Below are 69,006 nucleotides of genomic sequence, written 5' to 3' on the forward strand. Positions count from 1 at the left end.
AACAGGTGAGAGTAGCTGCCCAGAATTTCGTATTGGGATGACTCTAGTTGAGATGGGGGGAAGGGCTGGTTTTGCAGCAGTGTTTGTCCAGCCAGCAGTCTGTATTGAGCTCCAGGGTATTCCGAGGGGCTTGTGGATTCGAGTAGCGGAGATCTCCCCACCTACATGCCCACCTCAGCCGCCCGCCCCAGGCACAGCCCCTCCATCATGGGAGCCTTATGTTTTACTCTGTAACCTTTTGTGCTGTTTGGTTTTTTAAAAATCCTGTGCATGGATTACCTCTTTAATAATTTACAACTTAAAATTAAAAAAAGAAGAATCTCCTGCCCGAGGGGAGACCCACCTAATACACAGGGACTCTCAGACTGCAGGCGGAGCTCCTCCAGAGCCCACGCGGGGCGGGGGCACCCTCTGTCCTTCTTCAGTTGAAGATTTTATCCTCTCCCTTCTCTGACCAGTGATTGATGTCTTCTGAGGCAGGTTCTCAGTCCAGACTCATTTCAGTATCTTCTCTGAGTCCAGGGGCTGTTTCTTTGCTTCTAAGATGGAGGTGATGTATATTTCATGGGGTGATTTGAGTAGACAGGAGCTTATTGGGTGGTACCCAGATATGGGACAGGACAATGGGGACACCTCTCTGTGTATGACCTGGGCAGAAGGGTAATGGTGGGAATAGAAGGGATACCTCTCATCTAGGAGGGCAAGCTACAGAAAACCCAACCCCAACGGGCTGAACCAGCCCTCTTTGCCCATCTTCAGGGGGAGAAGCAGGCTTTTTCTTGTCGTGGGATAAAAAGCTTTCCTTTCTCTCTGGGCTGTCTTAGGGCAGAACCCGCTTGAGACAGGTAATTTTCACCTGGAAGGTGATCTACATATAAACTTATTTACAAAACAGAAATAGGTTTACAGACATAGAAAACAAATTTATGGTTACAAAGTTGCAGCGGGGAGGGATAAATTAGGAGTTTGGGATGAACAGATACACACTACTGTGTACAAAATAGATAAACAATTGATTTCCCTTTGTGGTTCAGTAGCTTTACCAACCTGACTAGTATCCAGGACGATGCCGGTTCGATCCCTGGCCTCGCTCAGCGGGTAAAGGATCTGGTGTTGCCAGTGAGCTGTGATGTAGGTTGCAGACGTGGCTCAGATCCAGCATTGCTGTGGCTGTGGCATAGGCTGGCAACTGCAGCTCCAACTGGATCCCTAGCCTGGGAACTTCCATTTGCCACACTTGCAGCCATTAAAAAAAAAAAAAAAAAAAAAGGAAAAAAAAAAGATAAACAACAAGGACCTCCCATATAGCAGAGGGAGCTATATTCAATATCTTGTAAGAACCTATAATGGAAAAGAATCTGAAAAAGAATATATGTGTGTGTAGGTCGTGTCTTGGCTGGACATTAAGCCAAAGAAAGACCGTCTATCCATCCAGCCACACATCCATCCATTTAACAATGTATTAAATAGGTACTGGGTGACCATCAGGGGCTGGAAATTAGCAGTGAGCAGCCGTTCTCTGCCAAGTCCTTTGCTTCCTTCAAGGCTTTGCTTCCACCTCCCTGAACTCCCTGCTTAATTGTGCACCTCTGGCTCCCCCACGGGCACGCAGGTCTTTCCACACCCCATGACAGCAAGGTTTTTGTTTGTTTGTTTTTGCTTTTTTTTCTTTTGTCTTTTTAGGGCTGTACCCGCGGCATATGCAGGTCCAATTGGAGCTGTAGCCGCCAGCCTACACCACAGCCACAGCTACGTGGGATCTGAGCTGAGTCTGCGACCTACACCACAGCTCATGGCAACGCCGGATCCTTAACCCACTGAGCGAGGCCAGGGATTGAACCCACAAACTCATGGTTCCTAGTCCAATTCGTTTCTGCTGCACCATGATGGGAACTCCTGTTTTTTGCTTTTTATTCAACTGAGGTACCTGCCACCCTTGGCACAGTCCCTGGCATCTGCAGTCACTTAATAAATAAATTGTTGAGGAGTTCCCGTCGTGGCTCAGCGGTTAGGTTGCGGGTTCCATCCCTGGCCTTGCTCAGTGGGTTAAGGATCCGGCATTGCCGTGAGCTGTGGTGTAGGTTGCAGACTCGGCTCGGATCCCGTGTTGCTGTGGCTCTGGCGTAGGCTGGTGGCTACAGCTCTGATTCGATCCCTAGCCTGGGAACCTCCATATGCTGCGGGAGCGGCCCAAGAAAATGGCAAAAAGACAAAATAAATAAATAAATAAAGTTGTTGAATAAGTGACCGAAGGTCCCTGCCCTCATTGTATGCCTTTGAGTGTTTACCTGCGTGTGTGGTGGTGGTGGGGACTCAGAACTCAGATAATCCCACTCACAAATATGTAATTACAAGCAAGGATATATTCTGTGATGAAAGAGTACAGGCCACAGTGAGAGCACTTGTGCCAGTCCTGGGGTTGGGGGATGGTATCTTCCAGGAAGTGGTATTTGAGCCGGGCTCTGAAGGATGAATAGGAGTTGGTTGGGCGGAGGTGAGGGACGGAGTAGGAGGCTTTTCTCAAGAGTTGGGCTGGGCAGAGGGCCTGGTAGATTCTCCCACAGAGTGGTGAGGAGAAGTGAGGCCCAGGAGACTGCAGCCTGTCCAAAGTTTCAGGTGACTTTAATAAAGGGAGAGTAGGAGTTCCTGTTGCGGCTCAGTGGGTTAAGAGCCCAACTAATATCCATGAGGATGTGGGTTCAATCCCTGGCCTCGCTCAGTGGGTTAAGGAGCAAGTGTTGCTGCAAGCTGTGGTGTAGTTCGCAGATGTGGCTCGGATCTAGGGTTGCTGTGGCTGTGATATAGGCTGGTAGCTTTAGCTCCAATTTGACCCCTAGCTCAGGAACTTCCATATGCAGCAGGTGTAACCAGTAAAAAGCAAGACATGAACAAAATTAAAAATATAAAGGGAGAGCAACAGCTTTTCCCAGGGCTGATGCACAGGTGCCATGAGGTGCTGGGCCCAGGAGGGTGACAAGTGCCTCTACCTCTACCTTGGCTGTTTCCAGGCCTCTTGTGTGCCCCAGAGTCTCAGCACCCAAGTTGCTCTCAGCCAGAGGTCTTCTCTCGGTGCCAGAGTTCTCTGGCCTGCATCTGACAAGGCTGATGGTGGAGGGCACAGAGGATGGCGCAGGGTGGATTCAGAACAAGGGTGTCTAAAGCTCACGTGATGCTCACCGAGCCCCAGGAGGGAGCCCAGTGCTATTTCATGTCTCTTTTCAGGTTTAAGAAGAGGCTCAAGGGAGGAGACATTCATGGGCACACAGGGAGAGTGTTTCAGAGCTGGAGAGAGGCTGTGGATGGATGAAGCCATTGCGGGCTTGGAAAAGGATCATAATGCCTTCCAATCCTCAATTCTGCGGACTCATCAGTGGCAAAGTCCTCCCAAACCACCCCTGCCAGGGTGTCCCAAGCATCTTGCAGCTGTGCTTCCTCCTCTCCTGCTGCTGCTGGCAGCCCCTTCCTGGCCGAGAGGGGAAGGGTTACCTTCTTCCTAATACTGAAACTTTTTTTTTGTGGCTTCACCTGCAGCCTATGGAAGTCCCCAGGCTAGGGGTTGAATCGGAGCTGTAGCTGCTGGCCTATGCCATGGCACAGCAATGCCAGATCTGAGCCATGTCTGCAACCTATACTACAGCACATGGCAACACCAGATCCTTAACCCACATACCGCTAAGCCACAATGGGAACTCCCTGAAATTCTTCAGTATAGTCCCAAGGCAGTTTTTGTTCCGTTTTCTTGGAATCTCCTGCCTTGGGGGATCTGGACAAGTGACTAGGGGCTAGGTCAAAAAACAGCCCAGATTGCATCTTTCTCAAGGGTGTTGTCAAGCCGGGGCTCCCAGGTGTGGCCCCAGACCTCCTGATCTTGCCTCAGGGTTAGATTCTAGCCTCCCTGGAAACTCCTCTCAGGTGGGAACAGCCTTAGTCCCACCTGTTTATTTATTTATTTTTTTAATGGCCCCACCCACAGCATCGGAATGTTCGAGGGCCAAGGATTGAATCTGAGCCTCAGCTGCAACCTCCCCTGCAGCTGAGGCAAGGCCATAACCTTTAACCCACTGCTTCGGGCCAGGGATTGAACCCATGCATCTGTAGGGACACAAGCTGCTTAACCCACTTCACCATGGCAGGATCTCCAGTCCTAGCTGGTGTTTGATCATCTGAAGTCCAAAGTTTTCAGATGCAGCTCTGATCCAACATTGCTGTAGGCCTACAGCAATCAGGATCCCTCACAGCACTGGACCCTCCTGGTCCCCAATCCCAGGGATCCTCCTTAAATCCAATCAATCAGCACCACCATGTATAGGCAGAGCCCTGCTCTGAGCTCAGAAGGAATCAGCTCACTCCCATCACCCTTCTGAGTCTATCCGCCAGGAGCCCTGTGTCAGGGATCCTCCGATCCCATTACTTGCTTTGGACCTGTTTATTTCCAGATCTGGCTGCAGGTCTCTGCTTTGCACCTTCCTGTGGCTTAGAGGCTGATCCTATGGAGGGGAGTTGGGGTGGCAGATACTCTGATGAGTGCTGATATTGAGGTGCTCAGGTGATAGGATGAGGCAGATGAGCTACAATCTGCACAAACTTCAGTGCCCAGGGGGCAGCGTGAGTTTGAAGACTGAGGCAGAGTGCAGGAAGGTACTCTTCCTCCTCAGCCCGGCTCTCTGGCTGCACTGGCCACCTGGCTCCCCCCACTTCCCCTCACCTTCCCCCACCTTCCCCCATGCCCCTGGTATGTGGAAGTTCCCATGCTGGATCCTTTTTTAGCCACACCTGCAGCATATGGAGGTTCCTGGGCTAAGGGTTGAATGGAGGCTGCAGCTGCAGGCCTAGAGCAATGTTGGATCAGAGCTGCATCTGAAAACTATACTGCGGCTTGTGGCAACGCTGGATCCTTAACCCACTGACTAAGACCAGGGATTGAACCTGCATCCTCAAGAAGACTATGTCAGATTCTTAACCCACTGAGCCACCAGGGAACTCCTGGCTTTGTTAGACAGAAGGGGGTTCTGTGGCTGACTCATCACCTGGTGGCAGGGTGAGATTGCAAAGAAAGTACACTCAGCCACGTCTGCTCTTCCAGAAGCCGAGGGCTGATTAGAAAAATGGAATCTCAGTATCTCCGTTCCACCCCTGCCTCTCTCACCTTACTGCTGGGTCAGAGCCCAATGGCTACATTTGTTAGCGGCACCTCTTGTGTCACTTCCCCTGAGCCCAGATACCTATTAGGTGTGGGCTGATGAACAGCTGATAGCATCTCTGTGTTACCTTTGGGAGGTGTGTCTGCTTCTCAATGAGGACTTTGATACCAAACCATCCACAAAACTTCTGCCTGCATCCCATCTGATGGGGGGCAGGGGGCAGAGGCTCAGGGAGGGCCTTGGGAAGAGCTCTGTTTGACAAATTGTAAAGAACTGTGTACATCTGAGCAACTGTTCCCTTTCCTCCATCAGGAAGCAGCATCCCAAGCCTACACTCAGCTCTGAGGACTGGAAACTCAGGCTCCGGGAGGAGATAGAGGTAGGGACAGCCGGGGACTTGAGTGCATATTGGCGCATCTCCTCCACAGGTGCACCTGGTCCAAATGGGAGGGGAGGGGGTTATGCTCAACTTGAACTGTGGGAAACTTGCATCACTTGCCTCCAGGGCTCTTAGGACGTTCAAGAACTTTCCCCAGGGAGGCTCCCCCTCCCCTCAGGGAGGAAGAATTTCAGTCCCTGAAAAAACTCAGCCTCCAATGATGGAGGCAGCTCCACTGGGCCTGTTCACACCAGGAGAGGGCAGTTGAGTTTTGGACACGGAAGATTGTTATGAAAACAGAGATGTTCCAATTCCTGAGCTCTAGTTCCCAAAGGGCTGGTCCGTGAAAGTGGGAAACTATTAAGAGACTTGGCATCTTGAAATCAAGAGTGATTCAGCTGCATAGCTTGTTAACACACCTTCTGAGGCTGTTACTCGGAAGCTTTGTCTGATTAAGTCCCACGCTCGGGGTGACTGAACAGAAATTTGCCTTGTCAAATCCCAGAGAAGTAGGATTAAAATCGGATGTTCTCACTCCTTGAAAAAGTTGGCTCTAGGATGAATTCGAGGATGAGTGACTATCCAAAACGGGGAGCACATTCAAAAGAAATGAGGCACAGGGCAGAGTCGTCTCCAGAGGGGTCCTTAAACTGCATCAGAAACCTCTGGGGGTGGGACCTAGGAATCTGCTTTTCAACTAAGCGACGGTCTATCATAACACAGAGAACGCAAACCTTAAGTGAGTAGCCCAAAGACATTTTACCAATAAATAGAGCTATGCAATTACAAGACATTGAACCCTTCCAGGCACCCCAAGGTTTTATCACTCCTCTTCCCCCAGAGGCAATCAACCCACCTTTCTCCTTCCAGCAGTAATCAACCACCGTTCTGATTTTCACCACCATCAGCTCATTGTGCCTGCTGAACTTCGCACAGATAGAATTGTACGCCGTGTACTCTTTTCTGCCCGGTTTCTTCTGTTCCCATCATGTCTGTGAAATTAATCTATGTCGTGTGTACCAATGGTTTGTTCTTTCTATTGAAAAGCAGTATTCCACTGTGTGAACGTAGGACAATTGCTTATCTATATTCTCATTGATGGGCATTTAAGCTGTTTCCGAGCTTTGGCTATTATGAAAAAAGCTGCCATGAACATACTTCCCCCCCTCCCCTTTATATGGCTGCACCTGCACCATAGGAAAGTTCACAGGTTAAGAGTCAAATCTGAGCTGCAGCTGCCAGCCCCGGCCACGGCAATACCGGATCCAAGTTACATCCGCGACCTACACCACAGCTTGCAGCAACGCTGGATCTTTAACCCACTGAGTGAGACCAGGGATGGGTCCCATATCCTCACAGACGCTATGTCAGGTTCTTAACCCACTGAGTCACAATGGGAACTCCCAAAGCTGCTATGAACATTCTTGTACATGCCTTGTGGTGAACACAGGAACTCATTTCTGCCGGGTCAATATCTAGCCATGGCTTTGGGATGTACCGACTTAGCAAGGCTGAATTCTCTTTCTTATATGTTTCTGGTTTCGAGTGGGCCATGGGGGAGGTTCTTAAGGGGATCTGGAGGGTAAAAGGGAAGCAGCTCTTGTGCAGCTCATACCTTGTGGCAGCTCTGCTGACACACTCCGCTGTCAGGGAGCAGCAGCTGGCTCCTCTTTTGGCTTTTCCTCCTGAGCCAGGCACACATGTGCATGTGTGGTGCATGCGTGTGTGTGTGTGTGTGTGTGTGTGTGTGTGTGTGTGTGTGTGTTTAGCTCTGTGCTGAGAGAATGCTGGCTTCTGCAAAATACCCACATCATCAATGACAGAGGCAACAAAAACTGACATGCGTTTCAGGGATTCAGTCCATCCTTGTGTGGTTGTGGTTAGGGCTTTGGGGTCCAGCCTGTTTTTGATCTCCCCCACTTCACATTCACCTTCCGTTCCCAACTGCCTGAACTATGGAATTCCAGCTCTAAATGAGATGCAAAGGAATAGCTTTGCAAGACTGCTTAACCAGTTCCCACACTGAATGAGGCTGAATCCATGTGACAAATGCATGTATGTAGCAGTTCTGCTCCTCTGGTTGAACCTGGCTGATAATGTAGGTGTTGGTTTAACTCAATTAGAAACTGCCTGGAAATTCCTGCTGTGGCTCAGTGGTAACGAACCCAACTAGTATCCGTGAGGACCCGGGTTTGATACCTGGCTTCACTCAGTAGGTTAAGGGTCCGGCGTTGCCCTGAGTTGTGGTGTAGACTGCAGACTCGGCTCGGATCCCCCATTGCTGTAGCTGTGGTGTAGACCAGCCATTACAGCTCCGATTCCACCCCTTGCCTGGGAACTTCCATAAGCCACAGGTGCAGCCCTAAAAAGCAAAAAGAGAAACTTCCAACACTTTTCCAAAGTGGCTGTTCTTACTCCTTCCCTCCAGCTGGTCTGCATCTTCACCAGGCTTTGATCTTTTTTTTTTTTTTTTTTTTTTTTTTGCTGCACTTGCAGCATGCAGAAGTTCCTGGGCCAGGGATTGAACCTGAGCCACAGCAGCAACAACACTAGATTCTTTTTTTTTCTTTGCTTTTTAGGGCCACACCTGCGGCATATGGAAGTTCCAAGGCTAGGGGACGAATCGGAGCTACAGCTGCTGGCCTACTCCACAGCCACAGCAATGCCAGATCCGAGCAGGGTCTATGACCTATACACAGCTCAGAGCAACGCCGGATCCTTAAGGGCGAGGCCAGGGATCGAACCTGCAACCTCACGGTTCCTAGTTGGATTTGTTTCCACTGCACCATGATGGAAACTCCAACGACACTAGATTCTTAACCTGCTGTGCCACAAGGGAACTCTTTTTTTTTTTTTTAAATGGCTACACCCGCTGCATACAGAAGTTCCCAGGATAGGAATAGAATCCAAGCCACAGCTGTACACAGCTGTAGCAATGCTGGATCCTTTGACCCAGTTTGGGATCGAACCCACACCTCTGCAGCAACTGGAGCTGCTAAGGTTGGATTCTTAACCCACTGCACCATGATGGGAATGCCCATGAGGGAATTCCTGGATCTCCTCACCCTCTCAAACTTGACCTATTCTGGTGGGTGGGTATCTGCATTTCTTAAAACCGATTCTCCTTGGAATTCTTGTGAAGGATAAAGGATAAGAAACTGGTTCGGGGAAAGACTTGGGCACTTGAAGGAAGCCAGTTTGATTTGGAATTATTTCTTCCCTGCTTACTGGCTGTATGATATGAGTTGACTTCTAATCGCTCTGGGCTTCAGTTTTTTCATCTATAAAATGAATTATTAATCATTGCTAACAAGTATTGAGTGCTTATCAGATGCCAGACACTGTTCGAAGCACTCTATGTGTATTAACTCATTAGTTCTCAACAAATGATGAGGTGGGTGTCTCCTTTCCAACGGAGAGGCTGACTTGGAGGGATTCAAACCCAGGCAGGCTGGCTTCACGTTTTGTATCATTTGCCATCCCTCCATGCCAGGCAATGTGGAGCTGAAATGATAACGTGGATGTGAAGGTTCTGCAAAGGGCAGCACGGCTGGTATGTACTGATAATTCTTCTTTTTTTTTTTTTTTTTGGTTTATTTAGAGCCGCACCCACAGCATATGGAGGTTCCCAGGCTAGGGGTCCAATCGGATCTGTAGCCTCCGGCCTATGCCATGGCCACAGCAACACCAGATCCAAGTCACGTCTGTGACCTACACTGCTGCAGCTCATGGTCATGCTGTGTCCTTAACCCACTGAGCGAGGCCAGGGATCGAACCTGCGACCTCATGGATACTAGTTAGATTCATTTCCACTGAGCCATGTCGGGAACTCCCACGTACTGATAATTCTTTAGCAGGTCTCAGTGGGAAGTTGCCTTTGAGTTCTGTCAAATATGCAGAATTTAATCTAAACAAACAAGTGAACAAAAAAGCCAGCCAGGATCCTGATAAATGCAGCCAGAAAGTTAGGATCTTCATGGAAAAATCCAGCACTGTCCGGAGAAGAGGGCACTCACACGGCTTCCTGCCTTGGATATTTTGGTCCCTTGGCAGGTAGGAGGCTTTAGAGGAATGTGTCAGACTTCACCTTAGTGTCGATCCATAAATTCCCTTCATTCCGACTTTGTACTGAACAAAGAAACTTTCTGGTATTGATTTCCTTTCCCAAAAGTCTATCCTTCCTGAAAGAGATTGTGCTGACCAGTCAACCTCAGGATTCCCGTCTCCTAGGTGGTTTCATTTCTCAGTGTAAATTAATAAATTACATTTCAGGTTTAACAATCAGTCTCTTGTGAGTTTGTTTAGTGGAGGTCATTTCCCCCACACCTAATCACAGCCCTTAAGCTCCTAGGGAGAGGCTGCAGAAGAAACACCATCAGGGACGTATAAGAGAGATTTCCAAAGAATGGTTTGAAAATGTACCCTGTGAGACAGTAGAGGACTTTGTGTGGGGAAGGGAACATCAGGGAAGGCTTCCTGGAGGAGAACGACTTTGGCACAGGAAGAGGGACAATACACATAGTGGTGGACACACAGGCTCTGGAGGCTGCCTACTTGGGTTAGAAGCCTATGTCTTTCCCCTTATTGGCTGTATGATTTAGCCAAGTTACTTTTTCTCCTTAGGCCTCAGGTTCCTCTTTTATTTTTTCCCCTTCTGCTGCAACCTCGGCATGCGGAAGTTCCTGGGCCAGGGATCGAAGCTGAGCTACTGCAGTGACAACGCTAGATCCTTTAACCTCTAGGTCACCAGAGAACTCCTGGTTCCTCATCTTTAAAGCAGGCATAACAAGAGTAGTCACATTATGGGGTGGCTGTAAGGATGAAAGGGTTATATATAATATGTACAGCTTTTAGCTCTATACTGAGCCCACAAGCCACACTCAGAATGGGTGTCATTACTGTTGTCATTGTTAGTACCTCAAATGATGTTTTCATTGAGGAGAATTCTAGCAGGAGATACACAGAGCCTTACTGGATCCCCAGAGGCAATTTTGCCTCAAAAGGAGTGAGTTGAGTCTGTATTTGCTTTATGACCCAGAGGGCAGAAAAGTCTTTGCAGTATCCAGCTCCTTCCTTGAGAGTGGTCACAGCCTGTCCTGTGGTTTTGCAGCCCACAAGGAGATCTGTCTGTACAATCTATAAGAACCCATCAGCCTCGAGAACTTCCGTGGTTTCTGAGTCACTGTCAGGCCATTTCAGCTTCCAAGCAGAAACTCCCAGGGCGGACTCACCGTATCTGCCTTTTCTGCCCTCCTCTGTGTGTGTCAGAGGTGCAGAGGGGGCACCGCACAGTATCAGCGGCAGATCCCTGTTCATGTTCCGCCTCTGCAGTGAGTCCCAGCATCACAGGGAGTCAGGGATGAGCGAAGCTCAGCACTGGCTTCACAGCTTTCCCCAAAGAAAAGATGCTTCAGATCACCGAGGGAGGGTTCTCCAGAGCTGGGCCCAGACCTCAGGTCTCTTACTTCTTTGTCCAATGCTCTGTCCTCAGATCCTGGTGGGGCCTTCCCTAGTTCCACCACGAATTTGATTCGGGTCGATGCAAGAAGAAAGGGTAGACAGGGATGGGTAGGCGCACTGGGGCAGCGCCAGGGTTTCCATCGTATGTGCGTTCTTCCGGCAAATGGAGATTCCCCCTCCTCCTGGTTAATTTCTGACACCCCCCACCCCCACCCCTCCAGCACCATGGAAACTGGTTTTTTCCCACTTCCCTTTGCCTTTCCACAAAACAGAAGTGTTTCATTCATTCAAAACAGCCCTTTCCTGCTCTTTTTATCTTGGGGGAGTTGGGCAGCTGAAAAAGTCTGCTGTTTTGATTCGGGCCTGGTCCATTTCTTCTCTTCATGAACATGCACGTGGGTGGGTATGGGTGGTTGGGTGGGTAGGGTTGGGAGACGCAGACCCCTGGGTGTCTCTCTGGTTTTAATCAATGAGGCCTCCTGAAAGGGGTACCCATCCCCATTCCTATTACTAATAACTGATATCTGTCAACGTAATTCCAGCTCATGTTCTGTCCAGCACTTTCAGGAGCCCCCAGAGAGGGGACAGGTGAGGTACTGGTTAAGAACATCTGCTGTTGTTAGAGCCTCAGGGTTTACAGCCCAGTCCTGGCACTTACTGCAGGTGTGATCTGGGGGGAGTTGCTTAATCCCTCTGGGCCTCCGTTGGCCCAAATAATGGATGCTAATGACAACACCTATGCCCCCAGGAAGGATTGTTGTGCGATTCAGAGAGAGAATAAGCTCAAAGCACTTAGAAGGGTGCCTGACAGTTGGTCAGGGCTCAGTGAAGACTAGGTACTACTCTTTTGTTTTTGGCTGCACCCACAGCATGCAGAAGTTCCCAGGCCAGGGGTCAAACCAGTGCCACAGCAGTGACCTGAGCCATGGCAGTGACCACAGCAGATCCTTAACTACTAGGCCACTGGGGAACCCCAAGTCTAGGTACTACTGATACACATTATTCTTCTTCTTTTTTTCCTTTTTAGAGCCGTAGGTGCAGCATATGGAACTTTCCAGGCTAGGAGCTGAATTGGAAATACAGCTGCTGGCCTATGCCACAGCCACAGCAATGCCAGATCTGAGCCTTGTCTGTGACCTATGTTGCAGTAAGCAGCAATGCCAGATCCCGAACTAGTCAGGTTCGTTTCCCCTGAGCCACAACGGGAGCTTCTGATACATGTTATTCTTTTTCTCAGGGGTGAGGATGCCTCAGTGCTGGCAGTGTCCCCCAGCCTGGTCCTTAGCATTGGAGATTCAGAAGTCATCAGTACACCCAAAGCACAATGTTCTCTGTCTTCTTCTTCTTCTTCTTTTTTTTTTTTTTGTCTTTTAGGGCCACACCTGTGGGATATGGAAGTTTCCAGGTTAGTGGCTGAATGGGAGCTGCAGCTGCCAGCCTATGCCACAGCCACAGCAACGTGGCATCTGAGCTGCCTCTCTGTGTGACCTACACCACAGCTCACAGCAGTGCTGGATCCTTAACCCACTAATCGAGGCTAGGTTTCAAACCTGCATTTTCATGGATGCTAGTTGGGTTTGTTACTGCTGAACCATGAAGGAACTCCCCTGCCTTTTTTTTTTCTTGTGATGAGAACTTTTTTTTGGGGGGGGGGTGCTATGACATGCAGAAGTTGCTGAGCCAGGTATTGCACTCATGCCATAGCCGTGACCAGAACCACAGCAGTGACAACACTTAACCCACTGAGCCACCAGGGAACTCTGTTCTAGCAGAGTCTACATGGGAGGGGAAGTTACCAACAAAGGGTTGCTTGATGGACATGGATTTAGAGCTGGGTGAAGGGGGGCGGGCAGCAGGAGGATCACAAGGCTGAGTGTGGTGAGGTCTGTGACTCCCTTTTCCGTTACGGCACTGGCCCCAAAGTTCCCGGTGGCTGGTAAGGGAGCCCTGTTCTCTGCACCGTGGTAGGCAGGCTGATCTGGTTGCAACATCTTCGGACTCCAGCATCCACCAGGGCTGAGCTGGCTGACCCCATGGGCCAGAGCAACCGCCTCTCCTCAATGCCTCTTCAGGGGTCCATCTAGATTCAGACTAGGTTAAAAAGAAAAGGTCTTCCCAGAGCAGGGGGCCTCATCTTCACTCAGGGCTCTGTAGTGGCTCCCCACCCTCACTGACTGCTTTGAACACACCAGGAGTCAAGCTGAGGGGCCCAGCTGAGAGACTCCGCCCCTTCCTGTCTGTCTACTCCTGTTCCTGAACAGAGTTCCTTCCCCAGCTCACAGTACAGTCAACTGCGTCCCTGCTTTGAACCAGTCCAGTTAGGAGGTGGGGGCCGGGGGAATCACCTTGGGTTACACAGACGTGCATTTCAAGTTTCCTAGAGATCTGTTCTCGGGGCGGGGTGGGGGGGCGGCTTCTGGAACAGAGAACTGAGATCATCCATTAAACAGTTTTTTTTCCCCTCGTTTCTTTTTTTTTTTTTTTTTTTGTCTTTTTGCTATTTCTAGGGTCGCTCCCGCGGCATGTGGAGGTTCCCAGGCTAGGGGTCGAATCAGAGCTGTAGCTGCCGGCCTACACCACAGCCACAGCAACAACAGATCTGAGCTGCGTCTGTGACCCACACCACAGCTCACGGCAACGCCAGATCCTTAACACACTGAGTGAGGCCAGGGGTCGAACCCGCCACCTCATGGTTCCTAGTCGGATTCGTTAACCACTGAGCCACAACGGGAACTCCCATTTCTTTCTTTTTAGGGTAGGAGCATTTTACCATCCTCTACAAATGTAACTCCACGATTTCCGGGTGGGAGGGAGGGAGGGTGGCCTGGAGGTTTGGGATGAAAATGTTCTACAATTACATTGTGATGATTGTAGTTGTACAAATACAAATGCAAAATTTATTGCATTAAAAAAACCCCTCCATGATGTTCTCTCTGTTTTTCAGTAACTGAATAATGTTTGTTAATGACAGCAGCTGCTATTTATTTATTTATTTGCTTTTTTAGGGCCACACCCGCGGCACATGGAAGTTCCCAGGCTACGGGTTGAATCGGAGCTGCAGCTGCCAGCCGGAGCCACAGCCACAGACACAGCAATACTGGATCCGAGCCTCATCTGTGACCTATATCACATCATCATCATTAACCCACTGATTGAGGCCAGGAATCAAACCCACAACGTCATGGGTACTAACGGGGTTCTTAACCCACAGAGCCACGAGGGAAACTCCTGCTATTTATTTATTTATTTATTTTCAACGCTTTTTTTTTTTTAATCTTCTTTTTTGGCCGCCCTGGGTCCAGGGATCAGAGCTGAGCTTCGGTTGTGATGTATGCCACAGCTGAGGCCAAGCCTTAACCTACTGTGAGGGGCCAGGGATCAAACGTGTGTCCTAGCACTGCAGAGACACAGCCAATCCCGTTGGGTCACAACAGGAACTACTATATCTGCCATTTATTAATTAGCTAGTGTACTAATCGGGCGATTTTCTCACATCTTTGTGTTTTGGAGGGGGTCCAGTCTGCAGCATTCGGAAATTCTCAAGGCAGGTATTGAACCCCAGCCACAGCAGCAACCCAAGCTGCAGCAGTGATACAATGCCTGACCTTTAACTCACTGAGCCACCAGGGAACTGCTTCTTAGGCCTTTAAGCCATAGGACAATCTGAAAGCTGATTCCAGTTTTACAGGGGAGGAGACCGAAGCCCAGAGGGATCAGTAAAATCAGTAATTGGCCCAATAACTGTGGCCTTTTTATTTTTTTTATTTTTTATTTTTTGCTATCTCTTGGGCCGCTCCCGAGGCATATGGAGGTTCCCAGGCTAGGGGTTGAATCGGAGCTGCAGCCACCGGCCTAGGCCAGAGCCACAGCAACGCTGGATCCGAGCCGCGTCTGCAACCTACACCACAGCTCATGGCCACGCCGGATCCTTAACCGCTGAGCAAGGCCAGGGTTTGAACCCTCAATTTCACGGTTCCTAGTCGGATTCGTTAACCACTGAGCCACGATGGGAACTCCCCTTTTTATTTTTTATTTTTGGCATTGCCTCAAGATGCTTAGTATTTTTCTCTCTAGTTGAAATGAAATAGAAAATGTGTGCATTTACCTTTTTTTCTTCTGAAGGGGAGCCTTGAAACTTCATTCAGAAGTATAGCTGAGAACACCAAACATTTGCTTTGCACTGAACCCAGATTTTGAAAGGACAAGAAGTTTCTGTTTTGTTTTATTTGTTTGTTTGCTTGGCATATCAGAATCAAAGCCCTTTAGAGGAATGACTCACAGTTTATCCACATATAAAAATCTGGAAGGGAATGAGGGGCAAGAAAAAGTATGTAGACCCTTCCCAAAGAGTGGCCATCAGGTTGGTGGTGGGGGTCGGTTCAGGCTGAGGTTATCTGGAGGAGACTAGAGGCAGGAGGTCGGTGCCAGAGTTCCCATTGTGGTTCAGTGGAAACGAGTCTGACTAGTATCCACTGAGTACACGGGTTTGATCCCTGGCCTTGCTCAGTGGGTTAAGGATCCGGCATTGCTGTGGCTGTGGTGCAGGTTGACAACTACGACTCCTTTTCTTCCTTTTTTTTTTTTGCTTTTTAGGGCCACACCCATGACATATGGAGGTTCCCAGGTTAGGGGCTGAATCAGAGCGATTGCTGCTGGCCTACACCACAGCCATAGCAATGCAGGATCCAAGCCATGTCTGCAACCGACACCACAGCTCACAGCAACGCTGAATCCTTCATCCACTGAGTGAAGCCAGGGATCGAAACTGCAACCTCATGGTTCCTAGTCAGATTCGTTTACGCCGTGCCACAATGGGAACTCCCATAGCTCCTTTCAACCCAGAGCCTGGGAACTTCCATATGCCTCAGGTGCGGCCCTGAAAAGCAAAACAAACAAAAAGAGGTCAATGCAGAGGCAGGGGCTGCAGTGGAAGGTGGCCTTGCTGAGGACCAGCCACTGCTTGTGCCAAGGGGATGACTTGGTGCAGCTCATTCCTCCTGCCCTGTTTGGCAAACCCTTGTTCCCTAACCCAAATAAATACACCCACCTCTCCAACCCCTCGTCATAGAAACATCCATACGGTGGAGATTGGGTATCCTGACATGTGATGGGAAGGGACCCCCCACCCCAAAGCATCAGGCCTTGGGGACAAGAGACCCAGTACTATGCTCCCTCTCCTCCTACTAAGGGAGATAACATTCCATGGCTGGTATCCCCAGAGCCTGGACTGGCCTTCCCTCACCAGTTGTCTGGTTCTCTGCCTGGGAGGGGTTTTGAACAGATAAATACTGTCATCAAATGGGAACCATGGAAATCAACTCTGGCAGCAGAATGACAATAGCTTGGAAACAGGTAATATCCAGGTGAGAGATAAAGATGGTGAGTGCTCGAATAGGGCAGTGACCGGAGATGGAAAGGGGGGAGATTAAGGGGTAGAATCAATAGTACCTGATTGATTGATAGAGGCGGAAGTCCAAAGGTCATCACTTAGGCAGCCTCTCCCTCCAGCCTCCAGCGCAGCTACTCCTCTCACTCTAGCCGGTTCCTGAAGGTTCTCACTCTGCCCAGGCTCTGAATGCATTGTGCTGGCTTCTGCCTGGACGACCACCCCCTCTCTCCAGAAATCTGGGGTTCCTTTATCTCCCCAACTAGAGAAGGAGCTCCTTGAGGGAAGGTGCTGAACCTTTTCTCTCTGAATTCGGGCACCGGGCCCAAAGCCTAGAGTGCCAAGTATGGATGTTGAGAGAATCAATCAACAAAAAAAGAAGCAAGGTGAAGGCGAAGGAATGAAGATATCGGGCGCATCGTCAGATCTTATTATAATCACCCCTCTCTCTGATGTTTCCCACTAATCCTCATCGGAGTGAGGCCTGAGAGTGATCTGAATAGCATCTGCCTCTGCTAGTTGCTGGAACTCGAACCAAATAAAACCGGAGCGGTTCAAAGAATATTTTGTTATGCCATCTGACTGGTCAGTAGGACAGTCACATTACCAGAGGCAGGGCCTTCTGCAGACATTGATGTGGGGGTGGCAGAAGGCCACGAAGGGCCCAGAGAAAGAACGTGAAAGGTGGACAGACCCCCAGCGACCTGTCCGGGTCCTGAGCTCCAGTCCTGGATGCACAGACAGCCCTGGAGCTGGGCCTTTCTGGCAGCTCCTGCAAATTTACATTCTTAAATCTCTCTCTCTTTGCTTTGACTTTGTGTGTTCCTCCCTTGCTACTTTCACACTCACTGATCCTGCAAGTCCTCAGGAGACCTAAATGTAAACCAGAGCAAGAGATAGGGCTTGAATTCATGTCAGTGTTTTTGTATCTTGCAGTAAAAGAAAAAAATCTTGCATCTTAAGTCCTGTTTGTCTAGGGCTGCTGTATCCCCCCCGCCTTAAATTACTTTTTATATTTATTTATTTATTTTTATTTTTTTGTCTTTTTTTTTTTTTTTTTTTTTTTTTTTTTTTTTTAGGGCGGCACCAGTGGCATGTGGAAGGTTCCCAGGCTAGGGGTCTAACCAGCGCTGTTGCTATACCAGAGCCACAGCAAGGCCAGATCCATGCTGCATCTGCAACTATACCACAGTTCACGGCACCACTGGCTCCTTAGCCCACTATGCAAGGCCAGGGATGGAACCCTCAACCTCACGGTTCCTAGTCGGATTAGTTTCCACTGCGCCATGATGGGAACTCCCTATTTATTTATTTATTTTGCTTTTTAGAGCCGTTCCCAAGGCATATGGAGGTTCTTCAGGCTAGGGGTCGAATTGGAGCTACAGCCGCCTATGCCAAAGCCACAGCAATGTGGGATCTGAGCTGTGTCTGTGACCTACACCACAGCTCACGACAACACCAGATCCTTAACCCACAGAGCGAGGCCAGGGATTGAACTCACATCCTCATGTATCCTAGTCGGGTTGGTTAACCACTGAGCCATGAAGGGAACTCATTGATTAATTTTTAAAGAAAGGATTTGTTTTCTTTAATGTCCCATTAGTCCATGTGAAGTCTGGGAGTATTTTTTTTTGGCTGTGCCTGTGGCATGCAGAAGTTCCCTGGGCCAGGAATCGAACCTGCGATACAGCAGTGACCCAAGCCTCAGCAGTGAGAACAATGGATCCTTAACCAGTTAGAAGTTCGTGGGCATGTTAAGAGCACATGTAGAGTGAAGTTGCTCTGAAATCCCCTCCCAAGGCTGCTTCTCTGACTCTATGTATCTGGACCCTGGAGAACCTAGTGCTATTCTTAAGCAGTCTGGCTACTGACTAACATACTTGCAGGGACTTCATCAACCCAGCTCATATTTCTAATTATAATTAAGATAATTAAGGTACCGCAGGCCTCATCTTACAAGTGGGGCAGTCAAAGGGCTTGCTTGGGGCTATGTAACTAGTGAGCACCTGGGTATAGAACCAGAACCGAGCAACCTGTCTTTGGGTGGTTATCCTTCTTTATCCTCCGTGTTTTAGTAGAGATCTGGAAAATACTCCCTGGTTCTGGCTTTCCACTGCCCTAATCTTTTATTTCTTTCTCATTAAAAAGAAGGGTGGGCTTAGAATCTTTTGAGTCCCTGGGCTGCAGGGGAAACCAGGAGGCTAGGCTTGGGAGTTTGTAGACTACTCTAAATATGCAAGAATCTCTCCCTCCAATTCAGCTTTCTAAGCGGGGCTGGGAGGAAATGGCCACTGAACTAACTTGCACTGGGCTCGGAATGATAGCAGCGCAGCTGGTTCAGCTGGCTATCTCATGCTGATCACAAGCTCCGACGGCAATTATATATGTCTTTGATTAATAAAAAATGGAGCCATGAATGAATACTTAATCAACAAAGTCTGGCGGGTAGACTCTTTCAGAACCTGGGCTGGGGGTGAGGCAGGGAGCAATCAAAGAGGTCCTTGGTGGTGAAAAAGCAGGATACTGCTTCAGGGGGATGGTTTCTGGAAAGATGCTGTCAGTGGGGAAAAAAAAAAAAAATCCTGCATGGCCTCCAAGTTGCCAGGTATGTTTTATCCGGGGAACTTACTGAGGACTATAGCTTGGGACACAGCCTCTTAGATATTCTGGGGAATACTCCCAAGAGGTAAAGGGAGGAGCCAGGATATCTAGGAGTTTTTGCTGGAAAAAAATAAAAATAAAAATCCATGCAGTCGAGCAGGAAAAGATTCCTGCTAATCGCAAAAGCAGACAAGTTCATGACTGTAGTTTTCTAAGTATGAGAAAAGGCAAGAATCTGAGGTCTTTGAAGTTATTCCTAGATAGGCATCTTAACTATCCAGGGCGGGGGCGTTTCCTGTTTTTCTCCATCCTGAATTTCCCTCGGGGCACACTGTCTGGTAGGCTGCAGGTACAGAAGTGGCTGGCAACATTCTTTGTTTCCTGAAATGCCAGGCAACGTCTTCTGTCTGCACAAATAGGGGAAAACGTGTTCTGTGCCCACCCACGTGGTCAACGCAGAGCACAAGGAATACGGCGTCCGCGTGTGTGTCCCCGTGTCCGCAGGTAAGCCGTCCGTGTGTGCTGTGAGTGCGTGACCTTTCCCGTTGCCAGTGTGAGCAACGGGATTGAAACGATCTCGGTCAGGGGAGGGAAAAGGCGCAGAGAAGAAGAGAAGCGGAAAGGGGATCAGGAGGTGCACGCCGGCGAGGTCCACCCGAGTGGAAGGAGGGGGCATTCCAGGGCGTGGTCAAAAAGAGCGTAGGGCTGTGAGGCTCGGAGAAGAAGGAAATGATGGCGAGCGGGAGGTGGAGGACCTGCCAGGCGCCGCCCCGCTCACCCCGGCCCTTCCGGGACTGCTGGGGGCGTGGAGGGACTGGGAGGGGCGGCGGGAGGCGCGAATCCAAATCTTCAAAGGCGCAGAAACCCGCGTCCCGGAGAGCTCGGAGCCAGGCAGGCGAGTAGCTTGCGGCGCAGGGCTGGAGGCGGCGAGGTCCCGGGGCCGGGGAGTGATGAAGCCCTGAGGACAGGCGACCGGGGGTGGAGGGTGGGGGGGGGACGGAACGGGGTGGGGGGAGCTTCTGCCCCAGGACCTCAGAGCACGTGCCGGAGGGAGAGCGGGGTGGGGGTGAGCGGCTTCTGGGCGCTTTCCCGGCAGATGGTGGTGTGAGGGGGGCGGCGGGGAAATGGGAGACTGGGGGAGTGCCAGCCGAGGGTCAGGCAGGATCGTGTTGAGGTAGGGATGTTTTTAGCATTAGACTGGCCTGCAACGTGACTGACTGGCCCATGTGACCTGGGGAAGTTGAGCCTTTTGTCGGTCAACTGAACATAAGAAAACACCCACTTTGCCAGGATATTGTGAGGACATGTGTCAAGTCTCCCATCCCCTGTTCCTGGTTCAGAATTGCTGCTATTATTTTAGCGGATGTCTCCTGAATTGGGGCTCTGTCTCTGCTTTCCCACCTGTTGCCAGTTGTGGGATAGAGAGGCCTTTGCAGCTGTTTCTGGCTGTTTCTAACCGCTGGCCTCTTTATCGTACAGAGAACGCTTTGTACACCTCTGCCTTTCCCTCAAGCCTCCTGTACCCAGCAGCCTCTGCCTTATTTTATAGGATCCAGAGAATCGCCCATTGATGGGTTTTGCCCAAGCCTGGAACAGCCAGAACAGCCAGAGAGCTTCCTGAACAGAGGGCCTGCCAAAGGGATTTTCCAAGTGCTGGAACGCCAGGCTTCGCAGCGCCTGTGGTCAGCCCAGGAGACCGCCCTTGGGATTTGAGGATCAGCTCCACCTGGAACCATGCAGGGAGCGAGCCTGCCCCTTCGGATAGCCACTCTGCTGACGGGGCTGCTGGAATGCATCGGCTTTGCGGGTGTCCTCTTCGGCTGGGCATCCCTGGTGTTCATCTTCAAAACAGAACGTTACTTTGAGAGCCTGTGTGAACCGAATGCCACGCTCATGGGCAACGCCACAGGGCCAGCTGGTAAGGGAGCAAGGACGTCTCTGGGAAGTTGAGTCTGGTTCCCAGGTCGGGGAGTGAGAAGGGGTAGGAAGAACTTCCCCCCTCTGCCCTCCCTGCCAGCCTTTCTATGGTGAGGGGAAAGCCTCTCCCACCCTCCACCGTGGCCTTGGAGGGGCCTGGGGAGGGAAGTACCAGCCCCCCCGACCAGAGGTAATGGGGGGCAGTCACGTGTCACCTCACCTAAGGGAGAACTTTCCACCTGGCAAGCTGTCCAAGGAAGAAGAGGCGGCCCTAGACCTGGCAGGAGGGTGGGGGATGGAGGGGGATCAGCCTGCCCATCCCGGGCTCTTGAGACCTGCACTTCTCTCTTCCAGACCCTAACCCTAACCCTAACCCTAACCCTAACCTGGCAGGAGGGCGGGGGATGGAGGGGGGATCCCTGGGCTCTTGAGACCTGCGCTTCTCTCTTCCAGACTGCAGCGCCCAGGACGAACAGTTCTCACTCATCTTCACTGTGGCCTCTTTCATGAACAACTTCATGACGTTCCCCACCGGCTTCATCTTTGACCGTTTCAAGACCACCGTGACCCGCCTCCTAGCCATGTAGGTCCCAAGGGGATCTGAGCAGGGCTGGCCAAGAGGAAGTCTCACGGCTTTGTTGGGAGGGAGACCCAGGCCAGGCAGCTGGGCAGCTTTGTTTTAAGCTGCCCCATGTGTAGACTCTGTCTTGACCTGCCCTCTTCCCACATGCCTACTTCCCCTTTCCTCGCCTCCTTCCTCTGTTCTGTGTATGCTGTGTTGCACTGAGCCCAGGCCTACTTCCTGGGAGGGCTGGATGGGGCCAGGATTATGAAATGAGCAAAGCCTAGAGTTGCCACTTTCTTCCTTCCCCTGGAGACCCTTGACCTTGTCAGGTGATACCCAAATGACTCAGGCTTCATCGTTACCCTTGTCACCCCCCCTTCCCACCCTCCCCCCATCACTGCCGAGATTCTTAGGGTCCTGGGTGTCTCCAGTGGTGGGATTTCAGGTTCCCTCGGATGGCAGGGAGGCCATGGGGGTGTAGGACTTGCTGGCTCACACAGGGTGCCACTGCAGCTGGCCAGGCTGGGCATCAAGCGGTGGCCTGCTAGGGACTGATAGGACTCAGAGCAGGCGCTGTGGGATGGCATGCGGGAAGTTAGTTGTCAGGGGATTTGGAAGGTGGCTGGCCCAGGAAGTGGCCTGGCAGGAAAGCATGTCCTTTGCTCTGTAAGCCTTTGGGTGCATGATGACTGTCTCTGTCTCTCTTGGATTTTGGTTTCCTGTCTCCTCCTCTTCTTCGCTGTGTCCCCTCCCTCTTCTCCAGCCTTTAGTGCATAAAAACTCAGTCTGAGCATTCCCTTGTGGTGCAGCAGGCTAAGGATCTGGCAGTGTAACTGCGTCAGCTCAGGTCACTGAGGTGGTGTGTGGGTTGGACCCGTGGCTCGGGAACTTGTGCATGCTGTGGGCGCAGCAAAAAAAAAAAGAAAAAAAAAAAAAAGGCTATGATAAAGGATACAAATGAAGAGCCACATAGGGCCAGGTCAGGAAGGGTCCTAAGCTCAGGAGCTTCGATTGTGCAGTTAGGGTGCAGCACCCTCCTGGTCCATGGCTGTGTTTATCAAGCTGGAAGCTCTCCAATCTCCACACTATTGGGATTTTATAGAGGCTTCCTTATGTAGGCATGATCAATTATTAACTCCATTTCCAGTTCCTCTCCCCTCTCCAGAGAAGTGGGGTGGGAGTGGGCTGAAAATTCCAAGTGTCTAATTATGACCAGTGTTGCTGGTGAGCAGCCCCCATCTGGGACCCATCCAGAGTCACCACATTAGAAGAAAAGATGCTCCTGGTGCTCTTATGGCATAGAAATTGGCAAGGTTTTTAGGAGCCCTGTGTGCGGGACTGGGGACAAGGACTAAGTATATATTTCTTATTATAAATGAGAAAATCATACTTAAGCATTGCTTTTATTACCCCATGCCTTATAAGACCCCCAAACTTCTGCAGCTGCCGGCTACACCACAGTCACAGCAACTTGGGATCCGAGCTGCATCTGCGACCTGTACCATAGCTCATGGCAATGCCAGATCCTTAACCCACTGAGCAATGCCAGGGATCGAACCCACAGCCTCGTGGATACGAGTCGGGTTCGTTACTGCTGAGTCACACTGGGAACTCCAGCACCCCCAATCTTCTAAGAGAAGTTTGCCTCACAAGACCCCCAAACTTCTAAGAGGTCCCTATAACTTTGGCATCGTGGTCCTGAAATCATAGCATCCTAGAACTTTAAGGTTGGGGTTGAAATCAGTCCAATCATCTCTTTTTATAGAAAAGGCTGCTGAGGCTCAGAGAAGGGCAGTACCTTGCCCGAGGTCACACAGCAATGAGGAGTTAGAACTCAGGGTTATAATTTGTAGACCAGGTACTAACTGCTTTCTTCTTAACCTGTTGGAACTCTTAGGTGGAAGGGCATTGGCTCCACGATCCCTGCCCCTCCAGGTTTCTCTCTTCTTAGCAACATTCTCCATCTCCCGTTTTGTGTTTCAGATTTCTCTACACCAGTGCCACACTCATCATAGCCTTCACCTCTGCAGGTGAGTGCTCTTGGGAGGGGCCGGGCTCGGGGGCACCTGGTGGGTGGGACAGGTGCAGAAAGTGATGGGCAGAACACCTTGACCCTTGCAGCAATTCAGAGAGCCCCAGACTTTGAGAGCTGGAAAGCATCCTTGAGAGAGTTATTATTGCTGGTCTATAAAAAGTTTAGTCTAGTGAAAAATACAAGGAGTAAGGACATTGGTGACACTGCTTCAGAGAGAATTTATTCAAAAGAATTATGTCCTTCCTCTCGTATGTATTAAACTGTCATTTTTAAAAATTTTTTTTGACTTTTTTCCTTTTCTAGGGCCGCGTCCCGAGGCATGTGGAGGTTCCCGGGCTAGGGGTCTAATCGGAGCTGTAGCCGCTGGCCTACGCCAGAGCCACAGCAACACGGGATCCAAGCCGAGTCTGCAACCTACACCACAGCTCACAGCAACGCCAGATCCTTAACCCACTGAGCAAGGGCAGGGATCGAACCCACAACCTCATGGTTCCTAGTCAGATTCGTTAACCACTGCGCCACGACGGGAACTCCTCAACTGTCCTCTTTCTTTAACATGAAATGAATGATAGTTTTTGAAAATATCCCGACTTAGCAATATAAAAATTGATAGCATGTTGTAGTCATGTTTTTTTTTTTATTTTTGGCCGTCCTGTGACATTTGGAGTTCCCAGCCAGGGATCAGATCCGAGCTGCAGTTGAGACTCTTGCTGCCACTGCGGCAGCACCCGGTCCTTAAGGATCCTTAACTTGCGATGCCAGGCAGGGAGATCACCTTGTATCCCAGTGCTCCAGAGATGCTGCCAATCCTTTTATGCCACAGCGAGAACTCATGTAGTCACCATTTTTTTTTTTCCTTTTCAAACTTTACTGGTCTATGAGTGTATAAAATTCCCAAATCTGGGAGTTCTAGTTTGGTTTATTCCCTACCTCCTCCATTAGGTAGGGGTCAAAACTTAGGTCAGAGAGAGACCCCCTTGCAAAGACTTGCCCAGGTTCATGGAGCAAGTTAGTGGCAAGTGGTCCAGGGCCCCTGGCTGTGCCCTTTGCTAGCCTCTTGGTTATAAAGGCCAAGAGATGCCTTCCATTATCCCTCCCTGGAATCAGATCACGACTCAGTTTGGCAGTTAGGAAGTAAAAGTACCTAATTTTCCTGTGTGTCTTCTTTGTGCTAAAGCTGGTTATCTCCATTTGTGCTCAGTGAACAGAGGCTGACTGAGGGTCTTTGTTCAAGCAGAACTTGTGAGATAGCCTGGTGCCTTGAGCCAGTGCTTGCAAACCACCGTCCTCATCAAACCAGCTTCTTTTTACTTAATAGGCTAAGCAAGATTTTCAAGCGGCTGAATGTGGAGGTGATGGCTGGGAATGTTTGACTCACATTCATGAATCATTGGAGCACTAATTTTCCCTTCCCGCATAAATAAAACAGGGCTTTTTGGTTTTGGAAAACGTGTTGAGACCACAGTGGTGCTATTGTCAAAAGAATCTCAACCAACCTTTAGTACATGCAGGGAGGTGCCTTTTACAGAGACAGAAATTGAATGGTAACGAGCGTGGAGACTCTTGGAGTTCCCATCATGGCACAATGGAAACGAATCCAACTAGGAACCATGAAGTTGTGGGTTCGATCCCTGGTCTTGCTCAGTGGGTTGAGGATCCAGCATTGCCGTGAGCTGTGGTGTAGGTCGCAGACGCTGCTTGGATCCTGTGTTGCTGTGGCTGTGGCGGAGGCCAGCAGCTATAGCTCCAATCAGACCCCTAGCCTGGGAACCTCCATATGCCAGGGTTGTAGCCCTAAAAAGCAAAAAAATAATAGCAATAATGTGGAGACTCTAAAATGTGAAAGTTTACTGTGCTTCTCGAGGTACAGGACAGTAATTACTAGAACAAGAATTTCTTTGGAGAATATTATTTGGAAGTATACACGTGGCTTTATTAACATCAAATCACCTAGTGGAGAAGTTATTCCCTTTTTATTCCTATTTCAGTTCTCTGATTTTGTGCCCCAAAGTCTTGATGTGGGGCTGGGATATTTTAACACTGTGGCAAGAGTGGGTTTGGGGATTTGACCGGTAACTGCATCTAGATACCATTTAATGACACTGTGTTCATCGTATTTATTTTTACAGTTACTTCTTATTCACAACAAGCAACAGAAGTTGCTTTTCATTTATGCTAGTGCTATAAAGTTCCCTTTAAAAATGATAGATTTCTTTTGGGTAAAAGTGAGTCAACTTAGAAATATTTTGGCAAAGGGCTAAGTTATGAAGGGCTCCCCCAGCCCTTGACACTTGAGTTGTTTTTAGTTTTTCAGCTCTTACGCAACACTTTCCAGACCCTTTGGAATGCTTTTTTTTTTTTTTTTCTTTTTCTGTCCTTTTAGGGCCGCACCCATGGCATATGGAAGTTCTCAGGCAACGGGTTGAATTGGAGCTGCAGCTGCTGGCCTGCAAGCAACACAGCCCTAGCAACAGGGGATCTGAGCCACATCTGTGACCTACGCTACAGCTCACAGCAACACCCGATCCTTAACCCACTGAGCGAAGCCATGGATCGAACCCATGTCCCTCATGGATACCAATTGGGTTTGTTACTGCTGAGCCACAACAGGAACTCCTGGAATGATTTTTGCATGTCAGTCTTTTCTAGAGCAGGAAGTATCCTTTTTTCATCCTGCTTTTCCAGTGCCACAAAGGAGATACTCAATGTCTAATGAACAAAGGAAACGAACGATGGTCCACTGCCGTTTTCTCACTCAGATCTCACAGCATCTAGTGAAGCAGGAAGAGTAGGATGCTTATTCCCATTTATCAGATGGGATGACTGAGTCACAGATTCAGAATCCAGCTCAGTGCAGTGAGTTATAGGCTGGGCTTGGGGGCTGAATCCAGCCCTCTGTCCCCCACGGTGTCAAAGATAAATGGAGGGACTGTTTGTGGTTTGGTGAGGGAAGGGGGTGGTGGCTTGGCTGGAGTCCTGCCTCTCTCTGTCAACCTCCAGACCAAGGATCATCTTTGGTGGGAAAGAGGGTGACTCCGCAGGGGCTTGTGAGGGACCAGTACCCTAAGATCCTTGAAGGATGATGGGAGGCTGCCAGGAACAGGGGCCCAGGATTGTGGGGGAATTGAAGCAGGTGGGGGCCAGAGTTTGGGGCTCCATGTTTGGGCTGCACCGTGTACCACCCCACCTCTGACTTTGATTGTTCCAGACTCAGCCATGCTGCTCTTCCTGGCCATGCCCATGCTCACCGTTGGAGGAATCCTGTTTCTCATCACCAACCTGCAGGTGTGAGCAGGAGGCTGGGGGTGGGGGGTGAGGGGAAGGAGAAGCACTTTTCAGCATTGGTTGCTTCAAATGGGATTGGCCCAAGCCAGGGTGGTGGCTTCTGGGTTGGAGGGTGGGTCTGGGTATGAGGGCCTGGGTACATGGGGAGATGCTTATTTCACGAATAAGTACATGATCTGGTCGTGTGTTCTCCAGGTTGGGAACCTCTTTGGCAGACACCGCTCCACAATCATCACCCTCTATAACGGAGCCTTCGACTCTTCCTCAGCTGTCTTCCTTATCATTAAGGTGAAAAATAGCAATAGCCAACATTTATGGAACACTTATATGTATAGGCCAGACACTTGTCTTGTGAACTTTGTGTGATTTCTCTCCATCCATCCTCCTGTAGTAAACATGACTTTAACCTTAACCCAGGCCTGTCCAGTTCTAGAGGCTAAACTTGTAATGATTAAGCTCCTTTATATTGACCTTGGAGTTTGGGGCAGAGGCTAAGGGAAGACACAGCTATGATGTGCTTGGGGCTGGTGGGCAGAGGCTGGGAGTCTTTGGAGTGGGGTAGTATGCACCCGTGAGCTTCTGGTTTGGACAAGGGAGTAGGAGGTGGCCGGGGGTGACAATAGGGGCAGACACAGAGTCCACTCCAGCTCTCCTAAAGGGGATTGGGGTGATGGGCTGTTGCCAGTGCTAAGAGTGGCCCACGCAATGGGCATTCCACCCTCATTGCTAACAGTTTCATCTGGGCAGTGATGTGCTCAGTCGAGGGGATGAATCCTGCTTGATGGGTAGAGGTGGTCATCGTGGGCAGTCCTTCTTAATGAGATACTGGAAGACTTCAGGGGACATTGCCTTTCCCTGATGGAAGGTGAGAGCAGAGCAAAAGGAAAGCCTTCCTCCTTGATCCTTCTTCCCACCCTTCCTCTTTGAATGTTGTGGTGGGAGGGTGTGATACTGGGGTTGTGGCAGCCATGCTGTGATCATGCGGCAACAAGCTGGAGAACAAAAGCCAGCACTCTAAGGATAACTGAGCAAAAGGAGTGGAACATTATGGGTCCTTGGTGCCCCTAGATGTCCAGCCTGTGACTTCCCTCCGGGCTTTGTGCTGGGCCAGAGGCAGCTGGCACAGTCTGTGGCCCTGGGGGAAGAGAAGAGGCTCTCTGGGAGTCACTACCCAGATATGAGACTAGCTTAGTCCCACAAGCACCTTGGCTTGGAGAGTCACCCAGTGGTTAGACCCTGGGGCACTTAGTCAAGCCTTTGTACCCTTGATGCAAGAGCTGTTTTTCATGCTCTCCCCTCTCCCCCAGAAAGGTCTTCGTTTATCTCTCAGAGTTGAGAGGAGAGTGAGGACCAGAGCAGGAGTAGGAGTTCTTAGTTGTTGTTGTTTTTTTTTTAATTTTATCTTTTTAGGGCCACACCTGCAGCGAATGTTCAGTGGCATTAAGCTTTCGTTTTGTAGCCATCATCACATCCATCTCCAGAACTTTTCTCAAACCTGTAAAGCTGAAGCTCTGTGCCCATTAAAAGATAACTCCCCAGTCCTCCACCCCCACCCCCCGCCTCCTCCAGACCCTGGCACCCACCCATTTTACTTTCTATTTCTGTGAATCCGGCTACTGCAGGTCCCTCATGTAAGTGGGATCATATAGCATTTGTCTTTCTGTGACCAGGTTGTTTCATTTAGTATAATGTCCTCAAAGTTCATTGATGTTGGAGCAGGTGTCGGAATTTCTTTTTTTTTCTTTCTTTCTTTTTTTTTAAGGATGCCCCTATGGCATATGGAAGTTCTTGGGCCAGGGGTCAAACAGGAGCTGCAGTGTGGCCTACTCCACAGCCATGGCAACGCCTGATCCTTAACCCACTGAGCGTGGTCAGGGATGGAACCCAGATCCTTACAGAGATAACATTGGGTTCTTAACCCTCTGAGCCATAACAGGAACTCCCAGAATATTTTTCCTTTTTTTTTTTTTTTTTTTTTTTTGTCTTTTTGCTATTTCTTGGGCCGCTCTCGCGGCATATGGAGGTTCCCAGGCTAGGGGTCTAATTGGAGCTGTAGCCACCGGCCTACACCACAGCCACAGCAACGCGGGATCCGAGCCGAGTCTGCGACCTACACCACAGCTCACGGCTTTTTTTCTCTTTTTATGGCTTCATCTGTGACACATGGAAGTTTCCAGCCTAGGGGTTGGATTGGAGCTGTACATGCCGGTCTACACCACAGCCACAGCAATACCCAGATCTGAGCCACATCAGTGACCTATGCCGAAGATTGCGGCAACACTGCATCCTTAACCCACTGAGTGAGGCCAGGGATTGAACCCGCATCCTCATGGATACTAGTTGAGTTCTTAACCTGCTGAGCCACAATGGGAACTCCAGAATTTCTTTCTTTTTTAAGGCTGAATGATGTCCCATTGTATGTAGGTACCACATTTCCTTGGTCCATTCATCTATGGATGGATACGTGGTCTGCTTCCAATTTTGGTTTTTTTTTTTTTAATAGAGATCAATTTTTTTTCATTTTTTATTTTTCATTTTAAGTGAGAATTGAAACGATTTTTAATTTTTATTTATTTACTTATTTATTTTGCTTTTTAGGGCCACACCTGTGGCATATGGAGGCTTCCAGGCTAGGGGTCCAATCAGAGCTACAGTGGCCGGCCTACACCACAGCTACTACAATGCAGGATCTGAGCCGCGTCTGTGACCTACACCACAGCTCATGGCAATGCTGGATCCTTAACCCACTGAGCAAGGCCAGGGATCAATTTCTCAACCTCATGGTTCCTAGTCGGATTCGTTTCCACTGCGCCACGACAGGCACTCCATGCTTCTACCTTTTGGATGTTGTGAATGATGCTGCCACCAACGTGGCTGTTACACTGACCTCTTCTCTCCTTTCTCTGCAGCTCCTTTATGAATGGGGCGTTGACCTCAGGTCCTCCTTCATCTTCATCTCGGTCTGCAGTGCCTGGCATGTTGGGCGTACTTTCCTCCTGATGCCCCGGGGTCACATCCCCTACCCACTGCCCCCCAACTACAGCTATGGGTAAGGCCTGTGGACCGGTGATGGTGTGGCCAGAGCCCCTCATCTGAGCTGGAGTAGGAAGCTGGGGATGGAACAGTCATGGTTTTCGTAGGGCTGGAAAAACCTGTCTCAGGAGAGGAGGACCAGACGAGGGGTGTATCAGTTAGCAATTGCTGTGTAACAAATCACCCCAAAATTCCATGGCTTAAAACATCAAGCATTTATTATTTACAGGAACACCAGAATCTCTTTCTTTTTTTAGGCTGAATAATGTTCCATTGTATGTAGGTACCACATTTCCTTGGACTCTTCATGTACGGTTGGATACTTGGTCTGCTTCCACCTTTTGGATATTGTGAATAATGCTGCCATCAGTGTGGCTGTTACACTGACTTTATCCTTCCTTTCTCTTCATCTCCTTGTGAGCTTTCTGAGCCTACAGGTCTGTGGGTAGCTGGCTCGTTCTATTGACTGGGGACCTACTTGGATGATCTTGACTGGGCTTCTTGTGCCTCTGGTCATCTGGTGGGCTAGGTGGAGGCTGGCTGGTCTAGGATGGCTTCACTCACAGGGGATTTGTCTGGTCCTCTGGAGTGGCAGGGGTATCTGGGTCACGTGGTTCTCATCCTCCAGTAGGCTAGTTCGGGCGGCTTCACCTGGTAATGCCAGGATTCTAAGAGAATGCAGAAATGCACAAGGATTCTTCAGGTTTAGTCTTGGAATTGGCACAACATCACTTCTCTTTTTTTTCTTTTGGCTGCCCCATGGCATATGGAGTTCCCAGGCCGGGGATCAGATCTGAACTGCAGTTGCGACCTAGACTGCAGCTGTGGCCATGCTGGATCCTTAACCCACTGTGCCGGGCCATGGATCAAACCTGTGTCCCAGCACTCCCAAGAAGCCTCCAATCCTGTTGTGCCACAGCGGGAACTCCAGCACAACATCACTTCTGCTGGATTATCTTGGCTGAAGCAGCTCACGAGGCCAGCCCAGATTCAGAGGGTGGGGAAATAGAGCCGCAGGGTTCTGTTGCAAAGGGTAGAACACAGAGGAGGTGAAGAAATGGGACTATTTTTGCAGCTAGTCATCACAAGCAGTAGAGGTCGGGCCTTTGTTTGCCACTCACTCAAAATTTGCCAGCCCTGTGTGCTGATTTCATTTCATAGTAATCCTCAGACACATGTCCTTATTTCCATTTTCCAAGTGAGAAAAATGAGGCTCAGAAGAGTTAGATCAGGAGTTCCCTGATGGCTCAGTGGGTTAAGGATACAGCGTTGTCACTGCTGTGGCGCAGGTTTGATCCCTGGGTCAGGAACTAATGCATTCTTTTGGTGCAGCCACAAAAGGAGTTCCCAGTATGGCTCAGTGGGTTAAGGACCCAGTGTTGTCTCTCTGAGGATGTGGGTTCGATCCCTGGCCTTGTTCAGTGGGTTAGGTATCTGGAGGTGTTGCGAACTGTGGTGTAGCTCGCAGATGTGGCTGGGATCCCACGTTGCTGTGGCTGTGGTATATACCAGCAGCTGCAACCCTGATTTGACCCCTAGCCTGGGAACTAAAAAGAAAAAGACAAAAAAAGAAAAAAAAAAAAAAAAGGAGAAGAGTTGGGTCTGAGCCATGTTGTCGCAGCCAGAAAGAGGCAGAGCTGGGATTTGAACCCAGGCCTGCCATATTCTTCCACACTTCAGTGGTTCTGCCTATTAGAATTGCTAGGATTACTTGGAAATCTTTTTTTTTTTTTTTGTCTTTTTGCCATTTTCTTGGGTCAATCCTGCGGCATATGGAGGTTCCCAGGCTAGGGGTCGAATCGGAGCTGTAGCCGCTGGTCTATGCCAGAGCCACAGCAACGCGGGATCCAAGCCGCGTCTGCAACCCACACCACAGCTCATGGCAACGCCGGATCGTTAACCCACTGAGTAAGGGCAGGGATTGATAACCCTCAACCTCATGGTTCCTAGTTGGATTCGTTAACCACTGCGCCACTACGGGAACTCCAGAAATCTTTTTAAAAATAAATACGGGAGCCTCTTTCCCACACCCAGATATTCTTTTTTTTTTTTTTTCAGGACCAAACTCACGGCACATGGAGGTTCCCAGGCTAGGGGTCTGATTGGAGCTACAGCTGCAGGCCTGCACCACAGCCACAGCAATGTCAGATCCAAGCTGCGTCTGCGACCTACACCACAGCTCACGGCAACACCGGATCCTAACCCACTGAGCGGGGCCAGGGATTGAACCCACAACCTCGTGGTTACTAGTCGGATTCGTTTCCCCTGAGCCACAACGGGAACTCCACACCCAGATATTCTTGATTCAAGGGGTCTGTACTGATACCAGGTGCTGGGGTTGTGCAAAGGTGACTGCTGCTTACAGTGAAATGTACGGTTCCCCCAGGACTGAATGCCAGGCCCAGCTCATGGCCCTTGGGTTCGGCTGACATGGCTTCTGTTTCCACAGCCTCTGCTCTAGAGATGGCCCCAGAGAGGAAGGGAAGACAGCAACTGAGTCCCAAAAGCTGGAGCCCCAGTCCAAGGCGTCCCTTTCACCAAAGGAAGGTGAGCCCTGCTGCTTAGTCTGTTTCCCCTCCAGAACCTGTGGCTGACCTGGTCCCTCATCTCCAGAACTTTCCCAGGACTCAAAATCAGGAAAGGCCAGGTAGAGAAGGAACTTGGAGGATCTTCTCAACCCCCTCAGTTTATAAGGGGTCCAAAGAGGGGCAACGGGTTTGCCTCGCGTCTCCTCTTTGTCCCCCTTTTCTTTCTCATTACACGCCTTTCCCCCAGCATCAGTCTTCCATCATTTTGTCTTTCCTCTCTCCCCCTCCTTGGCCCTAAGTCTGGTTTATTTGTTCCCATTTCTGCAGGTCCCCTGCATCTGTCCTCTCATTGTCCCATCTCCATCGCTGCCTCCTTTCTCTCCTCTGTCTGTTTTGGGTCTTTGGTTATAAACAGCACAAACCACTGCTGGCTAAGGTAGAAAGAATAAGATTCTGGGAAGCTGACAAAATTGAGAGAAAAATGAACGTGCCAGCCTCCATCCAGGAGGAGTAGAACCAGGCTACCTCTGGGGCGGCCCGGTCTAAAGTCACAGCCAGTCTGTGTCTCCAGGAGAACCATCAAATTGGTCAGCCTGGGGTGAGGAACAGAATACTTTTTTTGTGTGTGTCTTTTTAGGGCCACACCTGTGGTGTATGGAAGTTTCCAGGCTAGGGGTCCAATTGGAGCTGTAGCTGTTGTCCTACGCCACAGCCACGGCAACGCCAAAGCCGAGCTGGGTCTGTGACCTACAAGACAGCTCATGGCAACGCCAGATCCTTAACCCACTGAGTGAGGCCAGGGATTGAACCTGTGTCTTCATGGATACTAGTCGGGTTTGTTACCACTGAGCCACCACAGGAACTCCATGGAATAGAATACTTAATTCACAGTCCCATCTGGACCATGAGGACGGGGCAGGGAAAGAGCCTCAGGATCCTGGTACCTAAAGTAAGGGAGGGGAGGAGTTCCCTGGTAGCTCAGCAGGTTAAGGACCTGGTGTTGTCGCTGCTGTGACTTGGGTTCAATCCCTGGCCCAGGACTTTCTGTATGCCTTGGGTGTAGCAAAAAAAAAAAAAAAAAGAAAAAAGAAAAGAAAGAAGGAAAGGGAGGGGATATAGAGCAGCTGAAATATATTAGTTCTGCCATGAACCCTCATTTCATCTCTCATTTTCTCCTCTGCTTTGTCCTTTCTCTTCTTTCTTTGTCCTTTCTCCTGGCTGAGAAAGGTCGGAGAATTGTTAGTACTAGAAGTGGCACTGAGTCCGAGCTGTGACAGATCAGATTTCAGCAGGCAAAGAACATGGGGTGGGGGGTCATTCAAGGGCAAAGGGCCAGGGTGATGCACTAGAGGCAGGGCCATGCCCGTTGGAGGGCATGCCGGGTGAGTTTGGCGAGATGAGAAGAGCAGGTGACTTGGACCTCAGGCTGTCTCATTAAGACCTCTCCACTCTTGCCCAGCCCATTGCCCCTCCCCCCCAATTTAATTATAATTGCTCGTCTCTCCCTCTTGACATCAGAGATCTCAGGACCGGGGCAGCCGCAGGAACCCCGCTCTTTCTGGAGCTGTGTTTTCTCTCGGCGCTATGGTTGGCACCTTGTGTGGCTGTCTGTGATACAGCTGTGGCACTACCTCTTCATCGGCACCTTCAACTCCCTGCTGACCATCTTGGCCCGTGGGGACCAGGCACTTGGTATGTGGTGAGGCTGGGAGGCAGCTCCTCTCTGGGGACTTGGAGCCTCGTGTGGTGAGGTGCTAAGCCCAGGAGGGCTGTGTGCTCCGGAGGAAGATCTGAGCAGGGGTGTGGGGAGGAGGGTCAGGCAGGGGAAGGGCAGGGTGGGGCAGTGCTTTCCTGTAAGTCTGTCTTGGAAAGTACCTACCACTCAACCCCTCTCCGCCCTCTGCAGTCAGCACCTACACAAATGCCTTTGCCATCACTCAGTTCTTTGGAGTTCTGTGTGCCCCCTGGAATGGGCTTCTCATGGATCGGCTTAAACAGAAGTACCAGGAGGAAGCAAGAAGGAAAGGTGAGACCAGGAGAGGAGCAATCTTTGTACACTTCCCTGCCCATCGTCTCTTTTCTTCTTAATCCCTGTCTACTTGCATTTGTTCATTCATGAATTCGTCATCCATCACCTGGCCATCATCCATCCATCCATCACCCATTCATCCATCCACCATCCAGCCAGCCAGCCAGCCAGCCAGTCAGCCACTCGTCACTAAGTGCCAAGGTTGAGCCAACCGTTGTTTCAGATTCAATAGTGGATAAGACAGAAATATCCTTGTTCTCGAGCTGTTCTCTGTCTAGAGAATGGGAAACACAAGTCGTCAATTTTACAGTCCATGAAGTAAACCTGCAAGGAGCTATGGGAACACAAAGAGGGGCACATAACCTGTTCTGGGTGAGGATGGGAAGGCTTCCTGGAGGAAGTGGCATCTAAGCCGAGACCTAAAGGATGAGTAAGAAGTGGGAAGATGAAGAGGAGGGCTCTGGGTGAGTGGCCCAGGAATATAAGTGGGGTCCAGGTGGTGAAGGGGAGAGTGAAATTCTGAGGAATTGGAGGAATCCCAGAAAGTGGTGCAGGCTGGCCAGGGCACAGAGCAGTGGTAGGAAGGGGGTTGGAGAGATAGACAGAAGGGAAGGGGCAGGCAGTGTCATTCATGCCAAGGAACTTGGACATGATCCTTGGACACGAATGGAGGAATGGGGGTGCCAAGGTGTTTTATTTACCCTGCAGGGCTCAGCGGTGGGGAGGTAAAAAAAAGTAACATTTCTCCTTTACCTCTGTCATTTCATCTCTCCCAGTCCCCATCTCCCTGAGCTGCTGCTTCTACCCCTGCTGGAATTTTTTTTTTTATACTTAATTTACAATGTTTTGTCAATTTCTGCTGTACAGCAAAGCGACCCAGTTACACATATATGTACATTCTTTTTCTCACATTATCTTCCATCCTGTTCCATCACAAATGATTAGCTATAGTTTCCTGTGCCACACGGTAGGATCTCATCGCTTATCCACTCCAAATGCAATAGTTTGCATCTACCAACCCCTGACTCCCAGTCCATCCCACTCCCTCCCTTCCTTGGAAACCACAAGTCTCCATGTCCCTGAGTTTGTTACTTTTCTATAGATAGGTTCGTTTGTGCCATATATTAATTTCCTGCTAGATATATTTTAAAATAAATCTCAGACATCAAGTCATTTCATCTGTAAATACTTCAGTTTGTAGCTCCAACAAATAAGACCTCTTTTATTGAAACATCACCCTAATATGGGATTTCCTGTTGTGGCGCAGCGGAAGCAATCCAACTAGGAACCATGAAGTTCTGGGTTCGATCCCTGGCCTCGCTCAGTGGGTTAAGGATCCGGCATTGCCCTGAGCAGTGGTGTAGGTCACAGACGCTGGTCGGATCTGGTGTTGCTGTGGCTGCGGTGTAGGCTGGCAGCTACAGCTCTGATTAGACCCTTAGTCTGGGAACCTCCACATGCCACGGGTGCAGTCCTCAAAAAGACAAAAGACAGGAGTTCCCGTCGTGGTGCAGTGGTTAACGAATCCGACTAGGAACCATGAGGTTGCGGGTTCGGTCCCTGCCCTTGCTCAGTGGGTTAATGATCCGGCGTTGCCGTGAGCTGTGGTGTAGGTCGCAGACGCGGCTCAGATCCCGCGTTGCTGTGGCTCTGGCGTAGGCCGGTGGCTGCAGCTCCGATTTGACCTCTAGCCTGGGAACCTCCATATGCCCAAGAAATAGCAAAAAGACAAAAAAAAACAAAAACAAAAACAAACAAAAAAACATGGTCTCATTTCAAAAAAAAAAAAAAAAAGACAAAAGACAAAAAAAAGAAACATTCCCCTCATAGTGTTACCACACCTAAAACCACCCCCAGTAATTTCTTAGTGTCATCTCGCTGTGTAGTCGTTTTCAGATTTCCTTCATTGTCTCCACTCTGTCCTTTTATAATTGGTTTGTTCAAGTGAGGATCTGTACAGGGTCCATGCAATGTATGGATGTGGCTTTTCTGTATTTTTAATTCTCTGACTCTCCCCCCTCCCCCCCTTTTTTCTTTTTGTTGTTTATTTATTGAAGGAACTGAGTTATTTGTCCTGTCAGATTCCCACATTTTGGACTTGGCATCCTTTTCATGTCATTTAAAAATGTTTCTTGCATTAGGTCTTTCCTGTAAACAGGCAGATTGGAGGCTTGCGGAGACTCGGTTTAATATTTTTTGGCAGGGATAATTCAGAGGTGGAACCGTGGGCTTCCTGTGAGCTCTCATCAGCAGGCCCTTGGTATCGGCTGTCTTGTTCTTACGATGCTAAGATTGATCAATGGGTTCAGACATTGTCAGTCTGATCCACCCATTATAGTTTCCCATCAGCTGTGATGTTAGCAGCTATTGGTGATTGATGCCCAGACCCATTATTTTATTAGGGTTGCAAAAGGGTGATTTTTCTATCTTTCCTTCTGCTTTTAATAGCCAAACTTCCTCTAGAAAGCAACACTTTCCTTATTAACTATTTTGATACTCTGAAATAAATGCATGGTTTTGTCTCTATTTACGAATTTCAGAAAAGTAAGCTGGTACTCATAGTTTCTTTTATTTTTTCTTTCTTTCCTTTCTTTTTTAAATTTTATGGCCGTACCCATGGCATTTAGAAATTCTTGGGCCAGAGATTGAATCTGAGCTGCAGCTACAACCTATGCCACAGCTGCAGCAATGCCGGATCCTTAACCCACTGTACCTCTGCAGCGACCTGAGCAGCCAGATTCTTAACCCACTGTGCCACAGCAGGACCTCCCTTAGTTTCTCTTTTAAAATATATTTCATGTGTTTCAGGAGTTCCCGTTGTGGCTCAGTGATAACGGAACCAACTAGTGTCCGTGAAGACGAAGGTTCCATCCCTGTCCCTGCTCCGTGGGTTAAGTATTCAGTGTTGCCCTGAGCTGTGGTGTATGTAGGGTGTAGACACAGCTCAGATCTGGCATGTTGCCATGGCTGTGGTGTAGGCTGGCAGCTGCAGCTCCCATTCAACGTGGGAATTTCTACAAGCTGCAGGTGCGGCCCTTAAAAACAAACCAAAAAAATATATTTGATGAGTTTCAATCCATTTCTGATTCTTCTCGATGCTCAGATTGTCCCATCTTTGGACACTGGGAACTTTCCCGATCCAGTATCTGTGTCCTTTACAAATAATCTCGTGAATTTTAGAGTGTCTTCCTTTCTGGCACAACATGTCCGGGTCCATTTCCTTGGGTACATTTCCTGACCCAGACCTGAAATGAGCCATTTCTCCAAAGAGTCCTGGGTCCCTTTAAATGGGAAATGGTATTTAAAGATTGCAAGATGCTAGGCTTTCTTGTTTTTCTTTTCTTTTCTTTCCTTTTCTTTTGATTTTTAGGGCTGCACGCGCAGCATATGGAGGATCCCAGGCTAGGGGCTGAATTGGAGCTACAGCTTCTGGCCTGTACCACAGCCACAGCAACACAGGATCCCGAGCTGCATCTGTGATCTACACCACAGCTCACGGCAACACCAGATCTTTAACCCGCTGAGCGAGGCCAGGGATCGAACCTGCATCCATCATGGATCCTAGTCACTTTGTTTCTGCTGAGCCTCGATGGGAACTCTGCAAGATGCCAGGCTTTCTAATACTCCTAGGTTGTCATTGCTTTTAGTCCTTAGATGGAGGTAAGATGTACATAACTTTGGGGATAAAAGAATATATTAAAATACTGAAATTTTAATTCAAATTTTACTTTCTTGATTTCCACCTTTGCATCACTTCTGAAAATCATGGTTCCTAAAATATTATATATATATACACTATATTAATATATGTGTTATATATACATACACTGTATCCTATATACACATGTATGTGTGCATGTGTGAATATATATATATATATATATATATATATATATATATATATAGTGGGTTTTTTTTTAATTTTTGTTTTTTGCTTTTTAGGGCTGCACTTGCAGCATATGGAGGTTCCCAGGCTAGGGGGTCTAATTGGAGCTACAGTTGCCGGCCTACACCACAGCCACAGCCACACAGGGTCCGAGCTGCCTCTGCCACCTACACCACAGCTCATGGCAATGCCGGATCCTTAACCCACTGAGCTAGGCCAGGGATCAAACTCGCAACGTTGTGATTCCTAGTTGGATTCATTTCCGCTGTGCCACAACGGAAACTCCTATAAGTAGTGTTTTAAAAATATATTTTATGTGTAATTACTGTTTCAACAACATTAATACTCTTACTAACAATATGACTGCTCTTGCTCCCTCCTTCCCTCCCCCTGCTTCCTTCCTTCCATTCTCCTGAGAATCCAGCTCAGTCAGATTCCTGTATTTTAAGAGTCACCAACGTGATATAAAGTTTTGTTCATTGTTTTCATCTTGTTGGATTTTTTTCTGGGAATTGCTTTGCTTGTTTTCCTCCTATTATTTTAATTTTATTTGGAAAACGTTTACGTAGCAAACACGGATGTTTTTCCGAAGGCAAAACCGTGAAACAAGATACAGTCAAAGAAGTTTAGTTTCCTTCTGTGTCCTGTCCGCCTTTTTTCTCCTCTTTCCTTAGGTAATTATTTGTATTTTTCTTTTGTCCTTAAAGACAGGCTCTGTCTGTAGCTCCAGTTTTCTCTTCCTTGGATAGAAGACAGTCCCGCACACCCCGTCCTGCGGTTTTCTTTCTGTGTAACTGCCTGAGCTTGCACAGCTGGCTTTTCAGGCCTTGGGCCCCTGCCCAGTTCTCTGCTAATGTGGCTGCAGCGTAGTTGATGCCACGTTCCTCTGCCGATGCTGCTGTGGGTCTTTGCAGCCCTTTACCTGGGTTGTCTGGCTGAGGGTTGAGGGGCCTCCACGGTAACCTCTGAGTGACAGATGGTGGCCTACAGTTAGGATGAGCCCATGGGGATGGCGAGGACCGGGGACATTTGAATGATATTCAGGAGGTGCATCATCAGCATTTGTGGATGGACTGGAGTTGGGACATGTGGAGAAGGGGTTTCAGATGACCTCCCTGCGGGCCTGTCAGCAGCCTCTCCTCTTTTCTTTGGACTAGGTTCCCCGGCCTCCGCCTCGGTGGTGGCCTTGTCCTCGGCGGTGCCTTCGCTGGCTCTGACGTCCCTGCTGTGCCTGGGCTTCGCCCTCTGTGCCTCAGTCCCCGTCCTCCCCCTGCAGTACGTCACCTTCATCCTGCAGGTGGTCAGCCGCTCCTTCCTCTACGGGGGCAATGCTGCCTTCCTCACCCTCGCGTAAGTGGGCTTGGTGTGCGTAACCAGACAGGAGGCACCCTTGGGGCAAACGGAGGTGTGCTGGGGGCAAAGGAGCAGGAGGTGAGGACGAGCTGGAGGTGGTCAGAGGAGGCGAAGGGTCTGGGAGCAGCTGTGGAGGAGGTGGAGGCTGGTGGGAGGGACAGGGTGTTCACATACCTGAGCTTTCGTGTCTCCTCCCCTCTGTTATCTACTGGTGAACTCCTATTCAACCTCCAAGGCCCATTTCTGTTCCATCTCTCCCAGGAAAGAGTAGAAAGAAAGCATCTTTCTTTCTTTCTTTTCTTTTTTTTTTTTTTTTTTTTTTACTATTTCTTTTTTGGCCGCCCTGTGGCATGTGGAATTCCTGGGCTAGGGTTCAGATCCAAGCTTCAGTTGCATCCGATGCTATACTACAAGCAACACCAGATCTTTTAACCCACTGAGCCCCCTGGGGATCGAGCCTGTGTCCTGGTGCTGCAGAGATGCCACTGATCCCTCTGTGCCACAGCAGGAACTCCTCTTTCTTTCTTTGTGCCCTTGGCACTCTGTTCTTGCTTCCTCTGATCATGCATGTATCATCTGGCATGTAGCGATTTATTTGTGTGTCTTCCTCAAAGCCTCCTGGGACACACCTGTGTCTGGGTCCTTGCTGTTTTCCCAGGGTGGAGCCCAGTGCCCTCTCTGTGCTCTGTGGTTTAAAAGCCTAAGCAGAGGGGAAGGAGGGCTGTGTGGGAGGGTGAAGGAAGGTTTAGTCAGGGGAATGGGGGGCGCTGATCCAGGCCCACCAAAGCCGGGTCCCTGCATGGAGGGACCCCAAAGCTCACTGGGACCTCATGTGCTTCTCTCTCCAGGTTCCCTTCCGAGCACTTTGGGAAGCTTTTTGGGCTGGTGATGGCCTTGTCGGCTGTCGTGTCTCTGCTCCAGTTCCCCATCTTCACCCTCAGCAAAGGGCCCCTCAAGAATGACCCATTCTACGTGAGTAATTGTGGGGAGGGGTGACCTCGCCTTAGACCAGCAGGGTCGTGCAGATTGGGGTAACTGTCATCCCCAGGAGGGGCGCCCCCAAACCTGGGTGTGGTCCCTGCAGGAGCATTTCTTCTGCACATGGGCACATCCTTGTTCTTCTCAAACTGGGGTCAGTGGGAGTCCCCTGCCTTGTGCTGGGCGTCCCTGATGCCAAAGGGTTCATGTGGCACAGCTTCCCGGAGGGCCATGTTATTCAGAGATTTGGGAAGAAAATAGGTTATGTGTGTGGAAACAGGTAGACATACTCTGGAGGAGAATGCAAAATTATCACATTTCAAATAAAACCTAAGACTTCAAAGATTTCCTGCCTGCGGTGAGCATGGGCCGGCCTTGGCCCTGGCCTTAGGGCTACAACCTGTGTTGGTTTCCACAGTTGGTCCAGATGGTGGGAGCCCCGTACTCTCAGTCCTAGATCCCCACACAAGGGGGTGGGGTGGGGTGGGGTCGAGGGGATGCTCACTGGCCCAGCCCTGGGAGGTGGGCATGAGTCTCCTTTTTTTTGGTCTCTTTAGGGCCACACTCGCGGCATATGGAGGTTCCCAGGCTAGAGGTCGAATCGGAGCTGTAGCCGCTGGCCTACACCACAGCCACAGCAATGCCAGATCCAAGCCAGGTCTGTGATCTACATCACAGCTCATGGCAATGCCGGATCCTTAACCCACTGAGTGACGTCAAGGATCGAACCTGTGTCCTCAGGGATACTAGTCAGATTTGTTTCCACTGAGCCGCAACGGGAACTCTAGTCTCCAGTTTTTTGCAGATTGAAGAGACTGAGGCTTCAAGATTTGGGTTTCGTGTCTTAGGAATTCAGAAGCTGAACTAAAAACCTGAGGAGAATGACTTGTTTGTGTTATCAGATAACCCTAAATCATGCGTTCTAGGAGTTTCCTGGTGGCCTGGTAGTTAAGGGATCCAGCATTGTGCAGCAGGTTGCATTCCCCGGCCTGAGAACTTCCATGTGCTATAGGCACAGCCAAAAAAAAAAAAAAAAAAAGATGTGTTCTAGCTGGTGCCTCCACCAACTTCCCCTGTGTTCTGAGCAGATCACTGAATGCTCTCTGGGCCTCTTTTTCTTCATCTGTGAAATTGGCATAATATTTCTCCCCACTCTGCTCTATGGGGCAGGAGGAAGGATAACCAGAAGGCCATCCTAAAGGGCACAGTCCGGGCTAAGTGGACAGAGGATAAACCAGGCAGAATTCTGGTCCCTCGGTTGGGGTGGACTTCGCCTCACCTCGTCCTCTCTCTCCAGGTCAATGTGATGCTGGTGCTTCTCACTCTTCTGACGTTCGTCCACCCCTTCCTGGTATACCGGGAGTGCCGGCGGCAAGACAGGCCCCAGGAGGTCGCCTAGTTCAGAAGCTCTCCCTTTTTAGCCCCAAGGATGTGTAGTCTTCCTCCAGCCTTGAGGAGCCTGTATCCAGGAAGACTTCGCTCACCCAGGTTACTTGTATTCAGGAGCCATTTTTCTCACTATCCGCCAAGGCTTTCTACCAGCTCGACAAGAAGCAAAGGCAGGGAGTTCCCTGGTGGCTCAGCAGGTTAAGGATCCGGCATTGCCACTGCTGTGGCGCACATCAGCCCCTGGCCAGGGAACTTCCTCATGCTGTGGAAAAATCCAAAAAACAAAAAAGCCATGGCAAGCAGAAGTTCTTGGTTTCAGAATAACAACACAAGGTGTTGGCAGATGCTTGGCCCGAGGCGCGCCGATGTCCTGGGAAGGAGGTGTGTCCCCTGCGTCTCCAGGCCTCTTTGTCCCCAAAGCCTGTACGTGCCTGGGCCCTGTGCTGCCAGTTAAGTCTCCAGTAAAGAGTGAGGTCTTCATGGCCTCAGCTTTGCCACCCGGCCTTCAGCAGAGGCACCCAGCTCTCCCACAGGTAGAGCATGGAGCTGAGCCCGGGGAAGAAGAGGAGCCGGTGGGGTGCGGTGGGGGTCCCTGGGCCCCCAGGGTCCCAGCTCCACCAGAGGCGCTGGATGGCCTTGAGCCGACCCGTCTCCTCGCCGAGCATTGGTTTTCCCATCTGTCAAAGGAGAGGGGTTTGGAGTTGTAGCTTCTTTCTGGAGCTCATGTTCTAGGTTTTGAAAACAGTGACAAAGAGGCCACAGGAGGGGCCTTGGAACCAGCTGACCTGCTTGAGGAAGTGTTTTGGCGATGTTTTCCTCTTTAAGAAGGGGGATGATTATTTACTTGGGCTTTATGTAAAAATGTCCTTTGGGGAATAATTTTATAATACATTGAATTATATATTAAATGATTTTATTAGAAAAATAAAGCCTTTCTGCCTAAGGCAACTGCTGCTCTGCCTCTCTAGGTTTGGGGCTGTTGTGTGCTTGCCTGTGTGCCCCTCCCCCGTCTCGTCTCAGCCTGGGGACCCAGACGGGTGGGGTGGAGGAGTGGCTGTAGCATCCTGCTGCGTGTGGTAGCTGGACCTGGGGACAGGGTAGGAGCCAAGCCCTCAGACCAGGATCCAGCCCCCCGGTCCCAGGATGTGGCTCTCAACAGTCCCTCCCTGGGTCTCCTCTTTTTCCTCTCTACCCCACCCCCACCGCCACCCTCTGCCCCCTCAGCTGGAAGCACTGGATGGTGTCAGAAAGTCCGGCGTGGGTCTGGGGACAGACCCCTAACCGCTTTGAATCACGTCCTCAACTGCAAAGAGCAGTTCGTCGTGTCCATCCCTGAGGGAAGTTGTGACATTTGGAAGTCATTTCTGCTGTCTAGCACATGGTGGAAGTCAGTGGGGGGGGGACTTTGTTCCTTTATTGGCTCATGACTGGAGAAGAAATTGGTACCTAAGGGGAGAAGGTGAGAGATGGGGGGGCTGTTGGACCAGGTGTCTCGTTTCCTCTGAGCCAGGAGAGGACTGAGGGAGAGGGGCTGGCAGGCAGATTCGTTCATTCAAGAAATGTTTATTGAGCCACGACAATGCATCAGGCACTGTTCTAGGATTCAGAGATGCACAAGGGTCTGAAGCTAGCTCTTCTGTGAGCTGCTGAGGGGTAAGTTCCAGGAGCCTAGGCCTGGGTCTGAAGACAGATGCTGGAGCACTAATGGTTATCTTTTTTTTTTGATTTTTAGGGCTGTACCACAGCATATGGAGGTTCCCAGGCTAGGGGTCAAATCAGAGCTACAGCTCCCAGCCTAGGCCACAGCCACAGCAATATCAGATCTGAGCTGTGTCTGCGACCTATACCACAGCTCATGGCAACGCTGGATCCTTAACCCACTGAACAAGACCAGGGATTGAACCCGCAACCTCGTGGTTATGAGTTGGATTCGTTTCCACTGTGGGAACTCCTCTAATGATTATCTTGCTTAAAAGCTTTCAGTGGCTCCCTGTTGTTCATACGACAGAACCTAGATTCCACCCCAGCAGTCCAGGCTGTGAGCCAGGGGATCCCACCCTCTCCCCCACCCTCTTCACCTCCCACCTCTGAGGACACAGAGTTCATCCCTGTGGACCCACGTTTCTTATCTGGCATCCGGGAGCACACCGATTCCTCTGCACTGGGCCCCCCACCCTCACCCGCCACCATCTCTGCAGGGAAATGTGCCTGGTCCTCTGGGCTCATCTCTGACAACCTTTCACTGGGCTCTCCAGCAGCTGAGTTCCTGGGCCTTGGTCACCCTGGCACCTGTGTCCTCTCATGACCACCTCCTCACTTGGACAGTCAGCTCCAGGAGGAAGCATCTGGGTCTCACCCGGCCCAGGGACCAGTGCTTGCTTGGATCCTGGCTCGGATCCTGCCTTGCTGTCGCTGTGGTGTAGGCTGGCAGCTGTAGCTCCGTTTAGACCCCTAGCCTGGCAACTTCCACATGCCTCAGGCGTGGCCCTGAAAAGAAACAAAGGAAAAAAATAGTTGTTGCAAAACAGATCAGAAAATAAAGAACTACATGAAAAACAAATATTACTGTTCATTGCAGCACTCAGAAATACCTGAAGTTAGGAGTTCCCTGGTGGTGCAGCAGGTTATGGATCCTGTGTTATCACTGCAGCGGCTTGGGATGCTGCTGTGGTGCAGCTTTGATCCCTGGTCCGGGAACTTCCATATGCTGCAGGCACTGCCAAAAAAAGGGAAGAAATACCTGAGGTTAACATATTGGCACGTGTCTTCATAGCGGTACGACTGCGTATGATGTTGGAAACCATCTCAGAAGCTTCTTTCTTTCATCAAAGAGCTGTCAAAAGCCTGACTGTAAACAGCTGCTTATAACCCCGTCTCAAGGCTCTGTCACCCTTCACCCCCCACTCCATCCTGGGTCTCCCCTCATACACACATCTTGGGACTTTGTGGCCCCACTCCCTTTCTGTCCCTTCTCTGCTGCCTGAGCAGAGGGTCCCAGATGAAGCATGAGAGCAGCCGAAGGCAGCAGAACTGAGTGTGCAAATAAAATGGAGCTAAAAGAGCCACCTTGGAAGTTTCTGGGGGACATTGCCACTTCCATGAACCATCTTCCTTTAATCCAGTGCTAACTGTTCTTTAGCCTGAGGTGTTGGCTTCTCGGGGGCTGTTGACCCTCTTCCCCAGATTCAAAGCGTGGGTCCTAGCAGCTATGTCCTGGAGCTCCTCTTCTGCCAGCTCCTCGGGGGTAGATGCTTCCCAGATGCATTGGGGATGACTTCCCAAAGCAGCGAGTCCATCCTTTAATACTTTGCGGAAAGAACCCTTCCATCCAGCCTCCAAGGCACAGGCTCCAGGCCAGGTTCCCATCCTTTGCTGGCGATGAGGAATTTGCAGATGGGCCTGTCTGACCGCTCCTGGGCCCGCTGGGGCCTGCATGGCTGCCCACAGTGGTGCTGACTCACCGGCAGGGTGATTAGACCCAGGCCCTCGCTCAGGCCCCTCAGCGTCCCATTTCCTGAGTTCAGTGTTAGCTTCCAGGCCGGAAGGTGGACTCAAGCAGTGGGTGCCTGGTAAAGGCTCTGGGCTTTGAGACCCTGACCAGCTGTGTGAAGCAACCCTTAATCACTCAGAGCCTCCGTGCGCCCCCCCCCCTGCCCCCGCTAGGGGATGTTAAATACCGTGGGGGCTGGTTCGGAAGACTGGAGAGAACTTTTCAGGAATAAAAGGTAGAGGCAGCTTGGGCTCAGCAGTTGGACTATCCAAGACCAACTTGCAGCTCCTTCCCCAACGATGCTGGGATTTAGATTCATGGTGCCTCTGTTTCCTCATCTGTAAAGTGGGGATAACGATACAACTATATCACAGAATGGTAAGGATTCAGAGAAGGAATGAGAGTTCCCGTTGTGGCACAGCAGAAATGAATCTGACTAGGAACCATGAGGTTTCGGGTTCAATCCCTGGCCTCACTCAGTGGGTCTTGGATACAGCATTGGTGTGAGCTGTGGTGTAGGTCACAGATGCGGCTCCGATCTGGCGTTGCTGTGGCTCTGGCATAGGCCGGCAGCTGTAGCTCCCATTCAACCCCTAGCCTGGGAACCTCCATATGCCACGGGTGCGGCCCTGAAAAGACGACAAAAGAAAAAAAAAGGAATGAATGTAAAGCACTTCAAACATGTCCTAAACCGCCTGGCATGCAGCAGCTGTGCCAGCACGTGTTACCACTAACCTCTCTGACTCCCGGGTGTGTGTGTGTGTAGACCGAGGTGCTGCACTCCTGGTGGAGCTGGAATGTCTCTGCATTTGTTCTGGACAGAAACCGCCCTGCAAGCATTTGCTCAAACTTGTTTCCAACAAAGCCACAGATACTCTTGCATTTAGAAAGAGAAAATTTCAAGGCCAAAAACAAAAAAAAAAAAGATTTTCTTTTCTGGGCTGCACCTGTGGCATATAGAAGTTCCTAGGCTAGGGGTCAAATCAGAGCTGTAGGTGCTGGTCTATGTCACAGCCATGCTGGATCCAAGCCACATCTGCAACCTGAACTACAGCTCATGGTGATGCCGGATCCTTAATCTGCTGAGTGGGACCAGGGATCGAACCCCAATCCTCACGGATACTAGTTGGGCTCTTAACCCACTGAGTCACAACGGGAACTCCTAGAAAGAAACTTCCTTTTTTTTTTTTCTTTTTTTTTTTAAGGGCTGCACCTGTGGCATCTGGAAGTTCCCAGGCTAGGGGTCAAATCGGAGCTACACCTGACGGCCTACACCACAATCACAGCAATGCTGGATCTGAGCTGCATCTGTGCCTATACCACAGCTCACAGAAACACCAGATCGAGGCCAGGGATCGAACCCAAGTACTCATTGATATGAGTCGGGCTTGTTACCGCTGAGCCAGAACAGGAAGTCCAAAAACCTTTCTAATTATCCCAAATCTTAAACCAAAATCAGTAAAAAAAAAAAAAATGTCAATCTCCATATTCAATTATTGCACTACTCTTTGATGCTTCCACAGTCAAGGCAGAAAGTCTTCAAGTGTGCAATTGTCAATCACCAGGGACAGAGCTGTATACTCCTTTAGGGGCTGGGGCCAGAGATGGGTGGGGCCGAGGAAGGGGTATCGACAGGTGCTCAGGCAGCCCTGCATCTCTTTCTCACGTCCTCAGGCTGAACACGGTGGTAGCCGTCACCATTGGTGAGGATTAAATGAGGCTCCACATGAAAAGCGCTTGGCCCTGACACACAGTATGTTCTGAATTAACGGAAGCTATTAATTTTTATGATAGACACAGTATCATGAGTAAAGGTCAAGTGGACTCTTTAAAAGCGAAATGGTTATATTCTCCTGTCTTGGAACGAATCCCACCCCAGCCATAGTTAATTCCTACATTTCCTCCAGCTCTCCGCTCAGATCTCCCTTCTTTCCAGCCTGCTGCCTTGTATAGGTTTTCATGGCACCAGGCCCTTCTCCAGCACAGAGCTTGACATGATTGCCATTTAATATACAGTTAAAAAAAAAATCTCGGAGTTCCCATTGTGGCTCAGTGGTTCATGAACCCGACTAGTATCCATGAGGACTTGGGTTTGGCCCCTGGCCTCGATCAGTGGGTTATAGATCCGGTGTTGCCATGAGCTGTGGTGTAGGTTGCAGATGCGACTTGGATCCCGAGTTGCTGTGGCTGTGGTGTAGGCCGATTGGATCCCTAGCCTGGGAACCTCCATATGCCACAGCTGTGGCCCTAAAAAGACAAAAGATGAAAAAAAAAAATCTCAGCTTCCATGAGGTTGGGAACTCCATGTTGGCACTAAGTGTATCTTTTATTACCTTCTGTATCCTCAGGAGTTTGCACCTTATCTGCCTAACACAGATTGGAGGTTCAAGAAATACTGTATCTATAAGACAGAGACATAGAGGGCCCGTTGTGTCTCAGTGGGTTAAGAACCTGACTCATACCCATGAGGATGCAGGTTCGATCCCTGGCCTCGCTCATTGGGTTAAGGATCTGGCTTTGCTGCCAGCTGTGGCTTAGGTCTCCGATATGGCTCAGATTTGGCATTGCTGTGGCTGTGCTGTGGCTGTAGCTCCAATTCAACCTCTAGCCTGGGAACTTCCATGTGCTGTGAGTGTGGCCCTAAAAAAGACGCCCCCCCCACCCCCAGAAAAAGAGAAATGGGAGGAAGGGAGGAAGGAAGGAGGAAAGAAAGGGAGAGAAGAGAAGAAGGGGAGGAAAGAGAAGGAATGAATGAATGATGGAAGGAAGGAGCCTCTTTAACTTTCCACCACCCTGAGATTTCCATCTCCAACTTGCAGGGACTTGCTTGAGGAAACTACCAGGTGACTTGAGTCAAGAGGCTTTAAAGACATTTGGCGTATTTCTGATGGTGTCATGTTGGAGAAGGTAATGAAATATTGTATTTTATGACAAGATATTTGACTATCTGGAGACTTTTTTTCCTGGCCACGCCTATGGCACACAGAAATTCCTGAGCCAGGGTAGAACCCATAGCAGTGACCTGAGCTACAGCTGTGATAAAACACCAGATCTTTAACTCACTGAGCCACCAGGGAACTCCTCTGGAGCCATTTTTGATTGCCATATCTTGGGGGGGAAGGTACTACTGGGATCTAGAGGGCGAGGTCATTGCTGCTAAACACTCAACATTGCCCAGGACAGCCCCCCACAACAAAGAATCATCCCACCAAAATATCAATAACGCTGAGCCTGAGGTTAGGAGGGGCCGGATCATGAAGAAAGTATTTATCTCAGAGAAAAAGGAGTAATTGAAGAGTGTTTGTGTGTGGGCTCCAGATTTAGGAGTTCATTTGGCAGCATACAGACAACGTATCAGAGATGGGGGGAGGTCATGGTAAGAGGAAGAAGGGAAAATGATTTGAGATAATGATTTGAAATAATCCAGGTGAAAGATGGTTAGTGGATGGTTAGCACAGCAGCAGAATAAATGGGGATGGATATGTAGATGAGATGGAGATAGGATGGCCCCAGAATCCTGGCTTGGGCATCTAGGGGCAAGGTAATGATTTATTTTGAAAAAGTGACCACAAACAGAGGAGCAGGTTTGTGTAAGAGGGTGTGTGTATGTGTGTGTGCGAATATGATGAGTTCAGTCTGATATATGCTTAATTCATTATGCTCGTGGGACCTCAAAATTGGGAAGCTTCTGAGTCACATACTCAGGACTACGTATGTGAGTCCTCAGTTGTGGACCAGACCTGGTGAGGAGCAGATCTGGAGCTGGAGATGAAGATGTGGAAGTGATCAGTATATATTTCATAGCTTGAGACATGTGGGGTAGATGAGAGAACCCATGGAATGTGTGTAGCGTTAAGAAAGAAAGGCACCAAGAAACCAGGTGATGGCGAATATTTGACTTTCCAGAAGAGGAAGAGGACTCTGCCAGGAGCAAGTGGGAAGAATGGCTAGAAAGGTTGTTGAGAAAAAAGGCGGTTTTTAGGAGGGGAGGAGGTAAAGAGAGATCAGGCACTACAAAGGTCAAGTAGAACAAGAACTGATGAGTGTCTGCTGGGTGTGGCAATTATGTGGTCAGAGGGAACCTTGGCAATCGTGTGTCCATGAAGCTAGGGGGTGGGCAGAAACCAGATGACTATGGTGCAAAGAGTCGGAGGGGGTTGAAGAGCTGACCAGCAAGTCTACACTGCTCATTGAGGAGGTTGGCTTTGGTGCAAAGAAGAGGAGCCACCTCATTCTTTGACTTAACCTCCAGGAAACCCCAAATCATCAAGGTGTTCATTGCTTTTCTGAGGGCAGGACTTAGAGCTAGAAGGGACTAACCAGTCTCTTAAGGTCTGAGGGGAAGGGTGGTGGGACCTCTGGCTTGAGTCAAACCTCTCTTCCCCACTGTCTATATTTTCTGACATTCTGTCCCTAGGTTCTTTAGAAGGTTCTCCAGCCCATTTGGGAAACTCCACGTAGCCCATCAACCTCCCGCCATCAATCGCACCAACTATAAATTTCATCCTGGGAAGGAAATGTGCCTTGAGGGTTGCATTCATCTTCTATGCCAGGTAACAAATTGCTACAAAAGTAGTGACTTCAAACAACACACGTTTATTAGCTCACAGTGCTTCAGGTCAGAAGTGTGGGCATAGCATGGCTGGACTTTCTGCTCAAGGTCTCCCGAGGCTAAACTCAAGGTATTGGTTGATCTGTGTTCTCCTCTGGAGTTTGGGGTCCTCTTCCAAACTTGTGTGGTTGTGGCAGAATTCTGTTCCTTGTGCTGTTCCTGGCTGGCTGTCAGATTTGGGCTGCTTCACATTCCTTGCCATATAGTGCCCTGCTCCATCTTCAAAGCCAGCAGTGGATAACCTCCCTTGGGTTGAGTTCTGCTCATGTTTGTAATCTCTGACTTCAGAAAGAATCCAGTCCCTTTAGAGAGCTCACCGTACTGAGTCAGACTCATCCTGGATATTCTCCCTTTCATAAGATTGACTGTGCCATATAATAAAACACAAGCACAGGAGTCAAATCCATCATATGCACAGTTCCAGGGACTATGCAGTATGTGTGCACAGGGATGGGAGAAAGGTGTGGAGGAGGCATCTGAGAATTCTGTATATCACAAGCACAAAACGAGACTCTTTCTAAAAAAAATTGTTGGCTATGGCATCGAGCTGTTTGATGTGGGATCTCATTCACCTCCCAGACCAGGGATTGAACCCAGGCTGTAGCAGTGAAAGTGCCAAATCCTAACCTCTTGACCACCATGGAACTCCCAAGCAGGATATTTTTGGTGGAGAAGATTGGAGGTCATTCCTGGCAATTTGAGAACAAATCACCTAGTAAAGTTAGAAGTCTTTTTGCCTTTTGGGAAGACCTCATGGATGGTTTGGACCCTCACCCTAGGAACATCAACCAGTGGTATGTTGTCTATGATTGCAGAGTTCACAGCACCTTGAACCCATTCATTGTTTCAAGGCAGACAAATGCTGGGCCAGGGCATTGGGGAGGGTACAAGGGGAGATGAGGGCTCCACAGGTGAGCTGGGTCTCTGGAGCTGCAAAGCTTCCTACCTTTGAGCTACTACTGTGTGTTGGTCATGGGAAAGATTTAAAGCAAGCTTCTTTGATATTGGCCATCATTGCCAAGGTGACTTCTGCTTGGTGCCCTGTACTCACATATGCTCATTGTGCAGCAGTCCTTACTTGGAGCAGGGCGGATCCCTCAGTGCCAGGTCTACCTCTGGACAGGATGTGCTGCAGTTACGGCAAACTCTCACATGAGCCTAAGGTGGGGATGAGCCCCTGATGATGAGGTTAGGGAAGATGAAATGGGAGATAGGGCAGGGGGAGTCTATTGGGATCCCCTGCAGGAGTGCTGATTTGAAAGAAGATGATTGAGTCTCTTTAGGGTCATCCAGGCTCTATAGGAAATTTGCAGATGGAAAGGGGAACTCCTAAGACTTGGGATCTTGCCATGTTGGACCAACACTTTTTAGGAGAAAAGAAGAGGCTTGAGGCTCCAAGGCACTGGGCCCCAAGACCTCGAGGTCTCTGCCTCCATTCAACATCAAGGTATGGAGTTCCCATGACTAGTATCCATGAGGATGCAGGTGTGATCCCTGGTCTTGCTCAGTGGGTTAAGGATCACTCATTGTCGCGAGCTGCGGTGTAGGTCACAGATGCGGCTCGGATCTTGCATTGCGGTGGCTGTGGGTGTAGTGGGGGGACCGCAATATGCCACAAGCGCGGCCCTAAAAAGACCAAAAAAAAAAATCCAGATATGCAGAGCGGACTGTAGCTTGGGGTTCAAGAAGAAAAGTTGCTGAGGAGAGGGCCTAAGTGAGTCCGGTGTGGGTAGAGGTCAATGTAACCCTCCCCACTTCTCTAACTAGAGAGATCTCCCGCTTGAAATCCACAGAACAGTTTGGGGCCCTGGAACTAGCCAATCCCCACCACCCCCACAACCCCCGCCACCCCCAAGTCAGGTAGATAAGCCGAAATTCAGGTCCGTTGGGCTGGGGAGATAACGGCCAAGACCGTTACTCTGCAATCAGGCCAGAAGTGACCTCTCAGATACTTACTTCTCCATTTGCAGGTGCACGGGGAGAGCAGAGGAAGGGAAGGAATCCAGGCCTTTTCACCCTCTGGGCTGCTGGTCCCTGGTGCCCTGAGCCCTGGAGGGCCGGGCTGGAAGCCAAGGAACAAATTGGTGCTGCCCAGCTAGGGTACCACTGAGTTGAGTCACCCTGACCAGCAGGTCCACCGGCTCTTGGCATGCAAGTCCAGCAAAACCGGACTCAGCACTTGCTGGGATCTCCCTGAAGTGCAATGAGTTTGGCTGGAACATGAGTGGTTCAAGTTCTGACTTTTTGTTCATCATGGTATTTTTGCAATTGATTCTGATTTGGGGAGAAAGATTGCATTAAATGTTTGTTTGTTTATTTTGACTACTGAACTCTTAATTGTCCCCTTACATTGTGCAGCTGAGGCGAGCGAGTGCCTCACTGGCTTCCCCTTAGTCCTCACCCTGCTGGTGATGGAGGGCTGGTGGGAGATGGGGAGTCTGGGAGCGGGGAGGGTGGCCCACAGAGCACCTGAGTGCCTCTGCATGGGAATGCTTCCATTCCAGCTGCTGCCTCTTGGCCAGAGATATGCCTCCAGGTTGGACAAAATGGCATGTTCCAGGTCAGTGACCCTCCCTGGGGGCAAGTTTGCTTCCCAGAGGCCATTTGGAAATGTGTGGACACATTTCTGATTGACATGCCTGGGGAAAGGATGATGGGCACCTAGTGGGTAGAGGCCCAGAGATGCTGCTCAACTTTCTGCAAGACGCAGAACGGCTCCCCCTCAGCAAAGAACTCTTTGGTTCCAAATGGGAAGTGCCTAAAGGTTGAGAACCTTGGTGGAGAGGCACCTTCTCAAGAGCCTAAGCTCTGCACAGGCTAAAGGTGAGAAAAAGGAGAGGGAGAAGGAGAGGGACAGAGAGGAAGAGAGTGAAGGAGGGAGGCAGGGAGGGATGGAGGGAGAGTGAGAGGGAGAGCGAGAGAGCGAGAGAGAGGTGGTTTTGGAGCCCCAAAGACTAGAGATCTCAGTGCCCCCCCTTCCTGCATAACCTTGGCAAGCCACTTTCCCTCTCTGAGACTCATTTTTCACCTCTCTGAGGCAGGGCTGATGACCCACTCTCGAGGGACAGGGGTCAGGAAGGTGAGGCGGCAGGGATGTGATGTAGGTAAAGCGCCTGGTCTAGACAAGAGCTCAGCAGGGCTGTGGCTCCCTTTCACCTCCTGGCTCCTCTCCTGAGCTCCCTGGGAGCCTCCACTTCACTTGCTGGCATGCCGACCAGACGAAGGCTGTTCTGATGTTAAAGAGTGCTGTTCAGGGCCTCTTCCAGCAGACTCATGCCTGGATCGTAGTCATCTGGAGCTGTCTTGCGCCCACTAGGGGGTTGGGGCAGCTACATGTGGCGGGAGGCAGGTCCCTGGAGTTCCAACAGAGAGCAGAGCCCAACGGTGAGAGGATTAAGCAAACCTCTTATCAGCTGCACTGCCCACTCCCCAAGCCTGGGGCAATCATCCTGGCCCCTTCTCACTTCCCCAAAAGCCCAGTATAAGGGCTGCCTCTGGGGTCCAGCGGCCAGAGGCACTGAGTGTGAGGGCTTCAGACTCTGGAGAGGTAAGTGCTCCCTCTGCTGCCCAGGGAGGACAGGTCCAGGGCTGGGAGGATGCCACACCCTATAGAGAAAACTCCTAGGAAGCTTGTCCTTAGGACCCGAATGGTCACTGCCCTTCCCCTTCTTCCCCTGTGTCAGTGAAACTGGCCTTGGTGGTGCGCAGCCCTGTTCCCGCAGGGGCAACTGCTCTGCGGCCATCTTTCCTGCGCGCAGTGATGGAGCTCTCGGGAAAAAGGGACTTTAGTTCTTGAGCTGATAACCCGCCTGGTCTGTTCACTGGGGGAGAAGGAAGCGCTCCAGCTTGCCCTTTAACCAAGCTGTTAAGCAAAAAGTGCCTCTCTGCCGTGTGCCAGGGACTGTGCAAACACACAGGATATCGCCAAGGAGGGCAGGTGAAGCTGTCTTCCCTGTCCCAAGACTCTGTGGATATGAAAGGCCTCCTGCTCCTGCCCCTTCTGCTGCTGGGGACAGTTTCGGCTCTTCATCTGGGTAAGTCCTTCCCTCCCTTTCTCATCCATCTTTCTCGTTTCTCTTCTTTGCCCCTGCGAGTTCTTTTGCTCTTGGGGCCAGGGCCACAGCCTCCCCTCTTCAGGGGACCCAGCCCGTCTCTAGTGAGATTTCTCCTGGACCCAGAAGTGTGACCTGAGCTTTCCTTCGGGGTTCCTTTGCGAGGAGAAATGCCCATGTGTGAAGAGGAAGGACTTCCCACAGGCGCTTCCTGACCCTCCCCCACCCCAAACACACACACACACTCAGGTGGTGTCAGGCAGCATCAGCTTCGCACGCATGCAGTTGTCCATGTACTGCAAGAGTTCTGGTGTCACCCAAGCCCAGGGCGATTCCTCCAGGCTTGGTTCTAGGTGGCATTCTAGGAAGGCTGAGTGGGGCCACTGGAGCTGTCCGTGGTCCTGGAAGAAGGGGGACCCGGGCCTGAGGGCAGCTTACCTCTTCTTCCCAGAGAATGATGCTCCCCATCAGGGCAGAGGAGAGACACAAGCAGACCTGAGGCAGGATCTGGAAGGCTCAGGAGACCAGGAGCGAGAGCTGGCCCTGAATGATGAAGTGCCTGAGTCAGAGGGAGAGGCCAGGGCTCCCAGCTCTCAAGATGCCTTTGTGGATGAGGAGGCCATGGAGTCAGACCAAGCTGCCCTAGATGAGAATGTGGAGTGTCCCAGGGAAGAAGACAGAGTTCAAATGCAGGGAAGTAATGGGTGTCAGAGCTGCTACTATGTGTTGGTGAGGAGACCAAGGTCATTTAACCATGCACAGGTAAGTGGCACGGAGGCTACTATGTGGGGGGCAGAGGGCGAAGAGAGTGGATTCAGTACTCTGTTCCCTATCATTTAGATGAAGGACATTTAGGCAAGCTCAGGTGAGTGGCAGGGGAGCCAGGGAGAGGAGAAGAGAGTGGATTCAACCTTCAGTTCTCTATCATATAGACCAGTGGTTCTCCAAGCCTAGTATGTATGCATCAGCCTCTCCTAGAAGTCTTATTCAAACACAGATCTCTGGGGAGTTCCTTGGTAGCCTAGAAGTTAGGGATTTGCCTTGTTACTCATATGGCTCACGTTACTGCTGTGGCTCAGGCTTGATCCTTGGCCAAAAACTTCCACATGCCACAGGTATGGCCTATGCCCCAACCCCCAAGAAGCCCTTCACAGATTCCTGGCCTTTGAACTCTCAGTTTCTGGTTGAGCAAGTCCGAGGCTTAAGAAGTTGCATTTTTACCCAATTCCCAGGTATTGATAATTCCGGCCTGGCAACTGCACTTTGAGAAGCACTGGTTTAGTTCGATAAAGGGTTTTGGTGTAAGATATACTTGTAGCAAGTCCTGGCTCCACCTGCCATTGGCTATTTTACCTGAGCAGGTGACTTCGCTCCTCAGGGCTGTTGTGTTTTCATGTCAATGGAAATGTATGGTACCACCTCTCAGAGATGTGGTGAGGATTAAATGATACTTGGCATGTATTGTTGAGAACAAAAAAACCAGTCAATTCTCCACCCCATCTCCTCTTTCTGCAGTATGTTTGCAGAAGGTGCTACCGAGGGAACCTGATCTCCATCCACAATTATCGGACAAACCATCACATGCAGCGCTTTTCCACTTTTTTCAACCAAGCACAGGTCTGGATTGGAGGCTACATCACATCCTGGGTAAGTGAGGTGCTGACTCCCAGGTACAAGGTGGTCTTTCTGACTGCCCCCAATGGAACACTGGCTGGCATCAAGTCTCATTCTGGCGCCTGAAGTGGCCTTCGAGTGGCGCACAGTGCCGTGCTCTAGCTGGCTAGCCCTGGCTTAGGAGAACTGACAACTGAGGGCTTCTCTTCCCAACTCCATGTTCAGGGATGACATGCTTGTAGCCTGAAATCGGCCCCGCTGGATGTACGTGCACAAAGGAAATGGGCAGTTGTTACAAATCAGGTTTCTTCCCTCCCGGTGCCTCTCTCCCTCCCCCAGGGCTGGTTGTTAAATGCTTACCAGCACATCCCTGGAGTCAGGAGATAAATTCCATCTCCAGCTTGGTCTCTTACTAGCCGAAGGACTTCCTCCAAGTTTCCGTTTCCTCATCTCTAAAGTGGGGTCCTTCTCTCAGAGTGGCCCTGGGACTGTGGATGAGTAAGTGCCATCATATTGGCCACTCAAGTGTGTTGCGTGGGCCAGCAATGTGGACATCGCCTGGGAGCTTCTTGGGAATGCACAATGCTGGGTCCTTTGGAATCAGAATCTGCACTGGAACGAGATCCCTAGGAGATCTGTTTGTGCAGTTTAACCTGTGGGAAGGCTGCAAGTGATGCTTTGTCTGCCATTGTCATTGCCTACAAGCCCTGAGGGGTGCATCTCTAAGGTACCTGGCTCCTGGCCCGGTGGGCAGTGAGAGGAGATTACAGTGCCAGAAAGGGAAACTGAGAGTGCTTTCCCTGGAGCCCCAGAATCTGCCTGTCTTCCCACACACCACCCTCTGACCCAGCCTATCTCTAATCCAGAACCGGTGTAGGAGATTTCGGTGGACTGATGGGAGTTGCTGGAATTTTCAATATTGGGACCGAGGGCAGCCTAGGAATGGGAGTGGTCACTGCGTGTCCATGACTGCCAGAGGTGAGTGGGTCTGGGCACTAGTCCAGGGGAAGGGGTGGCAAGGTGGACTCCCACACATTAGAGCTTTTGAGCTGCCTGAACACACCTCCACAAACCCATGCCCTTCTTTCACCTGGAGAAACAACGTCCTGTTTGTGAGAAGGGCTGAGATGTCAGGATGCCTCAGAGCAAAATCAGGTGATGGGGTGCCCTGGGCAGGGGCTAGTTGGGGCACAGAGCTAGGCCTGGGGCCTGGGGACTCCTTTCCCTCCTTGGAGATGATGGTGACAAAGGAGTGAGTCTGGGAGAGATGGGCGAAAGAGATGTGAGTGTAAGGTAGGGCTGAGGGAGGAGGAAACGTTGTGGGAATTAGGGATGGCGGACAGATGACTGGACCATCACGGCTGCCAGTTGTAAGGGAGCGGACTTGGTACAGTGGCTAAGACCATATGGGCTGGAGTCAGAATGCGGCCATTGACGTCCCGGCTCTGCCACTTGCCGGCTGAGATACAGGCAAGGTATCACACCCACCAAGCCCCAGCTTCCTCATCTGTGAAATGGGAGTGATGAGAGCACCGACCTCTGGGAGGCATGGGGAGGATGAAGCCATCGTCCATGGAAAGCTCTTAGTGCACTGCCTCTGCCAGGGAAGAGATGGATAGACGTTGGCTGAGGGGTGTGGGAGTCAGGCTGTCAGATCCGGAGGACCACAGGCAGAGCCGACTTAGGAGGTGCCTGTGGAGGGAAGGTGGGGGCACAGGCCACTCCCAAGTAGCTGACATTCCTGACATCACTGTGCTCTCCACCACTAGGAGGTCGCTGGCGACTATCATCATGCGCATGGCGCCTGCCCTTCATCTGCTCTATCTAAGCCAGAGGCAAGGAGCCCCTTCCTTGGAGCCGCTCGCTCCCTCGACGCCCTCCTGGATGCCCCCACCCACTCTTGTCCCCCAGCCAAGCCGATTAATAAAGCCAGACTTCCCACAGCATTCCCCGACCCTTGTTTCTGCTTCGTGCGATTTGGAGGACTCCTCTGGAAGTGTGAACGCATGTCAGTGTGTGTCTGAGCACACGCGTGTGCAGGTCTTTGTTTGCGTGTGTACATGGATGTGTATCCGATACAGCCATGTGACGAGAGGTGGAGATTCAAGGTTTGCCAGATGCACTTTGTTGCTAAAGGTGCTGGAATTGCTGGAACAGGACAGGTTTGGAGAAGCCCAGGGGAAGTGGCTGGTGATGAAGCAGGAGGGATGAACACGAGCGGGCCTCTGGCAACGGGAGCATGGGCCTTGGCACGGCCCTGAACCTCACCAGCGCTGGGCCCCAGGGCCTGCCTCTAGGTGAAGAGGCTTGTCCTCAGTAGAGGGGTCTGTGCCTCTGCCTTGGATGGAGGCTGGTCCAGAAAGCTCCCCATCACTGCTGTCAGTCTCCCAAGGGCATGGAAGGGGTGCTGGTTGGGGTCAGGCCTCCCCCCAGGGCCCTGCATCCTGTACTGCATCAGGCTAATTCTTGATGCTGCATCTCTTAAAGCAGCAGGAGCAGTGGGAGTGGGGGTAGGGAGGATGCGCTCCGCATAGGTGGCTCTGAGACTGGTACTTTGGATGGCAAGCCTCCTCTTATCAGCCTCTACTTATCTCCTTCCTGGGGAGTGGGCTCTGGCCACTGCTAACCAGTTGTTTTTTTGTTTTTGTTTTTGTTTTTGTTTTTACTTTTTTCCCTTATAGCTGGTTTACAGAGTTCTGTCAGTTTTCTACTGTACAGCAAGATGACCCAGTCACACATGCATATATCCATTCTTTTTCTCACGGTATCATGCTCCATCATAAGTGACTAGATAGAGTTCCCAGCGCTATACAGCAGGATCTCATTGCTTACCCATTCCAAAGGCAATAGTTTGCTTCTATTAACCCCCAATTCCCAGTCCATCCCACTCCCTGCCTGCTTGGCAAGCACAAGTCTGTTCTCCAAGACCAAGGTCTTCTTTTCTGTGGAAAGGTTCATTTGTGCCTCATATTAGAGTCCAGATATAAGCGACACCATATGGTGTTTGTCTTTCTTTCCCTGACTTCCTTCACTTAGTGTGAGAGTCTCTGGTCCCCTCCATGCTGCTGCAAATGGCATTAGCTTTTCTTTTTGTGGCTGAGTAGTATTCCATGGCGTATATACACCACATCTTCTTGAACCAATCACCTGTCGATGGACATTTAGGTTGTCTCCCAGTCTTCACTGTTGTGAACAGGGCTGCGATGAACACGCGGGTGCATGTGTCTTTTTCCAGGAAAGTTTTGTCTGGATATATGCCCAAGAGTGGGGTTGCCGGGCCATATGGTGGTTCTCTGTACAGTTTTCTGAGGTAGGTCTGGACGGTTTTCCATAGTGGTTGGGCCAATTTACATTCCCACCAACAGTGTAGGTGGGTTCCCTTTTCTCCACACCCTCTTCAGCGTTTGTTACTTGTGGACTTACTGAGGATGGCCATTCTGACTGGTGTGAGGTGGTACCTCATAGTCGTTTTGGTTTGCCTTTCTCTGATAATCAGGACTGTTGAGTATTTTGCCATGTGCTTGTTGGCCCTCTTCATATCTCTTTTAGAGGAATGTCTCTTCAGGTCTTTTGCCCATTTTTCCATTGGGTTGTTGGTTTTTTTGCTGTTGAGTTGTGTAGGTTGTTTGTGTATTTTGGAGATTAAGCCCTTGTCAGTTGCATCGTTCGAAACTATTTTTCCCCGTTCTGTCACTTGTCTTTTTGGGTTTTTTTGTTTGTTTGTTTTGTGGTTTCATTTGCTGTGCAAGATCTTGTCAGGTTGATTAGGTCCCACTGGTTTATTTTTGCTTTTATTTCTGTTGTTTTGGGAGACTGAGCTGAGAAAACCTTTGTAAGGTTGATGTCAGAGAATGTTTTGCTTATGTTCTCTTCTAGGAGTTTGATGGTGTCTTGGCGTATGCTTAAGTCATTAAGCCATTGTGGGTTTAATTTTGTGCACGGTGTGAGGGTGTGTTCCAGTTTCATTGATTTGCATGTGGATGTCCAGTTTTCCCAGCACTCCTCTCATGAGGGTCAGTTCCTGCCATTGGCCTCAGTTTATGGATGGGGAACTGAGACCCAGACAGGTGGACTCTGAACTGGTGATTCCATTGGACACCACACTAGCTTGCCTTCCACAGAATGTGGGGCAGGTGGGAAATCGGAGACAAGGGGCTTAGTTTGAGATCCCTGCGGATATAAATCCCTCTTAGGAAGCCAGAGAGCTGGAGTTTTGTGGATGCTGAAAAGGGCGGGCCCCGTTGGCTAGACTGGAGGTCACGCCTCTGGGCAAATCGAAGAAAGCCAGGACACGAGAGTCAGGCAGCCTCGGGTCCGACATGCCACTTCTTGCTAGGTGTGTGAACGTGGACCAGTTATTTAACCCCCCTGAGATTTTGTAGCAGATATGGAGCCCAGAATGGCAGTGACTAGTTTGTGGGATGATTGTAAAGATGAGGAGGAATAATGGATGTAGAAGCCTTACTGACGCATACTGTTTGGTCCGTGGTTGGCCTTCAAGAATGCTACTCCCAGGAGTTCCCATCATGGCTCAGCAATTAAGGAACCGACTATGATCTTTGAGGGTGCGTGCTCGATCCCTGGCTTGCTCCGTGTGGCAAGGAGCTGGCATTGTCATGAGCTGTGGTGTAGGTCACAGATGTACTGAGATCCCAAGGTGCCGTGGCTGTGGCATAGGCCGGCAGCTGCAGCTCTGATTCCACCCCTAGCCTGGGAACTTCCCTGTGTGGTGCGTTTGGCCCTAAAAAGACACACACACACACACACAAGGTCTTCCAGTTTTCAATCAGACACACAACACCAAGGTCACCAAGGATGTCCCTGAAGTCCATGGGAATTCTTGGCCCAGGGTCAACATGGGGACGGGGAGAGTGGAGGGAAGGGGAGTCAGTGAGAGGAGGCAGAGGGAAGGCAGCCGTGGATGGATAAGGAGCTGGGGGACCTAGTTTGGGCCTGTCTCTGACTGGCTGTGTGACCTTGGGCAACTCAGTTAAGCTCTCTGAGATGCCATGGCCTAATGTGTACAACAGGGGCATTTTACCAAATAAGGCTGGCAAAACTGTTATTTTTATTTTTATTTTTGGAAGGCTTGTAAAGCTTCTCCTGAGAGTGGCTGACCTTACTGGGCATCCCAAGCACTGGGTGAAATGATGCCCCTGACCTGGGTCTCGGCCTGGCGAGAACAATGGGGAGGGGCAAAACCCTCCCTCCCTGCCCGACCCCCACCCCACTGGGGACATCTCCCGCGTGAAATCCAGACACCAGTTTGGGGCCCTGGAACTAGCCAATCCCCACCACCCCCACAACCCCCGCCACCCCCAAGTCAGGTAGATAAGCCGAAATTCAGGTCCGTTGGGCTGGGGAGATAACGGCCAAGACCGTTACTCTGCAATCAGGCCAGAAGTGACCTCTCAGACACTTACTTCTCCATTTGCAGGTGCACGGGGAGAGCAGAGGAAGGGAAGGAATCCAGGCCTTTTCACCCTCTGGGCTGCTGGTCCCTGGTGCCCTGAGCCCTGGAGGGCCGGGCTGGAAGCCAAGGAACAAATTGGTGCTGCCCAGCTAGGGTACCACTGAGTTGAGTCACCCTGACCAGCAGGTCCACTGGCTCTTGGCATGCAAGTCCAGCAAAACAGGACTCAGCACTTGCTGGCCTCCCCCCAAGTGCAATGAGTTTGGCTGGAACATGAGTGGTTCAAGTTCTGACATTTTGTTCATCATGGTATTTTTGCAGTTGATTCTGACTTGGGGAGAAAGATTGCATTAAATGTTTGTTTGTTTATTTCGTCTACTGAATTCTTAATTGTCCCCTTACATTGTGCAGCTGAGGCGAGCGAGTGCCTCACTGGCTTCCCCTTAGTCCTCACCCTGCTGGTGATGGAGGGCTGGTGGGAGATGGGGAGTCTGGGAGCGGGGAGGGTGGCCCACAGAGCACCTGAGTGCCTCTGCATGGGAATGCCTCCATTCCAGCTGCTGCCTCTTGGCCAGAGATATGCCTCCAGGTTGGACAAAATGGCATGTTCCAGGTCAGTGACCCTCCCCGGGGGCAAGTTTGCTTCCCAGAGGCCGTTTGGAAATGTGTGGACACATTTCTGATGGACACGCCTGGGGAAAGGATGATGGGCACCTAGTGGGTAGAGACCCAGAGATGCTGCTCAACTTTCTGCAAGACGCAGAACGGCTCCCCCTCAGCAAAGAACTCTTTGGTTCCAAATGGGAAGCGCCTAAAGGTTGAGAACCTTGGTGGAGAGGCACCGTCTCAAGAGCCTAGGCTCTGCACAGGCTAAAGGTGAGAAAAAGGAGAGGGAGAAGGAGAGGGACAGAGAGGAAGAGAGTGAAGGAGGGAGGCAGGGAGGGATGGAGGGAGAGTGAGAGGGAGAGCGAGAGAGCGAGAGAGAGGTGGTTTTGGAGCCCCAAAGACTAGAGATCTCAGTGCCCCCCCTTCCTGCATAACCTTGGCAAGCCACTTTCCCTCTCTGAGACTCATTTTTCACCTCTCTGAGGCAGGGCTGATGACCCACTCTCGAGGGACAGGGGTCAGGAAGGTGAGGCGGCAGGGATGTGATGTAGGTAAAGCGCCTGGTCTAGACAAGAGCTCAGCAGGGCTGTGGCTCCCTTTCACCTCCTGGCTCCTCTCCTGAGCTCCCTGGGAGCCTCCACTTCACTTGCTGGCATGCCGACCAGACGAAGGCTGTTCTGATGTTAAAGAGTGCTGTTCAGGGCCTCTTCCAGCAGACTCATGCCTGGATCGTAGTCATCTGGAGCTGTCTTGCGCCCACTAGGGGGTTGGGGCAGCTACATGTGGCGGGAGGCAGGTCCCTGGAGTTCCAACAGAGAGCAGAGCCCAACGGTGAGAGGATTAAGCAAACCTCTTATCAGCTGCACTGCCCACTCCCCAAGCCTGGGGCAATCATCCTGGCCCCTTCTCACTTCCCCAAAAGCCCAGTATAAGGGCTGCCTCTGGGGTCCAGCGGCCAGAGGCACTGAGTGTGAGGGCTTCAGACTCTGGAGAGGTAAGTGCTCCCTCTGCTGCCCAGGGAGGACAGGTCCAGGGCTGGGAGGATGCCACACCCTATAGAGAAAACTCCTAGGAAGCTTGTCCTTAGGACCCGAATGGCCACTGCCCTTCCCCTTCTTCCCCTGTGTCAGTGAAACTGGCCTTGATGGTGCGCAGCCCTGTTCCCGCAGGGGCAACTGCTCTGCGGCCATCTTTCCTGCGCGCAGTGATGGAGCTCTCGGGAAAAAGGGACTTTAGTTCTTGAGCTGATAACCCGCCTGGTCTGTTCACTGGGGGAGAAGGAAGCGCTCCAGCTTGCCCTTTAACCAAGCTGTTAAGCAAAAAGTGCCTCTCTGCCGTGTGCCAGGGACTGTGCAAACACACAGGACATCGCCAAGGAGGGCAGGTGAAGCTGTCTTCCCTGTCCCAAGACTCTGTGGATATGAAAGGCCTCCTGCTCCTGCCCCTTCTGCTGCTGGGGACAGTTTCGGCTCTTCATCTGGGTAAGTCCTTCCCTCCCTTTCTCATCCATCTTTCTCGTTTCTCTCCTTTCCCCCTGCGAGTTCTTTTGCTCTTGGGGCCAGGGCCACAGCCTCCCCTCTTCAGGGGACCCAGCCCGTCTCTAGTGAGATTTCTCCTGGACCCAGAAGTGTGACCTGAGCTTTCCTTCGGGGCTCCTTTGCGAGGAGAAATGCCCATGTGTGAAGAGGAAGGACTTCCCACAGGCGCTTCCCCCCCTCCCCCACCCCAAACACACACACACTCAGGTGGTGTCAGGCAGCATCAGCTTCGCACGCATGCAGTTGTCCATGTACTGCAAGAGTTCTGGTGTCACCCAAGCCCAGGGCGATTCCTCCAGGCTTGGTTCTAGGTGGCATTCTAGGAAGGCTGAGTGGGGCCACTGGAGCTGTCCGTGGTCCTGGAAGAAGGGGGACCCGGGCCTGAGGGCAGCTTACCTCTTCTTCCCAGAGAATGATGCTCCCCATCAGGGCAGAGGAGAGACACAAGCAGACCTGAGGCAGGATCTGGAAGGCTCAGGAGACCAGGAGCGAGAGCTGGCCCTGAATGATGAAGTGCCTGAGTCAGAGGGAGAGGCCAGGGCTCCCAGCTCTCAAGATGCCTTTGTGGATGAGGAGGCCATGGAGTCAGACCAAGCTGCCCTAGATGAGAATGTGGAGTGTCCCAGGGAAGAAGACAGAGTTCTAATGCAGGCCAGTACTGGGGGTCATTCCCCCTTCTACGTGATGGTGTGGACCCCAAGGACATTTAACGAAGCTCAGGTAAGTGGCGTGGAGGCTACTATGTGGGGGGCAGAGGGCGAAGAGAGTGGATTCGGCCTTCTGTTCCCTATCATTTAGATGAAGGACATTTAGGCAAGCTCAGGTGAGTGGCAGGGGAGCCCGGGAGAGGAGAAGAGAGTGGATTCAACCTTCAGTTCTCTATCATATAGACCAGTGGTTCTCCAAGCCTAGTATGTATGCATCAGCCTCTCTTAGAAGTCTTATTAAAACACAGGTTTCTGGGGAGCTCCTTGGTAACCTAGCGTTTAGGGATTTGCATTGACAGTGGTATGGCTTAAGTTACTGCTTTCGGTCAGGTTTCATCCTTGGCCAAAAAACTTCTATATGCCACAGGCATGGCCAAATCTCCCCCACCCCTCAAAAAAACCCCTCACATTTTCCTGGGCTGTAAACCATCAATTTCTGGTTCAGTGCGCCTAGGGCTTAAGAAGTTGCACTTTTAACCATTTCCCAGGTAATAATTTCGATGTGGCAACTGCACTTTGAGAAGCAGTGGTTTAGCACTATAAAGGTTTTGGTATACAAATACCTGTACTTGATATAAGATATACTTTTACCAAGTCATGGCTCCACCTGCCATTGTCTATTTTACCTGGACAGGTCACTTCACCCTTCAGGGTTCCTGTGTCTTCATGTAAATGGAAATGTATGGTACTACTTCTTAGAGTTCTGAGAAAACACAGTCAATTCTCCACCCATCTTCTCTCTCTGCAGAAAATTTGTGGCAGGTGTTACCCAGGTAACCTGATCTCCATCCACAGTTACAGGACAAACCGTTTCTTCCAGCGCTGGACCAGTAGGCACAACCAACGACTGTTGTGGATTGGAGGCTACATCACATACTGGGTAAGTGAGGGGCTGACTCCCAGGTACAAGGTGGTCTTTCTGACTGCCCCCAATGGAACACTGGCTGGCATCAAGTCTCATTCTGGCGCCTGAAGTGGCCTTCGAGTGGCGCACAGTGCCGTGCTCTAGCTGGCTAGCCCTGGCTTAGGAGAACTGACAACTGAGGGCTTCTCTTCCCAACTCCATGTTCAGGGATGACATGCTTGTAGCCTGAAATCGGCCCCGCTGGATGTACGTGCACAAAGGAAATGGGCAGTTGTTACAAATCAGGTTTCTTCCCTCCCGGTGCCTCTCTCCCTCCCCCAGGGCTGGTTGTTAAATGCTTACCAGCACATCCCTGGAGTCAGGAGATAAATTCCATCTCCAGCTTGGTCTCTTACTAGCCGAAGGACTTCCTCCAAGTTTCCGTTTCCTCATCTCTAAAGTGGGGTCCTCTCTCAGAGTGGCCCTGGGACTGTGGATGAGTAAGTGCCATCATATTGGCCACTCAAGTGTGTTGCGTGGGCCAGCAATGTGGACATCGCCTGGGAGATTCTTGGGAATGCACAATGCTGGGTCCTTTGGAATCAGAATCTGCACTGGAACGAGATCCCTAGGAGATCTGTTTGTGCAGTTTAACCTGTGGGAAGGCTGCAAGTGATGCTTTGTCTGCCATTGTCATTGCCTACAAGCCCTCAGGGGTGCATCTCTAAGGTACCTGGCTCCTGGCCCGGTGGGCAGTGAGAGGAGATTACAGTGCCAGAAAGGGAAACTGAGAGTGCTTTCCCTGGAGCCCCAGAATCTGCCTGTCTTCCCACACACCACCCTCTGACCCAGGCTATCTCTAATCCAGCACGGGTATAGATTTCGGTGGACTGATGGGAGTCGTTGGAATTTTCAATACTGGGCCCGAGGGCATCCTAGAAATGGGAGCGGTCGCTGTGTGTCCTTTTCTTCCAGAGGTGAGTGGGTCTGGGCACTAGTCCAGGGGAAGGGGTGGCGAGGTGGACTCCCACACATTAGAGCTTTTGAGCTGCCTGAACACACATCTGTATCTCATGACCTTTTTTCACCTGGAGAAACAACATCCTGTTTGTGAGAAGGGCTGAGATGTCAGGATGCCTCAGAGCAAAATCAGGTGATGGGGTGCCCTGGGCAGGGGCTAGTTGGGGCACAGAGCTAGGCCTGGGGCCTGGGGACTCCTTTCCCTCCTTGGAGATGATGGTGACAAAGGAGTGAGTCTGGGAGAGATGGGCGAAAGAGATGTGAGTGTAAGGTAGGGCTGAGGGAGGAGGAAACGTTGTGGGAATTAGGGATGGCGGACAGATGACTGGACCATCACGGCTGCCAGTTGTAAGGGAGCGGACTTGGTACAGTGGCTAAGACCATATGGGCTGGAGTCAGAATGCGGCCATTGACGTCCTGGCTCTGCCACTTGCTGGCTGAGATACAGGCAAGGTATCACACCCACCAAGCCCCAGCTTCCTCATCTGTGAAATGGGAGTGATGAGAGCACCGACCTCTGGGAGGCATGGGGAGGATGAAGCCATCCTCCATGGAAAGCTCTTAGTGCACTGCCTCTGCCAGGGAAGAGATGGATAGACGTTGGCTGAGGGGTGTGGGAGTCAGGCTGTCAGATCCGGAGGACCACAGGCAGAGCCGACTTAGGAGGTGCCTGTGGAGGGAAGGTGGGGGCACAGGCCACTCCCAAGTAGCTGACATTCCTGACAGCACTGTGCTCTCCACCTAGGGGGTCACTGGCATCGAACTTCATGTGCATGGCGCCTGCCCTTCATCTGCTCTATCTAAGCCAGAGGCAAGGAGCCCCTGCCTTGGAGCCGCTCGCTCCCTGGACGCCCTCCTGGATGCCCCCACCCACTCTTGTCCCCCAGCCAAGCCGATTAATAAAGCCAGACTTCCCACAGCATTCCCCGACCCTTGTTTCTTCTTTGTGCGCTTTGCAGGACTCCTCTGCGTTGGAAAACCCTCGAAGCACGCCCTCCTGCTTCGTGGGGGGTGGGGGGTGGGGGGTGGGCTGTGAGGAAAGTAAAAGACCTCTGAGGCCAGCGCCAGCGGGATTGAGGGGGGACGGGGTGGCGCGTTGGGATGGTTTCCTGCAGCGCCCCCCCGGGGCGGAGCGTGGACTAGGTGGCGGTTTTAGGCTAAAGGTGCTGGAATTGCTGGAACGGGACAGGTTTGGAGAAGCCCAGGGGAAGTGGCTGGTGATGAAGCAGGACGGATGTACACCAAAAGGCCTCTGGCAATGGGAGCATGGGCCTTGGCACAGCCCTGAACCTCACCAGCGCTGGGCCCCAGGGCCTGCCTCTAGGTGAAGAGGCTTGTCCTCAGTAGAGGGGTCTGTGCCTCTGCCTTGGATGGAGACTGGTCCAGAAAGCTCCCCATCACTGCCTGTCAGTCTCCCAAGGGCATGGAAGGGGTGCTGGTTGGGGTCAGGCCTCCCCCCAGGTCCCTGCATCCTGTACTGCATCAGGCTAATTCTTGATGCTGTATTTCTTCTTTTTTGTGTGTGTTTTTATGGCCGCACTAGTGGCACATGGAGGTTCCTAGGCTCGGGGTCTAATTGGTGCTGTTGCTGACAGCCTACACTCTGCCAGAGTCACAGCAATGGCAGATCCGAGCCGTGTCTGCAACCTACACCACAGTTCATGGCAATGCCGGATTCTTAACCCACTGAGAGAGGCCAGGGGTCCAACCCGCAACCTCATGGTTCCTAGTCGGATTCGTTTCCCCTGTACCATGACGGGAACTCCTTGACACTGTAATTCTTAAAGCATCAGGAGCAGTGGGAGTGGGGGTAGGGAGGATGCGCTCCGCATAGGTGGCTCTGAGACTGGCACTTTGACTGGATGGCAAGCCTCCTCTTATCAGCCTCTACTTATCTCCTTCCTGGGGAGTGGGCTCTGGCCACTGCTAACCAGTAGTTTTATGCTTTTAATTTCTTACTTTTTCCCTTATAGCTGGTTTACAGAGTTCTGTCAGTTTTCTACTGTACAGCAAGATGACCCAGTCACACATGCATATATCCATTCTTTTTCTCACGGTATCATGCTTCATCATATGTGACTAGATAGAGTTCCCAGCGCTATACAGCAGGATCTCATTGCTTACCCATTCCAAAGGCAATAGTTTGCTTCTATTAACCCCAATTCCCAGTCCATCCCACTCCCTGCCTGCTTGGCAAGCACAAGTCTGTTCTCCAAGACCAAGGTCTTCTTTTCTGTGGAAAGGTTCATCTGTGCCTCATATTAGAGTCCAGATATAAGCGACACCATATGGTGTTTGTCTTTCTTTCCCTGACTTCCTTCACTTAGTGTGAGAGTCTCTGGTCCCCTCCATGCTGCTGCAAATGGCATTAGCTTTTCTTTTTGTGGCTGAGTAGTATTCCATGGCGTATATACACCACATCTTCTTGAACCAATCACCTGTCGATGGACATTTAGGTTGTCTCCCAGTCTTCACTGTTGTGAACAGGGCTGCGATGCACACGCGGGTGCATGTGTCTTTTTCCAGGAAAGTTTTGTCTGGATATATGCCCAAGAGTGGGGTTGCCGGGCCATATGGTGGTTCTCTGTACAGTTTTCTGAGGGAGGTCCGGACGGTTTTCCATAGTGGTTGCGCCAATTGACATTCCCACCAACAGTGTAGGTGGGTTCCCTTTTCTCCACACCCTCTTCAGCGTTTGTTACTTGTGGACTTACTGAGGATGGCCATTCTGACTGGTGTGAGGTGGTACCTCATAGTCGTTTTGGTTTGCCTTTCTCTGATAATCAGGGATGTTGAGTATTTTGCCATGTGGTTGTTGGACCTCTGCATATCTCTTTTAGAGGAATGTCTCTTCAGGTCTTTTGCCCATTTTTCCATTGGGTTGTTGGTTTTTTTGCTGTTGAGTTGTGTAGGTTGTTTGTGTATTTTGGAGATTAAGCCCTTGTCAGTTGCATCGTTCGAAACTATTTTTCCCCGTTCTGTCAGTTGCCTTTTTGGGTTTTTTTGTTTGTTTGTTTTGTGGTTTCATTTGCTGTGCAAGATCTTGTCAGGTTGATTAGGTCCCACTGGTTTATTTTTGCTTTTATTTCTGTTGTTTTGGGAGACTGAGCTGAGAAAACCTTTGTAAGGTTGATGTCAGAGAATG

The 69,006-nt window shown here is 50.6% G+C and overlaps 3 protein-coding genes across 5 annotated transcripts; all 3 read left to right on the forward strand.

Moving 5' to 3' along the window:
- Window positions 1-19,274: 19,274 nt before the first annotated feature.
- SLC43A3 (solute carrier family 43 member 3) lies at window positions 19,275-42,913 on the forward strand. Of its 3 annotated transcripts, none has more exons than XM_021083039.2 (13): window positions 19,275-19,471; window positions 20,517-20,885; window positions 21,338-21,467; window positions 23,433-23,479; window positions 26,693-26,769; window positions 26,965-27,057; window positions 29,679-29,818; window positions 32,252-32,349; window positions 33,849-34,022; window positions 34,237-34,356; window positions 39,403-39,595; window positions 40,447-40,570; window positions 41,874-42,913. In XM_021083039.2, exons 2-13 carry the CDS (start codon window positions 20,702-20,704, stop codon window positions 41,973-41,975), a joined length of 1,482 nt encoding a protein of 493 aa, XP_020938698.2. In that variant the 5' UTR covers window positions 19,275-19,471; window positions 20,517-20,701; the 3' UTR covers window positions 41,976-42,913. The 3 variants fall into 3 exon arrangements, 2 of the variants coding, with proteins under 2 accessions (XP_020938698.2, XP_020938697.2); XR_014836592.1 differs by lacking the exon at window positions 19,275-19,471 and adding an exon at window positions 19,827-19,862 and having other exon boundaries at window positions 34,237-35,683; window positions 38,457-39,595; XM_021083038.2 differs by lacking the exon at window positions 19,275-19,471 and adding an exon at window positions 19,827-19,862.
- Window positions 42,914-53,577: 10,664 nt separating this feature from the next.
- On the forward strand, window positions 53,578-57,679 carry LOC100625180 (proteoglycan 3). The gene is made up of 6 exons (XM_003353867.6): window positions 53,578-53,614; window positions 53,966-54,101; window positions 54,571-54,881; window positions 55,635-55,766; window positions 56,600-56,711; window positions 57,503-57,679. Exons 2-6 carry the CDS (start codon window positions 54,041-54,043, stop codon window positions 57,559-57,561), a joined length of 675 nt encoding a protein of 224 aa, XP_003353915.3. The 5' UTR covers window positions 53,578-53,614; window positions 53,966-54,040; the 3' UTR covers window positions 57,562-57,679.
- A 5,030-nt stretch (window positions 57,680-62,709) lies between these two features.
- Window positions 62,710-66,783, forward strand: LOC110259262 (proteoglycan 3). The gene is made up of 6 exons (XM_021083040.2): window positions 62,710-62,746; window positions 63,098-63,233; window positions 63,700-64,010; window positions 64,746-64,877; window positions 65,710-65,818; window positions 66,607-66,783. Exons 2-6 carry the CDS (start codon window positions 63,173-63,175, stop codon window positions 66,663-66,665), a joined length of 672 nt encoding a protein of 223 aa, XP_020938699.2. The 5' UTR covers window positions 62,710-62,746; window positions 63,098-63,172; the 3' UTR covers window positions 66,666-66,783.
- Window positions 66,784-69,006: the final 2,223 nt, after the last annotated feature.

Source organism: Sus scrofa, chromosome 2, assembly GCF_054392235.1.
Source record: "Sus scrofa isolate SSC_HxYL_T2T_F1_AM1 chromosome 2, Sscrofa_HxYL_maternal_Yorkshire_Landrace_v2.0, whole genome shotgun sequence".
Classification (NCBI taxonomy): Eukaryota; Metazoa; Chordata; class Mammalia; order Artiodactyla; family Suidae; genus Sus; species Sus scrofa.

Excerpts from the sequence above, each read along its gene's own strand:
- SLC43A3 (XM_021083039.2), top strand. The coding sequence starts at position 20,702 with ATGCAGGGAGCGAGCCTGCCCCTTCGGATAGCCACTCTGCTGACGGGG. Across the intron at positions 32,350-33,848 it reads GTCCCTTTCACCAAAGGAAG|AGATCTCAGGACCGGGGCAG; the intron begins GTGAGCCCTGCT and ends TCTTGACATCAG. Across the intron at positions 34,023-34,236 it reads CCGTGGGGACCAGGCACTTG|TCAGCACCTACACAAATGCC; the intron begins GTATGTGGTGAG and ends CGCCCTCTGCAG.
- LOC100625180 (XM_003353867.6), top strand. The coding sequence starts at position 54,041 with ATGAAAGGCCTCCTGCTCCTGCCCCTTCTGCTGCTGGGGACAGTTTCG. Across the intron at positions 54,102-54,570 it reads AGTTTCGGCTCTTCATCTGG|AGAATGATGCTCCCCATCAG; the intron begins GTAAGTCCTTCC and ends TCTTCTTCCCAG. Across the intron at positions 56,712-57,502 it reads CGTGTCCATGACTGCCAGAG|GAGGTCGCTGGCGACTATCA; the intron begins GTGAGTGGGTCT and ends CTCCACCACTAG.
- LOC110259262 (XM_021083040.2), top strand. The coding sequence starts at position 63,173 with ATGAAAGGCCTCCTGCTCCTGCCCCTTCTGCTGCTGGGGACAGTTTCG. Across the intron at positions 64,011-64,745 it reads GGACATTTAACGAAGCTCAG|AAAATTTGTGGCAGGTGTTA; the intron begins GTAAGTGGCGTG and ends CTCTCTCTGCAG. Across the intron at positions 64,878-65,709 it reads GAGGCTACATCACATACTGG|CACGGGTATAGATTTCGGTG; the intron begins GTAAGTGAGGGG and ends TCTCTAATCCAG.